Genomic DNA, 72,089 nt, shown 5'->3' with positions numbered 1-72,089 from the left:
CAACCAGAATTAGATAATCAAAATTAATTACTATTATACCATGTTTACATGGTTGGTGGAATCATCTAATACATATGTATCAAAAGTCTAGTACAAAGTAGGCACATAATAGATAGCTGTTGATTTAATGTTCTTTAACAAGTTGATACTGCCTGTTTCTAAAATCTAAGACAATTTAATGAAACAGTCAACAGTCAAGGATTCCAGACACAGTTAAATGTAAGTTATTAGTAACCACAAAACAGTGTTTACAGATCTAAAACAGTAGTTTGACCAGCAGCTGACGTTATCCAGAGAATAACAAATTTCAATGTACTTGTATGAGAAAACTAGTTTGTACATATGTCAACTATACTTATTCTTTGTAAAGAAACAAACAAAAACCCACACATTTTTAATATTTTTGAGGACAGGATCCACGTATGCTCTATTGATAATAGATTAAGGCATCAAGTTTCTGACTATAGTATACTAGTTCTTATGCCTTCCCTTCATGTTCATTTCCTTTTTTAGAATAAACTACTATACTCTGAATTTTGGGGGGAGGGTTGTTATTGTTGTTGCTTTCAAACCAATTTCTTACACTAGCTAATGTGGTGAGTAAATAAATGGGCATGGTCAAATGTGAAATGCATTTGTCAAGTGAATGAAACTGAAGTGCAATAATATAATAAATCCTCAGGCTAGTCATGTTTATTGTTGCCAAATGTCTCCCTGCTAAGAACTAATAAGCATGAAAAGGGATAATGAAAGTTTCCATGAAAAGTTTTTGGGAAATCTATCCACAAGTCTTCACTATCTGAGAATGTGGAAATAAGTATTTGTTTTATACAAGTTCCATATGAGGGCTGTAAAGATGGAATTACTAGAATAGAGTAAAATGGAAAGCAACTACAGTGTGATAGTTACTAATGTTATTTGGCACATGGAAGAAAATTGACAGGGAGGGTCCACAGCAAGGCTGACTAGAACAGTGCCTGCTATAAAATAGCAGTAAATAAATACATGGTGAATGAATGTGTAAATAAAAGGATCATTTTAAGATTTATGTATTTATTTGAGAAAGAGAGAGAGAGAGCTCAGGGGAGGAAGAGTAGTGTGGAAGGGCAGAGGGAGAGAGAATCCAAGCAGACTCCTCACTAAGCACCAAGCCCGAGGTGGGCCACAATCACAGGATCCTGAGATCACGACTTGAGTGGAAATCAAGAGTGGGATCCTCAGCCGTCTGAGCCATCAGGTGCCCCTAAATGGAAGATTTTAAATTAAAGCTTTCAAAGGCCCCATGTGATCTCAAAAATCCAATGTGGTTTTTAAATGTTTAAATTACAAAGGAAGGATCCCTGGGTGGCGCAGCGGTTTGGCGCCTGCCTTGGCCCAAGGCGCGATCCTGGAGACCTGGGATCGAATCCCACGTCGGGCTCCCGGTGCATGGAGCCTGCTTCTCCCTCTGCCTGTGTCTCTGCCTCTCTCTCTCTCTCTCCCTCTCTGTGTGACTATCATAAATTAAAAATAAAAAAAAAATTAAATCCCAAAGGATAACTGCTTACTGATAAACGTTTCAAGATTTACTTAAAATACATATTTTTGCTAAATGTTTACTTTGACTAAGTTAGTTAACATGGGAAAGTGAGGGTAAGATTATCAGAAATTAAAATAGAGTGCTTTATTAGAAACTAGGTTATTTCAAAGGAATTTACCTGTCTATTAAGGGTAGGAAATACTCTCAATTATTAGAATCATTGTTCTTTATTTGCAAGCAATATGGACACGTGGTTGTAAATGTCATAAAACTGAATAGAGTCCTGAAGAGAACAATGAAAAAAAAATGATTAAAGGAATTGGGAATAGACCTTACCTGAACTGACAAGAGTAAAGGGACATATAACTTGATTTTTAGAAACAATTGTGTGCAGGAGAAAATGGGGAGCTGGGTAGCTTGTAAACTGTTAACTCCTCAGCGAGTTACAATTTTTATTTCCTAGTCGATTTGGAAATTTAAACACTCGCTAACTATTAGTTTAGTGGGAAGCCAACAAATTGGGCATAGTTACATAGAATAAAATGAAGAGTTTTCGTTAATTTAAGGGCCACATGACCAAAAGCAAACCTAGTTCTTAAAAAAAAAATTTCACAAAACCTTTTTATATTTTACAATCAAAATAAGTCACTCAAAAAATTCCTCTAGAGGGACGCCTGGGTGGCTCAGCAGTTGAGCCTTTGGCTCAGGATATGATCCTGGGGTCCAGGATCAGGTCCTGCATCGGGCTCCTCACTGGGAGCCTGCTTCTCCCTCTGCCCGTATCTCTGCCTCTCTCTCTCCGGGTCTCTCATGAATAAGTAAGTAAAATCTTTTTTTAAAAACCCTCTAGGGAAAAAATAAATAAAAATAATATTGAATAATGTTAAAATGAGAACTACAGAATTTATAGAAATGACAATATTTTTAGCATCTAGCTAAAAATATTCTAGCCATCTTTGTGCCAAGACACACAAGGTATCTTCAAGAAGAAATTAACACAATAGTGTGTTACAAATAGTAAAACCTGGCAAACAGTGCAAACAATAAGGGGGCCTTAAAAATTCTAGATTAAATATTAAGGGTAGCTATTTATAAAGGGTCAAGAAATAGGCAAAATACAAACACAAAAATATATACAATATCTATCAAAATAAGATTCCTCACTCTATTTGATATACATTAGTTTCTATGCTCATTAGGAATTGTTTTTCAAATAAATATATGTAGCCAAGGCAAATTATATGTGTCTGACTTAGAAATAATATACATCATGATTTTTACCAATAATAACAAATATTGTGGATATATTGTATCAAATGTACCAAACCTAACTGATTTTCTTAGTAATATGTCTCTTAAATACTGGGTATGAAGAATCATTGTAAATGTCATTGTCCAACTGAAATGTTAAGAAACAGAAATTTCGTTAATATTTTTATAAGTTATAGAAAACAATTTTAGTCACTGAAAAAGCTTGAAAGCAACTTGAGATAACTAAAAAAATGTTAGTCACTGAAAAAGCTTGAAAGCAAAATCACCATGATTTATTGAGGCAATCTGAATACAATAGAGACAACCTGTTATTTGTTTAGTTTTCATTCTCAATGTTAGACTTTGAACTATCTAAGTGAAGTTCACTCTAAATATCATTATAATCCAAGGTAGGACATAGCAATGACCTTAAAAAAGCAACTGTTATTTGAACACTGTAATAACTCCCTCAACCTCAAACATACCCAGTGTAACTCATTCACAGCACTTAAATTGATATAAACGCTTTGCTGCTAAAAATTTGTTCTGGTCACTTTCATTAAAATGTTGAATTTTTTTTTCTCCATGCTTTACTTGTGCTGTATCTGCTGTTAAGCAATACAATATGGGAAGGGCTTTGAAAGGATTTCTATATCCAGACACATCGTGTTGGGTGTATCGATGAAAATCCAATGACGTATTACTATACATCATGAAATTTCTATTTTGACCGGTTTAACGAAGTTTTTTTTATACATACCAGGAGAGTCATTCAAAGCATTTTACATATTAAATTACTTATCAAAACACAGCATATATAGACCTTGACATTTGTTAAAGAACCAAGGATTTAACCAAAAAAATTTTTTAAAGGACCAGAACAAATCTTTAGCAGAACACAGATTATGTGGCAAAGAAGTGACTTATTGGAAGATAGAGCATATTTATCTAGACATACTTTCAGCATATATGTAAGAAACTGATTGGATAATTTGTATGATCACCTGCAAATATGCACAGACTGTTGTTAAAGAAACATAAAATCTATAAGAATAATGTTGCAGGAAAGAGACAAACACTATTAAAGTTCCTTTAGTCATAATTTTTTTTATTCCAGGAGCCCATCAGTAGGTCTAGCTCTAATGTCAATTTTTTGAGGCAAGATTCTCTCGCTATTGTATGTTCATGGGGGTAAGTAATTTTAGAATGATTATACATTGACTGTATTAAATTGCTTATTTTCTTTTTTCCATTTCTAAAGTAGTTACAGGACAAAGTAATAGCTTTACAATAAATATCAATATGTGGTTTCTTGATAGATGTGTTGTTTTACACCTCAATTTACGTTCCATGTATCTTGTGGTTCAAGAATTTAAGTGTCAACAAAAAGACTCTCACTAAATGCAATGAGAGAATAAGCTATATTGATTACTGCCTGAATTATTTATTTACAAGTAGCAAAACAATAAAATGCAAGCTTTTAATTACATCAAAGATATGTTTTTAAAAAACTATATGTATATGCAAGTATCTATGTGATTTTAAAGACCAACTTCCTATAGCATTTTCATTCAACTGAAAATTTACCTCAAAATTACTATGAAGGTGTTTTAAAATAGCAGACTATATATTTTTCAAGTTATTTCCTGAAGGGAGTACAGTAAACAATTGAAAAATTTACAAACTGCCCTTTAAATATAGGATTACATTGTAAGTACAAAAAGACTGGAAGATTCATCAACAGCTTCAAAATAATAAAGACAACAGAACAATATTGGGGAAAAATTGTACATACAGTAAATTTTTAGTCAATAGAAAAATCCTTCAGAATGCAGATACTCTGTTAAGAATGGGGGATTTGGTCTAAAGAGAAGCCATGTTTTAATGCAATTCAATTGATTTCGTTTTGAAATAATTATTTTAGAAGTGTACAAAATTATAAATATTTCAATACTTTGTGCAGAAAGCGTCTCCCTCACATATAATTTGTTATCTTTGATAAAAAGTTTATATTAATAGTAAAGCTATTAAATAATACATCTTTATACTATTAAGATACTCTCATAGAAAATATTAACCAATAATGAACTATTATTGGATTATATTTTAAAATACTTACTGGTACATATTATCTTGAATAATGCTTACAAGGAACTTGATTTAGCTTACTCTGTTGGAAGGACACATCTGTGTCAGGCATATGTGGAAATCGGCTTACTCTTTTATTGATCGGTGTTTTTGTCTTATATAAATATATCTGAATTCTAAATGTGTTGAAGCAGCTCTTCGGTTCTTGGACCTCTCTGCTGCCCCACCCCTTCACCCCAGCTTTCTCCTCAAATTATGTGTTCTCCTAAGTACACACTTGCTATCCAGGAAATAGTTTATTCATTGAAGAATTTTTACTGCTGGGGCAAGGTGAGATTTTGCTGTTACTGTTGCTGTTTTCCAAAATAGACCAAAGAGAATTTCCATTCTGTTATCTGGAAAATATTTTTTTTCCACATGTAACTAGCAAGTAGGAAGATGATAAGCTTTTAGGACACGTTCTTACACCTTTTAGGCCACTATTTTATCATTAGGAAATTCTTAATTAAAAAAAAAAAAGGAAATTCTTGCTTTTCTGCATTCATAATATTCCTGTTGCTTGAAAGAGTTCGTGAAGCTTCACAAGTGCTACTGACGGATTTCCAGGGAATAGCTTCTCGCAGGCCAAATCTGGCTGGCACTTGGAAGCCAACTTTACCTGGTATGGCTGTTGGTCCCTCTGCCTTTGACTGCCTTTGAGTGAAGCCATCTGTGAAGGTCTCTAAACTCGTGAGCTATGTTCTATCTCCAACTCCATTACAGACTTGTACCTGTAGCCAGAGGTACTCTCTCTGTTTAAGGAGGGTACACCCCTCCTTAAATCCATGGCTTTTCCTTTCCTGCCTTTCAGTAATATTCTTTTTGTAGATTAAAAAGTAAAATATGCTACCTTTCAGGAGGTTCATTAACTACTTTGAAATTATTTTCTTAATCACAGTTTTAGTATAAAAATCCAGAAGGCAATACTGTTTTTAAAAAGCTTTTAGGGACGCATGAGTGGCTCAGCGGTTAAGTGTCTGCCTTTGGCTGGGGGCATGATCCCTGGAGTAGGGATGGAGTCCTGCATGGGGCTTCCTGCATGGAGCCTGCTTCTCCCTCTGCCTATGTCTCTGCCTCTCTCTCTCTCTGTGTCTCTCATGAATAAATAAATAAAATCTTTTTAAAAATAAAATAAATAGGGATCCCTGGGTGGCGCAGTGGTTTGGCGCTTGCCTTTGGCCCAGGGCGCGATCCTGGAGACCCGGGATCGAATCCCACATCAGGCTCCCGGTGCATGGAGCCTGCTTCTCCCTCTGCCTATGTCTCTGCCTCTCTCTCTCTCTGTGTCTCTCATGAATAAATAAATAAAAACTTTTTAAAAAAAAAAATAAAATAAAATAAATAAAAAAGCTTTTTAAATATAAAATGGGCTTTTACAATCAATATCTACCATCATGCTGGACCAAATTTGAAATTAAGGCAAATTTCCACAAATGGTCTAGTGTTCCCTGACCTTTCTGTTTAGACACATTTAAAAAAATATTTTAAGTTTCAGTTGGAAAAGCATAATGTTTGTTTGTTTGTTTGTTTGTTTGTTTAATTAGGCATTTCTCCTCCTAAACATTTAAAGCACAATAGCATCACAATGGAGAGTCACGTGGTTTGAACCTTTGCCTCCAGCCTAAGGGAGCTCTGGAATTCCTCACTCTGCTGCTTTTCAGACTGCTTCCCCCACAGATAGGACCCTGTGCTTGCTTAATCTTCAGGAGATTTAAAGCAGATGATTATAATTCTTAAATAGTATTTTTGATATGGCATTCTGGGGTCTTGCTGAGTAAAACATTCCTAATCCACTGTCCTATTCTTTAAGCTACTATTTATTTTTAGCTTCTAACAATTTTTGATACTTTTTTCTGGATAAATTCTAAATTGTTGACTATAATAATTTCTCCCATTTTATAGCATCTCTTTACAAAGCATTCTCATAGTTCTTACCACCATTGCAGTATAATCAGAAAGGTAATCTTCACAATAATCCTGTAATGCACAGATTGTTTCCCTCATTTATAAAACGAAGGTTTAGAAAGGTCATAACCTGTTTAGAGTCACAAAGCTGCCAGACTAGAACCCACGGATATTTTTTGATTCTAGACCTAATACGTTTTCTGTTTTAACAAGAATTTTTTTTTTTTGAAGAAGTCCTTAACAGAACTATCTCTAAAACTAATTATAACATATTCTTTTATGAAAACACAATTATAAACGTTTAAGCTTTGAAAATAAAAACAAATTTAGATACCTAAAAACTAGGAAGATGTATCATCTCAGTCTTGAACTACCTGTAGATAGTCTTGACTTGTAGATAGAAGAAAACATACCTATTTATTTTTTTCAATCATTTCCTTTTTTTTGAACAAAATGTATGTTATACCAAACTTTATTTTGCAAACAAAAAAAAGATACTAAATATGCTTTTTTTTAAATTCAAAGATCATACAATTCTCAAATAAGTGTTGTTGACAAATATATTTCTTACTTTAAAATATAATTTTACTCGGGTAGAGTTAAGTGAAAGTGTCCATTTAATATCACTGTCTAGGTTTTTCAATTAAGGGAATACTTGCTCCAGTGATAACAAATACAAGACCTTCTAAGAAAGAACGTATATCATTCCGTGACTATCCTGTACAACTCAGTGGTGGATGGGGAAGTGGCAAAAAGAAGGCGAAAACCTCAAACTAATTCTTCAAGCTTCAGCATTCAAAACATATGGCACACGGTTTTCTCCAGAGATCTATGGGTATCTGGTCATGTTACCAATTGAATAAAAGGTTTTAGAGTACTGTATTTAATTTGTATTATTATACATATTCCACAATTTTGTTTGCTGATGGAGTTATCTGATTTCCCATCTGTAAAACACAGTTTTGCTATTGTTCCTATGTTTATGAGGAACGGCCTCCAGAATTAATTCTTAAAATATTGTAATGGAATTTGCCTATCCAATTTCTTCTTTTGTTTAAAGATTTTATGACATATGTATTAAAGATGGTTTTCATACCATAATAAGTTGTAATACCATACACATATTGTAAGAGAATATAGCTGCAATTTATTGACCCTGCTCATAGTATTAATGAATAATTAATACATTGATAAATTTTATTTGACTATTATCATTGGGCATTTGAAAGATAAATTCATCCAGAAGATATTTAGAGTAGACAATGAAAATGGCCTTTTCTTTTACTTTAAGTCATCTTAAATAGAGTTATTTTAAGAAAATATACTTTGTGCTTAAACTAAAATGAAATATCAGTTTAAATATTTATATTATCATATACTCTTATTTTAATTTCAGTTAAGTTGCCTCAAAATTATTTTTAAAAACTTTTCACATCTCCATCTTAAAATTTTGTAATATTAATCTATTTTCTAAAGCCACAGACCAGTTTTATTAAGTTCTTACTTTTTGTGGTTAATATTCTATGATGTCTTAGTAAATACAATGTTCAAAATACTGTATTCACCTTTCATGCTCCTTAGGATCTTTTACCTTCCTGAGTTTGGAGCTTTTTTCACCACGCTAAGTTCTCCAGTGACTTCCCAGGGTGTTGTTGTGTAATAGGATTTAGTGAACTTTAGTTTTTTTCCCTTTGCTTTTCCTACTCTTTATTGAAGGATTTCATCTAAAAATGGCTAAGCAGATTTAAAGATGCACTTATTTTGTTTGTACCCCCTACCTACTTCTGGAGCTCTATTGCATTTCAAACCTATAAATCTCTCTTAACATGATTGAGATAGAAATGTTAATGAAGCTTGAGCTGTCAATCAAAGAAAACAGATATTCATATGCTGTGGCCTAGAAATTGAGCTTTGGAACGTAAGCTCCATGTGTAGTTGCTTTATGAACATGCTGTTATGTCATCTTTCTAATAAGAGCACCCACAGACCAGCATAATGTAATGATGGAAAATATTTTATCACAACTTACTGTGAACCCTGCAAGAGAAAACCACATCAGAGCTGAAATTGATGGGGTTTTATGGTTCATATGCTCAAATCAATGAAATGAAAAAGTTAGTATGAGAAGTGAGATGTTTATGATTAAACTGCTTTCGTGCCTAAAAATAATTTAGTCTATAGTTTCCTTATTCTGTGATTTGTGTAAATTGTTTCAAAATATTAATTCTGAGGAAGATGATGGGTGCTGATGCTTCTTAAATTTGTAGGTGATGACTGATGAAGATGTCAATAAAATACTTTCCAAATTATGTTGTTAAATTGGAAGTTCTTTGTAGTGTTGTTTATTGTGTCTGGGCTTCAAATGTTCATTTACAAAATCCAAGTTCAAGCATCATTTCTACCACTAGCTTATTTGCCTTTATGAAAATAGAAAAGGTAAATTTTAAAATCGAATCCTTTTTTTAAATAATGTAATTTTTTTTAATTTAAAAAGTTGAATAGAACCTGAAAGAAATCAAACCAAGAGATACTCTTTTCTCCTGCTGCCTTGCGGGGGAGCCATTAAGGCCAATATTTGTCTTTAAGATTTGGGAAGGCAAAAATGTGAGCCTATGTTGTCACTTAGTTGACTGAATTTTGGATTGATAGCAAGGGACCCAGGCAATGTTACTATTCAAATGCACAACTCCAAGTGACATTTTGTCTTTCCTGAACCCTCCCCAACTCAATTCTCACCTTCCTAACTGTCCCCTTCCCCAGTGCTATCATAATTACCAGGCATTTCCAGTGAGAATGGCAAAGTGAATCCCTGATCACAGAAAAGGCTGGTGGATGTGTTTGGCAGTGTTTGGAGATTCCAGAATGTCTTGATATGAGAGTTAACTCTATGGTTTATGGAGGTGTCATTTTCCCAAGGTCCAGTCTGCCAACAACATCTTTGTGCACATAGTGCATTATAAGAGAGCTTTTTAGGTATTTTGAGAAGCATTCCAAAACCTCATTACTTATTGTGCTCATAAATTAATTAAAGTTACAGCCACCACGTTAAAAAACAAAAAAGTCAGAATAGTAGAACAAAAGCCAAAGCACTGTTCAAGGCAATGCTCTGCCTTAAAGGCAAAAGGGAGAATACACCAAAATTCCTGGAAATTAGTTTTGGGTTTTTTTTTTTTTTTTTTTTTTTTGAGAAAACAAGGGATAATGCATTTTAACCAGAAAGAATAAGTTGGAAGGCACAGACAGGGATTAAAAGGTTTTTAAGTTAAAGTTGCAAATGAACAATAAATAGCAGTGTTTTAAGAGATCTCTGTAATTCTAAACCTCCTAGCATCAGCATAAGTAGCTTTGGATGTTCCACATTTTGATTATGCTGTTATTGAATTGGCCTTTGTCATGATTTTCTCTTGGTTGCTCATAATTTACTCATATTCTCACATTTTTCTCAAAATCTAGGTAACATTGAGCCAAAGTTCAGACTAATACAATTAAACATGTGCTATGTATTTTGACAATACTTTACTGGTAGTATGCTATAACCAAAGTGACTATAATACGTTTCTTAGAAAAGAGAAACATTTTTTGTCTATTCTTTTGAAAAGGAAAATAAGCTGGTAAGGTCTCCCCTTACTATTTCCTTTATTATCGTATTTTGTACCAAATGCCGTTTCTATCATCTTTAAGGCCCAGAAAATAATTCAGCATCTGAATTTATGGTTTTCATGACTCTACTGGGAGAAAGTGAGTTATCAAGTGAATAGACTCTAATTTAGTGGAAGAAGATCCCTAATCATTCTATGGAATAATGGTTGTCAGGGCGAATTTCTAACTCATCACTAATAAGAGATGTTATTCTGTCTTTTTCCATACAGATGCAATCCATTATCTACCATGATATCTTTGCTTACCCAGATGCAGCTGTTTTTGTCATTGATGGTTAAGAGATTCAGAGAAAGCCTCTTTCTAGAAGCTAAAGAGCTATATATAATCTAGACCTAAGGTATCTAGAACATTAGCCCCTAGACACATGTAGCTACCTGGTACTTTCAATACAGTTAGTTTGAATTGAGAGATGATGTAAATATAAAATACACAGCAGATTTCAAACATTTAGTATGAAAAGAGAATGCAAAATTGCCCGATAATTTTATATTGATTATGTTGAACTAATAGTATTTTGCCCTAAATAAAAAGTATCATCGAAATATATATATATTTTTTTAAGATGTGAGTACTGGAAATATTTGAAATTACATCGATATTGAATGTTCTATTTCTGCTGGATGGCACTGATCTGAAGGCTATTAGGTAGAGTGTTATAGATGCAGAGAATAATTGGTGAGATGGTAGATAAAAGATAGTGACCCCAGAAAACAGGGCACAAAAATGTTAATTTGTAAGAAAACAGATAATTGATTCTGCTAACCCTAGAGAGTATTATGAAATAAAAAGGAAAATTAAGTGAGGCTGACAAAACATGAGAGACACCGAACTCTGGGAAATGAACAAGAGGTAGTGGAAGGGGAGGTGGGTGGGGGGTTGGGGTGACTGGGTGATGGGCACTGAGGGGGGCACTTGGCAGGATGAGCACTGGGTGTTATATGCTATATGTTGGCAAATTGAACTCCAATAAAAAAATTAAAAAAAATAAAAATAAAAAGGAAAATTAAATTGTGGTTCTAGACTCTAAAATGGTGTAATTGAATTTAATTTCATTAAAATTAACATATATATATATTTCATTTTGTTTGTATTTGTTTTTAATAAAAGCCCATCTTATAACGTCAAGTAAAGGTCTTTTATGTTACTGGTGGCAAGAAACAAAATTAGCACTCACCTTGTAGTCTATGTTATCTCAGACTTGACGTATGGATAGCTGTTAATTTTCAAATGGCATGATTTGAATGGACATAAATAAGGCCTTTCCATGGGAACAATGTTATATTTGGCATCTTACTGTATTATAAACCCAATTTTAATCTAATACACAAAACATGAAAACCGCTAACAGTTGCATAACCGAATATGATTTATTTGAAAACAGCACATAGCATGTTTACAGCTTCTAAAAAGCATATAATCAACATGGGCTTTATGTGGTCCTGTCTGACCACCATTTTTCCTTCCCATCCAAATAGTATGCGGTTCACCTACTGTTCCTAGGAGCCAGAATTTTACCCAAGTCAAAAACTGAAGTGAAACATTTCATGTGACTTGTCATTTATGACATACCCCTGCCAGCACTTTAGAGCCAGAGCCCCCGCCCCCCACCACCACCTGCCTAGTAGGTCTGGAATGGCAACCTGGAGAGGGGATCATGAGAACTCCAGAGCTCAGGGAAGCAGAAGGCAGGGGGCAGCATGCTCTCGTGGAGCAGCAGGAGAGAATGCGCCAACTGGAAAAGTCTGCTTAGCCGCCTTTAGCTGTGCTGTTTCGAGAGTAAGGGCCTCTCTGGTACTTGTCTGTCATCTTTGCCTTCAGGCAGTAGCTGGCCAAGGTGCCAGGGAAGATCCCTTCTAGGGAGCCTTTGAGAAAAGTGAACTAATCCAATTAATAATTACAACAGGTAAAGGGTTCCTTTTTATTTCAAGGTTGATTTTTACCATGACTGAGTGTAATCTTCGTAGCATTCCTTACATTTTAGGTATTGGTATAACCACATCTCCAATGCAAAAGCAAAGGGGAGAAACCACTTCAAGCCTATGCTTTCTTTCTGGAAGCCTGAATGCATCTACCAGTGGTAACCAGGTGAGTAAATGTAAAACTTTTTTTTTTTTTAATGTCATTGGCATTTCCTAAAAATAATTTTCTCTTGCAAAAGCTGTAATAGAAGCTTCACACTTGTTTCAGAATCCTCATAGACTCGTTCTAGATCAGCATTTGTACAGTACAAATATAATGAGCCACATATATAATTTTAAATTTTCTGGTAGCCATGTTACAAATGTAAAAAGAAATTGATAAAATTAGTGCATTTTATTTAACCCAATATCCGCCACCTATTTCTTTTATCAAATGGAACTGCAAGGACACACTATCTTACAGGGACAAAAACTTCAGCTGCCCTAACCCCTAAAATTACGTGTTTGGGGAACAATAAAATGGTATAAATATAAGATGATTTCTGACTGATATGTCTCATAGACATGGTAAGGATGGATCTGTTTCTCATCTCTCTGAATCATTCAGATTTTGTCTAGCCGTGGACTTTCTACTAACTTTGATATGAATCCAACATTTAGAATAACTCAGTAAAATACATAGAAGAAAGTAAGAAATCAGCACAGCAATTTTGTTCTGCTCAGTACATGCTTTGGAATGAGGCACCTGGACAAAAGTAAAGAGAATATATATACACATATATATGTATATGTATATATATATATGTATATATATGCATATATATGTAAAAAAGTAAAGAGTATATATATATATATATATATATATAGAGAGAGAGAGAGAGAGAGTTTTGTAATCTGTCCTATGTTCTAATCCTCACTCTTATGTGTCATCTTAGACAATTGCAAACTCTGTGAGCCTGCTTGCTTACCATTAAATTAGGATTATAACTCCTATGGTGCTATGAGGTCAAGAGACCAAGTATATGAAGAGCCCCTGGCTCAGTACGTTATGTATCATAAGCACTCAATAAATGACTTGGCAAAGAAAATCTTTCCAAACTCATCTTCCAAAATTAAGCCAAAAATTGGATCGATTCTGCATACCTTATTTAGCAAGTATTTCTATGAAATGATGGAAAATATTTTAAAAGATCTTTAAAACTGACTTCTCTAAATTTGACTCAGAATGACGGTAGAATTGAATGCTTCACATATACATACATATTGTAAAAAAAACACATACATATTGAGCATCCTCCATTGAAAGTATACAGAATATTTTGGAAATGTAAAATGCATACATTTCTAATAGCATGTAGCTTGCTTTTCACATGGACAAGTAAAGCACATATTTCTATAGGTTAAAATGCCAGCACCAGAACTCGGTAGGCAGTGCTCTAAACTCCCAAATGGACCCATAAAATGTTTCTACTACCAGGTCCCAAAGTGGATGCCAGGTAATTAGCTAGCCTGGTGCAGAGTCTCCACTTCTCTCATATTTCTTCACTTCTCATCCCCTCCCCTTCAAAGGGAAATATTGGCTCATTGTCTCTCTAGGGAGACAAAGAAAAGCATATTAGAGAGAGAGAGAGAGAGAGAGAGAGAGAGAGGCAGAGGGAGAAGCAGGCTCCTCACGGGGAGCCCAACATGGGACTCGATCCTGGGTCTCCAGGATCACACCCCCTGCTACAGGCAGCGCTAAACCGCTGCGCCATCGGGGCTGCCCCGATTTTATTCCTTTCTTAATCTTTATTCATTTTTTGATCAACAAGAAACTTTTTTTTAATCTTCATAAATATAGTCTAACTTTAAAAGATGAATGTTAGCCTAAATCCAATAAACACTAACAGGAACTTCTATTTTAGCATCCCAAAAGGGTTAGAAAATGTTTGGAGCATGGGAAGTATTAGTTTCAAATGAGAATAGACATGGAAAGGGTGTTTTCACATTCTATTTAATTGATCTCGAAAGATGAATTGATATTAAGGAAAGCATTTTAGGCAAATAAAATACCTGGACACAGCTAGCAGTGACATGTCCAGGGAACGGAGAGAACAATCCAGAGACTGGATTATTGGACAGAACGGACACAGCCTAAGAACGCCTGGGTGGCTCAGTGGTTGAGCGTCTGCCTTGGCTCCAGTCATGATCCCGGGGTCCTGGGATCGAGTCCAGCATCAGGCTTCCCACGGGGAGCCTGTTTCTCTCTCTGCCTATGTCTCTGCCTCTCTCTCTCTCTATCTATCTCTCATGAATAAATAAATAAAATCATAAACAAAACAAAACAAACAAACAAACAAACAAAACAGAAGGAGCCTGGTGAGAGAGATAGAGAATTACTGGGAAATGTAATTGGGAAGTAGGATTGGATAAAGTACTCTGAGATCTGTCCTGCCTACAGCCTTTAGGCAGAAAACTGCTAGGTGATGGTTTTCAAAAATAAGAAGGCAATGCTATTATTACCAATAATTGCTGGCATAATCTCAAAATAAAAATGGACATGATCAGTGGGAAATTGAATTTGATTCAAATATGAAATAACAGTAAAATTACTCGCATCAAAGTCTGTTGAGAGTTGGTTTTACATATGCTGATATTCTCAAATTCTAAGTGAAGCTGCTTCCAAGTACAGACATGGGCTGAACTCTGTGTAAATGCTTCCCCTGCAAGGCCATGGATACAGACGGTGATACCCTAAACAAGCCGCTCTACTCCAGCGGAAGTGTTATGAAGCCTTCAGGAACATGATGCTGAGTCTTCTAAGTCTCATAATGGCTAGAAAAAGCTAGAATTTCTATAATTGGAATCTATTAGAATCAAAGGATTGTTAAGGCCTCTGTCTCAGTTGGCTTGGGTTGCTACAACAGGATACCATGGTGTGGGTGGCTTAAACAACGAGCATTTATTTCTCACAACGAGCATTTATTTCTCACAGTTCTGCAGTCTTCAATTCTGAGATCAGGGTGCTAACATGGTCAAGGGGCCTCTTCCTGGTTTACAGGTGGCCATCTTCTTGCCATATTCTCTCATGGCAGAGGGTGAGACCTCCCATCTCTTTATCCCTTTATAAGGGCGTGAATCTCCTCATGAAGCCTCCACTCTCATGACCAAAAATATAACCCCAATCACCTCCCAAAGGCCCCACCTCTAAATACTATCACATTGGGGATTAAGGTTTCAACATATGGATTTCGAGAAGATACAAACGTTCAGTCCATAGTAGCCTTCTAGAAGCCATGTAGTTTATTTAATTGATAAGAATTGTATTTCTAAAAAATAATATGATCTTTTTTCAATAGATGGCTTTCAATGGGAGTATTTTAACAAGAGAAGCTGAGACTTACATAAGTAACTGTATTTGTTTTAGGTTATACAGAATGATGGTTAGTAACAGGTCCCCAGCCTCCCAAGTCATAAAAATCTTGGAAAACCTGTTAGAGGTAATAATACCTATGTTTACAACCTGACTGAATTATAGTTTGCAGCAAACACACTTACCTCAAACTAGTACACACATGTCGGGACATAGAATTCTCATGGAGATTTGTTTCTCAGGTGTGATCTTTCTTAAATTGTAATTATATATTTCATTTTCTTATTTTAAATAGTTGAATTTTTTTAAAGTCACTTTTCATTCCATAGCACCACTTGTTTATTTTTTACTATGTCCATCATCTTAAGTGCTTTCCCATTCTGAATTTTAAAAATCATAACAGTAAACACATAGTGCTCATAATATGGCCAGGCACTGTCCCTGAGTCTTCTACATGCATTCAGTCCTTTTATTTACTCTCATTTCTTGAGGTAGGCACTAGTCCTAGCCCCATTTTATAGAAGATGATACTGAATCATAAATGGTTACGTACCTTCTCAGCACCACACAAGGGGCAGGTGGTCCAGGTGGACCCAAACCATTTGAGTCCCAACCTACTCCGTATTTGCCTACACGAAAAAGATATGCACACATACGCTATTGCAGAGACTGTGTTACCAGCTACCCAAAGGTGCCACCGATAGGTAATTGAAAAAGTTATCTAAATAATAAAAATATAGGCAGGCCAGAAGGATACAATGATAGTTTGACAGACAACATTTGCTTTTAATTTCAGCTCCTAATTAAGGCAAAATATGGAAAAAGTTATTTTTTTCCTTAGAGAAAATTAATCCTAATTTGGATATTAATAGTACAGTAATTTTTTGACGAAGGAAACTTCAGAGAGGTAATGCTATGGTAACTGTGAAGGACGCAGTCTGAAAGCTTTGATTTGCGAGAGATTTGTACAACACAGGCTTACCTCTGTCAAATCCCTTGCCCAGAGCATGCAGCTTTGAGAATCAGCTCACTTTAGTCACAGAGAACTTTCAATGTTAAAACTTTTTTTTTTTTTTAATACTAAAAAAACTGGTTTCTATCTGAAGCCAATCCATCTAGTTCCACCGCAGGGGCCACACTGAATAAACGTGATAGGTCTTTTGCATATCTTCTCTTAGCTAAAAATCATTAACTCCTTTAACCATTCTTTGCATGACAGCCTTTCCAAATCCTCTTTGACTCATCAACTGTATACTAGAAAAGCTCAAAATGATCAATTTCTCTTGGTTAGTAAAAATAGTTTCCAGAGCACTTCTCAGTTCTCTAGATTTCTGCATAACAGAGCATATAGTGAAGATTAATCTTTCTGGATGTATGATGCTTCAATTCTGCTAATGTAAGTGAAGTGTGTTTTAACTACCTTAGCAACTAAATCATGCTGTAGACTCAAAATATGCTCAGATCTTTATTGTATGGACCCTTATTAGCTTTGCTTCCCCTCTTCTGTATTTATTTTTAAATCTTCATTTGAAACTTCATATTTGTCTCCATTGGTTTAATTCCATCATTCCACTTTCTCCAAAAACATTTGCCTGCCAATTTTTCTTGTATTTGAAGTCTTTATCCCCCCTAAGAATAGCTACTCTATAAAACTTCTAAGTGTGATATCTGTATTTGAGATTTTGGAGAAAATATTGAACAGAATTAAGGTCCACCCTTAATAACACTTGAAGGAAATTTTTAAATAGTTTATAAGATTATAGTGTTTACTGCTGGAACTAAAAAAAAGCTGCATGAGATACTTTAGAGAAGCCCCTCCATCCTATACCATTTGCCTCAATTCTAACTCAGCAGTTAGAGATACCCAAAGAAGCTTTATTTTTTTCCCAAAGAAGCTTTAAATGAAACATTGCTCATAGATCTATTTTACTTCATGAAAAATAAAGACTGCACTGATAGTTTCTTTTAATTCTGTCAAGATTTGTATTTTTAAACTCTAAGTTAGTACTCAAAGTTGTATTAACTTTAGAATGCAGAATTAAAGGACATTCTTAAAATAAGAATCAATTACTTAGATTTTGCTTAATTCAAGTATTAAACAATCCTTAATGCAGCATATATGTGCTGCTGAAGGGAGCACCGATTCTTAATGTGGCAAAAGGATGATTGCAAACCCCTTTGTCCAAAAGTAGCACATGTGAATCAAACATAGCACAGAAGAAATAATTTCATTAATGTAACCAGAAATTAACTTTATTGGAAATATTTGGACCCCTTAAAAGTAACTGCATTAAAGAGATTTCTTCTCAAATAAATTCTATTTTAAACGTGTGTGTGTGTGTGTGTGTGTGTATTTTGGTTTTGGTGTTGCACAAGTGGTTGAGATCTTGCAAAGAATCCAATTTCAATGAACTGGTTGAAGCCATCTCTTTTTCTTTTCTTTTCTTTTCTTTTTTTTCTTTTTGATAACCTGAAAAAAAATGTTCCCTTAAGTATCTGAAAGGATAGCACTGGATTTTAACTGCTTGTTATCCTTGAACTTTATGAATAAATTATGCAGTCGTGAGGTTCTGTGATCTAGGACGGCAAACTGCGAGGGCAGGAAAGTGTTTAATTGCACAAAGGTCCCTGTGATGTAGGGAAAGCGAGAAATGACGTAATCCGCGGAGGTCCCGGGATTCCTGTCTGGGGACCCGCTGCCCTGGACGTGGGTCTTAAAACTCCAGCCACCGCGGGGCAATGCCTCGCGTCAAACGAGGTCTTGGCGCCTAGGCCGTTGCCCGCGGTTGGGTCTTCCCGCAGCGCGGCTCCCGCGCGGGGAGAGGCGGGGAGAGGCGGGCGGCGGGCGGCGGGCGGCGGGCGGGGAGCGGGGAGCGGGCGAGGAGCGGGCGAGGAGCGGGGAGCGGGCGGGGAGCGGGCGGCGGAGAGCGGGCAGCGGGCGGGGAGCGGGCGGCGGGCGGCGGGCGGGCGGCGGGGGCGGCGGGCAGCGGGCGGCGGGCGGGCGGCGGGCGGGCGGCGGGCAGCGGAGAGCGGGCGGCGGGCGGCGGGCGGGCGGCGGGCGGGCGGCGGGCGGCGGGCGGGGAGCGGGCAGCGGGCGGGGAGCGGGCGGGGAGCGGGCGAGGAGCGGGCGGCGGGCAGCGGGCAGCGGGCGGGGAGCGAGCCGCGGGCGTCCGGAGCGCGCCGGGCCTGCCGTGGCCGGGACCGCGCAGCCCGCGGGCGGTGAGCGCCGAGCGCGGCTCGGGAACAGAGGGGCCCTGTCCTCACCGGGGGACGGGGGCGGGATCCATTTGCCAATATCAATATTTGGATGGAAAGCTTAAAATACGTTGTTTTCCCAAGAGTTAGACTTTAAAGGAGGGAAAGCACCACGGGTGAAATATTAGCAGCAACTCGGTTAACCACCGGCCTCTCGCCATCGTCGTGGAGGCTCGAGGTTCACGGGAGAAGCGACGCTGCGCCCTCTCGGCTCCGAGACTCCCCGGCCCGCTCCCCCGCGGCCACAGCGTCGTCCCGGGCCTGGGTGACCGCGCGGCCCCCAGGTCGCATCAGGCGGGGTCCCCCCCCCCCGCCCCGAAGTCACATCAGGCGGGGTCCCCCCCTCTGCTACCCTAGGTCACATCAGGCGGGGTGCCCCCCCCCGCCCCAGGTCACATCAGGCGGGGTCCCCCCCTCTGCTACCCTAGGTCACATCAGGCGGGGTCCCCCCCCCGCCCCAGGTCACATCAGGCGGGGTCCCCCCCCCGCCCCAGGTCACATCAGGCGGGGTCCCCCCCCCGCCCCAGGTCACATCAGGCGGGGTCCCCCCCTCTGCTACCCTAGGTCACATCAGGCGGGGTCCCACCCCTGCCCCAGGTCACATCAGGCGGGGTCCCCCCTCCCCTCCAGGTCACATCAGGCGGGGTCCCCCCCCCCGCCCCAGGTCACATCAGGCGGGGTCCCACCCCCGCCCCAGGTCACATCAGGCGGGGTCCCCCCCTCTGCTACCCTAGGTCACATCAGGCGGGGTCCCACCCCCGCCCCGAGGTCACGTCAGGCGGGGTCCCCCCCCCCGCCCCGAGGTCACATCAGGCGGGGTCCCCCCCCCGCCCCGAGGTCACATCAGGCGGGGTCTCTCCCCCCCCCCGCCCACGGAGGCGCCCCGACTCCCCTCCCGGACTCCGCTCCCGGGGTGGGGGGCGACCCGCGAGCCCCCCTCCCCCCCACCCCGGGGCACCCGGTCCCGGAAATCTGCTTGCGGGCCCTTCGCCAGGGAAACGGCCCTCGGCCCTCGGCAGGACTCGGCAGGACTCGGCAGGACGGCGGCGGGAACCGCGGGGCTGCGGGGCTGCGGGGCTGCGGGGAGCCGAGGGCGCACCTGGGGTCCCCCGTGGCTCCGGGAGAGCGGGGCGCCGCGGCCGGCTGTCGGGGACGCGTTCGTGTTTCCTCCGCTCCGTCCAACTTCGGAAGCGCGAGGCTTACGGGGGCGGCTCGCGGCGGTGCCTTCCCAGCGCGCCGCTCGGGTCCCCGCAAACCCTGGGGCCTCGCCCGGGGCCGCGGGGCGGGGGGGGGCGCCGTGGAGGCCCAGGCGGGGCCAGGCCCCGGGGTCGCTGCTTTCTCTTTGGATCTTGGCCCTGACTCCGTCCGTGAATCGTAGCCTGGTGGGTTGGCTTCAGGACCGCGGACTCCCACACTTCGGTCTTCTAATTCGGGCGCCGAGGAGGACACCCGTCCTGCTATTTTGCCTCTGTCTATACTGAGACATTCTCTGAGTTTTTACCTGAAACGTGAACACAATGCGCGGGTGGGTGGGTGTGCACAACCTGCTGCAAGAGGAGCAGCCCTGCCTTTCCGACTCAGCCACAGGGGGCACTTGACCGCCAGCCCTGGGTGTTAGCCTACAGGTTGGCAAATCGAACTCCAATTTTAAAAATATACAAAAAAAAAAAAAAAAAGACTTAGCTACATAATCAGCTGGGGGGGGGGGAGGATCTAAAAATACCCATGGATAGAACTTTAAACAATTATCTCATAATAGTGGAAGACATGCTCCAGGTAAACGGTTAATTGCGAGTAAAATCTGAGTTTATGAATGAACTCCAGCTTCATGTCATCATAAACTTTTTAAAGGTGTACGCGTCATAGATCTTTATTCTTATTTTTTAAAAAAAGACTTTATTTACTTATTCATGAGAGATAGAGAGAGGCAGAGACACAGGCAGAGGGAGAGCAGGCTCCCTGCAGGGAGCCCCAGCGGGGACTGATCCCGGGACTCCAGGATCCCGCCCTGGGCCAAGGCAGGCACTGAACCACTGAGCCACCCAGGGATCCCCATAGATCTTACTTTAATGATTCTGTATTTCACCTAAAACTCCTGAAGCAACGAAGACAGCCATCGCGAATAACAGAGGTGACTAGGTTATCGCGGTTGAATTAATGAGTTTTTGTATTTGTAAAATGCACTTCTGTAGTAGATGTAAACGACTTCATAGTAAATGTAAACCATGACGTATGTTAGATAAGGCCACATATTTCCACGGGAGGGAAAAAAATGCTCTTAGATTTTTAGATTTAATTTGGAGCCTTTAGGAGAACAGAAGTCAAATCCACTTCTCTAGTTAAGAGGGCAACTATGTGAAAAACTCTGAAACAAGTTGAAATTCAAAGGCAAGCATAGCTCTTTGAGGAATCATGCGAGTTTCTGAACGACCATGATATTTAGTATTACTAGTGAAATTGCAGGTAAATTTAATCTATCCTGGATGAGAGCTTGTAACAGGACACTTGACAGACTGACAGGATGGATTAAAATTCGAGTAACTGTTTTTTAAAATTGAAATACAGAAGCCTCAAAAACCTGACAGTCATACATGAGCCTGTAGGTGTGTTTTCTTGAGTCTATGATGATGCATTGGCACATGTATGTAAAAGAAACACTTAAAGAGTTCTTCGTGTGTGTGTATGTATTTTTATTTGGGGGGAAACCTCTTGAGCTGCTTTGATGCAAAATGTATTTCTGGATCTGTTATGTCTGTGGAGCTGTGGGAAGGCTGCAGGGGAAGCCAGCAAAGAGAAACAGCAGCAGAGCACACACGAGCACGAGGCCACCTGGCTTCTTGCCATCGTACATGACATCCAATTATTCGAGTACTTTTTCATGAGTTTTCCCTCCTCCACCCAGCCTTTCCTCCCCTCTCCGGACCCCTGCTTTTCTGCATTTGGCATAGGTCATATGATTCCGCCCGCGTTTTTTCCTCGCTGTACTTAGTAATGTGTCTCAAACTCTCACCACAGAAAAGAAAGTGCTGAGACTCAAGTCCTTGCAATACTATCTTGACATTCCCGCTCTTATTCTAGAAGTGTGACTTCTCCTTCAAGAAGCTGGGAAGGAAAGGAACTAGAGTGGTCCAACACATGGCTTCAATGGCTGCTTTGATGTATGAACTCAAAATATATTTCATTTCCCAGAATATATTCTCATGGGGGAGGGGAACATTAAATGCAGCTTTTTCGACCATGAGAATTTTATATATATAACATATATTAATAATTAATATTTATATCAATTATTTTATATATTATATATGTATATATAATTATATATTAATTATATTAACAAGTATTTATATCAGTTATTTTACATATATTATATAATATATAATATGTATATATGTGTATAATATGTATATTATATATACATGTGTATATATATATATATATATAAAGTAAAGTATGTCAGGCTGAGAGCCAACCTCTTAGCTTATCTGAATTTACACGTGTGTGTCCCTGTCTGGAGGAGTCAAATAGTCACCTCCGTGGGCTTCTCAACCAGTTTTAGTTTATCCAATTACTTTAATTCTAGGCTCTAAAGGGAGTTAAGTAAAGAACATTTTAAAAACAACCCATCCCAAATTACTGTTTGCCAACTGTCGTCAGTTGGCACCTGACAACAACAGCAACAACCACAGACTGATTGCAGGAATGTTAGATGTAACTTCAAATCCGAGCATCATCATCGGAGTCACTTCACCATACAGGCACCCCCCTCCCCACCGTTTGCAAGTGAGGTGCCAGAGGAAGGAGGAGAGAACCAAGTTCACCAAGAGGCTGAGACTTGAATCCACTGGGTGCTCACCACCCTTTTGCTTTCGGGACTAGGGCACTAGGGCGCATTCCTTACTGACGCCCCTCCCCACCCTCCCCACCCACCCCACCCACCAGGCACTTCATCCCCATCAAAGCCAAGTGAGGACACTTGTGTGTCTTCACAGCACCCAGAGACCTGAAGGTGCTGGGATCCTAAGATGTCCCAAATTTTGCGAGGCTTTAAAAGAAACTTGCCCCCCACCCCCCGCTCCCTGCCCCTCTCCTACCACCTCTCAGCGCCCTTCCAGCACCTCTCGCAAGCCCTGATGCCCCCTGAGAAGGTTCAGGTTTGAAGGAAGCAGAGGAGAAAAGGAGGCCCCGCAGCTTTATTCCGGGTGGATTTCTTGACCGACGGGAAAGATGGGGAGCAGGATCTCGAGTTTATTATTATTATTTTTAATTTATGATAGTCACACACAGGCACAGAGAGAGAGAGAGAGAGAGGCAGAGACACAGGCAAAGGGAGAAGCTGGCTCCATGCACCGGGAGCCCGACGTGGGATTCGATCCCGGGTCTCCAGGATCGCGCCCTGGGCCAAAGGCAGGCGCCAAACCGCTGCGCCACCCAGGGATCCGGGATCTCGAGTTTAGAACCCAGGCTCAGAGTCTAGAAAGAGATCAACAGCATCCTCCAAAGACAAAATAGGAAGATGGAGCAGAGAAGGGAGGGAGCGGTAGCCTGGGGGGCACGACGGACTGAACCTGCTGAGATAAAATCTCAGACCCTGACTTAACAAACTGGGTCTTACTTGCCAGCGGATGGTTCCTCAGAACCTTGACCCCTGGGGCCCTGGCCGGGCTGACTGGTTGGAACTGGAGAGGGTTGGGACGAGGAAGGAAGATTTAGGGGAGGTTTTAAAAGCTTACGGAGGAGGGTAGAGCTATGCCAGGTTTGGGTAGAAAGTATTTATCCAAGTGCTACAGTCAATTTCCAAGAAAGTTATCCTCAAAACATCAAGGAAGAAAAAGCCCAGGTAGGTCTCACCGAAGGCGAGATAGCCTCCAATCCGATTTGGTCTCTCTTCTTGCGACTTCCAGAAATCATGTAATTGGTATTATTTTCACGAGGCTTATTTTAAGCGTGTTATCAAAGCTCCCATGGTGGGAGCTGTGTCATTACCCTAAACTCCATCTCAGCCTCTCCACATCTATTTAATACAGCTTTTGGCAACCAGACACCCAACCTCTTGCCAAAAACTGCGGATTAAGCATTCGTTATGGGAGTTTGCCATTAGCTGTTCCCTCTGTTAGGGGCACAAGCGGTTACGTGTCCCCAAACACACAGCCTTCCCGTGAAATAGATCTGCATTTGCAGGAGGCTCCGGGGATGTGAAGGGTGGCTGGTGACACCTTGCACCCACCCATCCCTCCAACCACCACCACCACCAAAACTGGGTTTGGGTGTGGGTCAGGGCCGGTTTACTAGGCGGCTGGGCTCCCGGGCTCCCCCGTAGTTTTTCCTCCCTGAGCTGGCCCTTCCGCGGTGGACAAGTACTCCGGAGCTGGCTTCATATGTCTTTCATTTAAGCTACATCGCATGTTTTTCAGGAAATTTAGGGTCCTTAAGACGCATATTTATAAACAGGCTGACAGCGCGGTACCTCGTAACTGAGCTCAGAGCTAGGGGTTGTTCGCGTATCTCCGAGGCCGCGAGGCGTCATTCTTGCTGCTGCGAAATGTTTAAAAACCTATTCAATGGCCATCTCTCTCCCCCTCTCCTTCTTTACTACAGAAAGTCACTCTTGCAGACTATCTCTGAAGGTAAGGGGGGGGGGGGGTAGGAGAGAGCACAAGACCGTCAGGCCGCGTAGAGATGGGGATGGGGATGGGCGGCTAAGTGGCCCCCGGCTTTGCGGCAGGGGCGGCGCGGGCACCCGCCCGGAGGTGCCCTGCAAGGCTTGGGGGCTCCTCGGCCTTGATGGGGGTCCGCACGCCCGGGGTGCCCCCCCGCACCCCCTCCAGCCGACGGTGCCAGGGCGGGCCCCGCGTCTCCGTGGAGTCTGGCTCCGTCCTCGGGGCGCAGTCCCCCGGGGGTACCTTGTGCCCTGACCGCGCCCCCCAGGACGGCTCAGGTCGCGCTCCCGCCGCCCCGCCGGGCTGGGAGGTGCGGGGCGCGCGCTGCGGGAGCGCAGTGGGTGCAGGAACGGGGTCAGCTCCCCGGGAGCCGAGCGCGCTCGAGGCCCCAGCCCGTTGCGGAGGCGTCCCGGGGCGCCAGGGCTCCTCCGCCCGGCCCCGGGGTTCGCGGCCCGCCCAGCAGCCCAGAGGTGCGCTGCGGGGCGGTTCCTCCGAGGCTGCGGGCGGGGGTGGTCCCCGGGGCATTTGGGGGCGGCCGAGGGGGCTTCAGGCTGGGGGGGGTCCCCGGGGGCGCCCGCCGGAGCCGGGCCCGGCCTTCCCGCTCTCGGAGCCGCGGCTGCCCCGCGTGCCCGAGGCGCGCTGCGAAGGCCGTCGGGGACCCTGGCACAGAGTCCGCCCGGGGCGGGGCTGCCGGCCGTGGTCCCCAGACCGTGCGAGCTTCGCAGCAAGCCCGCCAGGTCCGGAGCCCGCTGCGAACGGCTGCTCCGGGCGCCCGGGGCTCCGAGCGCAAGCGCCCTTAGACGCGGCGGAGGCCCGGGTCCACCCGAGGCCGCGGCGCTGCCCTGCCCGCAGGGAGCCCCCCGCGCCCCCGCCGCCTCGTGCGCCCCCGCCGCCGCCGCCCTCGCAAAGGATTTGTTGCCAAACCGCGCTGGAGGCCTCCCCCTCTCATAAGCCCCTTTGTGTAGCGGCCTCCGTGTGGCCTGCGCCCCGGGCCCGGGGAGGAGGCCCCGCTCCTAGCGGGTTTTCCTAGAAGCCTCTGGAAGGAGCGAGACGACCGTGGCCCGAGGGGAGCGGGAGGAGGAGGAGGAGGAGGAGGAGGAGGAGGAGACGGACTGGCAGGGGCCTGACGCCGGCAGGGCCTCTGGCTCCCACCCTTCGCACGCGCGGCCTTCCAGAAAGCTCGGCCGGGCCAGGCGGCGGGGGCGCGGGGGCGCGGGGGCGCGGGGGGCGCGGGGGGCGCGGGGGCGCGGGGCCAGAGGCGGGAGCCCCCCCCCGCTCCCCAGTCCCGGGCTGCGCTGGAGCTGGCTTCTGGGGATCCGGCTTAACGTGGACCTTCCACATAAACGATTTACGGATGAAATAAAAGCTCTTTGGAGTAATAACTTCCTTTCAAGTTCTTAAGACGCCTCTAAATCTCTCCGGCTGTGAGTGGCCGGCGGGGCGGGGCGGGGGCGCGGGGGCGGACCGGGCGCCGGGCGGAGGCTTCAGCGCTCCGCGATCTCACCCGCTCCTCCGAGGCGCCCGTGGGCTGTCGCGGCGACGAGGCTTCTGGGGGCCGCGGCCTCGGCGCTCCCGGCACCGGCCTGGAACGGCACTCGGGGCTGCCTAAGCCAGGCCCGGGCGCGCCCTGCCCGGGGAGGCGGGGGTGGGGGGGCGGGGGGGTGGGGGGGGTGGGGGCGGAGGGGGCCCCGGGGTGGAGTTACTCGCCTGCCTATTTTCATATTCATTAGAGCTGGGAGGTTGCCCGGAGCGCCCAGCTGAGTTTCAAGATATAAAAGCGACCTCGGATGCCCGCGCCGCAGCCGGGACGCAGCGGAGGGCTCGGAGCCGGGCAGCCCCCCGCCGCGGCGCCCGCTCCCGCCGCGCCCGCCCGCGCGCCCCCCCGCCCCCCGGCGCCCTCGGGCCTGCCGCCCCGCGACCGCCCCGCCGGGACTATGGAGTTTCTGAGCGAGAAGTTCGCGCTCAAGAGCCCGCCGGGTAAAAGCGGGGACTTCTACATGGGCGCCGGCGGCGCGCTGGAGCACGTTATGGAGACGCTGGACAATGAGCCCTTTTACGGCAAAGCGGCGGCGGGCAAATGCGCGCAGGCCTTCGGGCCGCTGCCCCGCGCCGAGCATCACGTGCGCCTGGAGCGAGCCTCGCCCTGCCAGGAGGGCGGCGGTGAGTCGGCGGCCGGGCCGCGCGCCCTCCCTCCCCTCCCCTCCCCTCGCCTCCCCTCCCCTCGCCTCCCCCTCGCCTCCCCTCTGCAAGCCCCGGGGTGCGGGGACGCGCCGGGCCTGGGCGGGGGCCGCGGGAGGGGCTCGGCGCCCTGGTCCCGGGGCTGCGCGGGCCGAGCCTGGGGGCGCGCACCCCTCGCCCCGGCCCCGCCGCGGTCGCCGCAGCCCGCTAGCCCGCGTCCCCGCTGTCGCGGCTCCGAAAGTCGGAGCTCCTCCCGGTGGAGACAAACAAACAGAAACCCCAAAAAACAAAACAAAACCCAAAAAACCTCTTTGTAAAAAAAAAAAAAAAGCTGTCCAGGACGTAGCGGGAGTCTTTCTTTGGGAAGCTGCAAGGTTCTAAGAGCAGCTCGTGTGCAGCTGGGATTGCTGGTTGCTTGGGTTTGCAGCGCAACACCCAATTTTTTTTTTCCCCTAAATGCCAAATCCTTCTCAAGAGCTTCGGGTAAAGAATCTCCCGTGGAAGCACTCAACTCCCGAATCCTCTTTTATCTTTTTTTTTTTTTCTGTGTTTCTGACCGCACGGGAAAAGCACCCCCCTCCCACCCCAGAACCCCCTCTCCGAAGGCTTCTGGGTGAAACCTTCAACTTTGAGCGGCCAAGTATCTCAAAGTCAGAGTGTTATCAAAACAAGCCATCTATCTCTTCTATCTTGTAACCCAAGACAAACCTATTTTTTTTCTTCCAGATCGCGACAGCTAGAGCAAGTTTACAGTTCCAAGAGGACTTTTCCTTATCATTGTATATATTGCACAGTTAAGCTGTAAGGAGCGGGTTGCTTTAAAATAACAAACGAATTAAGTGTGAAATATTTACAACAAGCCTCCCGCCCCCTGTTTTAGTGCAGAGGGTCAAAATCTGGCAAGGTACTGGCTCCTAGGAGCGCATTTTCCAAGTACTTTGTACACAGTGACTAAAAAAAAAAAAAAAAAAAAAAAAAAAAGAACGCCATCTCGTGTATTTGACTTATTCAACGTTGCAAATTACTTTTGACTCGCAAGGTTGAACCAAGAACATAGACGGGAACGAGAGAAAAATCAGCTAAATCGTTTCGGTCGTTTATTTCGAAAGACACACGCGATGAATTTTTTATTTTTAATATGCTAGCTCTTTTGGCTTTTCTGGTGGTATTTCAGACTTCAGGGTCCTTATTTCTGGCATTCTTAAATGTATATACGTGAAGTTATTTGAATGGGCGGGATTTTAAAACAAAAAGCGATTCTCTGCTGTCTTGTGTGAACTGCTCTCCGTAGGACTATATCCTATTTTAAATTGTCGGGAATCCAAAACAGGAAGAGAAATAGGTGATCTTTTTTTTTAATTATTATTATTATACCTTAACAACTTGGGAAGGAACATCACACTTTTCGGATGAGTTTTAATAGGAAAGTAATAAGTAAGATGAACGGAGGCAGCAGTTGGCTAAATTTAGGAAAGCTCCTGTCTTTCTCCTGAGATGCCCTTAGCCTCACCACTGCTTTCCCTCCCCCATCCCTAATTACCGAAGTTCCCCCATTTAACTCTGCCCAAGACAAAACCCTATTGTTAATCAGTCCTGGCTCTTCTTTTATATCTGGTTTCACATCAGCTCTTTTGCTTACAAGATATAAAGCATCTAAGTTATTATAGGTCTTAAAGCTCAAAACATTTGCATACTCATTAGAGCAGTTGCTAAAATAGGTTATGAGAATTTAAGAACAGATCAAAAGGAAAGAAAGTATGGCAGTTCCTTGGAAATTACTGTTCTGGCTCGCTTCGCTTTACATTTTTAAAAACTCTTTCCAATTTCATGATGTGCATCCACTGCATTTGTGTGTGTGTGTGTGTGTGTGTGTGTGGCACCATAGGATACGTTTTTGTTTTATATCATACTGCAAGCATGCAATCAAATCTGGAGGAAATCACTGAAAGTAAAACAACCCTAAACAGAATGGAAGATGACATCTTTTGCGATCTTTTCATAGATGTTTTAATTTCTCTGCTTTAGGGAAGAATAAGGCTTTCTGTCTTAGAACATGTTCCATGAGCTAAAGATAAATACGACCTATTTCGAAAGAGCTGCAAATGAGTTTTTACGCTAATGAAGTTTACTTAAATCCTTCTGTTCTAGAAGAAGTACTTCCAGAAACCGATATGACAGTCATTTTTTAATTTAGTAGGTCACTTTTTTGAACAACAACAAAAAAAAGGTTAAAAAGCAGCCATGAATTAACACTCAAAATATTCAAAATACTATAGAAACAAAAACGTATCTTAAATCTGTAGTCCATACGTTTCGTGTGGAGCAGGAAAATAACTTTGGGGAAGAGTTTGGATTTGGGTTTACAGATATTATTTAAAATTGAAATCACCTTTCCCGGGGCCACCTAATTAGCCCGATTTTGCCTGCTGTGAGTACATACGTACCCATCTCTTACGTTAAATGTGGTTCGCTTTTCAAAAATTGTGCTCACTTATTTTTTTCTTAAATCTAGAGCATCTTTTAATCCGATCACCTAATTTGCTGATAAGTTCCATTTATAAGCTCTGCATCAGCCCCGTAAGGTAGAACCCGTAAGACGTGGCACGTTTATAGGAGTTCCACGTACACATTTTTAAATGGTTTCAAACCTGCCCAAAGTGGATTAATAATGGTACACAACGCGATGATTGAATGAATAGTGGCACAGGGAGTCGTTAACAGCCCGCTTTCCTGATGCTCGGGCCCTGCAGTAGTTGGGCTTAGGTGCCTCGCCGGCTCGGTTCACAGTCCTGAGAAGTGTTGTTTCCCCCTCTGGGTACAGTGAACTATGGCATCACGAAAGTGGAAGGCCAGCCGCTCCACACGGAGCTGAACAGGGCCCTGGACAACTGCAACAGCCTCCGCATGTCGCCCGGGAAAGGGATGCCAGAAAAGGGAGACCTGGATGAACTTGGGGATAAATGTGACAGCAACGTGTCCAGCAGTAAGAAGCGGAGACACCGAACCACCTTCACCAGCCTTCAGCTGGAGGAACTGGAGAAGGTTTTTCAGAAAACCCACTACCCGGATGTCTATGTCAGAGAACAGCTTGCTCTGAGGACAGAGCTCACGGAGGCCAGGGTCCAGGTAGGAGCCAAGGGGGGCCTTGGGTGGAGGGGGGTTGGGGGAGGTGGGGGGGGATACTGTTGGGATCATTCAATGGTTTCGTTTTGCCACAAAAGACAAAAGAAGGAACTGATTCTATATGCATGGAGGTCTACTAAAAGTTCTTCTTCCTTGCAAAGGATTTAATCCTTCACACCGAAGAAACATAAAAGAACACTTGACTTATTAGGTAGGCATATAAATTGGCAATCGTTTTTTAAAGAAACAGGATAAGCATAAGTATCTCTAATTTTAGAAAAGTGATTTTCAAAGGACAGGTAGCAGAATCCTAGCTATCTCCTTACTAACACATGTATTTTATTTTATTTTTATTTTATCAGCTATTAAGGTTCTTTTTAGGTTATATAGCAAGTATTGGTAAGCCATTTGTGTAATGGCCCATAGATCTATAATTTTATTGAGGTTGGGGTTATAATAAAACAAACAAAAATGAACCAATTTCACACATGTCCCAATTGTGGTGTATGCCATGACTGATTTTCACTATGCATGAGGAAAGATTAGGTACCTCACCTACAACCTTTCTAGCTCTAATAGTTGCCTTGCCATTCCATTTTAATTTTTAAATGTAGATAGCTTTTGTCTTTTTTTTTTTTTTTTGTAGAGGCAATAGGGATAATGATCTTGAAGTAATTTTCAGATATATATACTAAATTATATTTATGAGTTTCATTCAGGCTATCAAATTGGATGATACAATATACTATTAAAATTATTTGAAAAAAAGAGTTATATGAGGTTAAAAGTCTACCTCTGAGGCATATTTTATTTTTACTAGAGTTGGTATTCTCAAACTACATTTATCAGTTCTCTAGTAACAACAGTTTCAGGGAATGGCCCGTTTCTTTGTGTGTTTTCACTGTGCTAAATATCAGAATATTGAATTTTGCAGTTCCCATGCAGTATCATAGGGAAGTTAATAAGACAGTGAAAAATTTTGTTCTGAAGTAGTAGTACTACTTCTGAAGATTAAACTATTGTAAGGCCTTTACATGATTAAAGGCGACATTTGGTGATGCAGGAATACCAAGCAGCAGGATTTTTCCTTAGCTTGTGGAGGCAAATAGTTACTTTATCTTAGTTCAGGAAGTAAATATACAGAACGTTGATGCTAATGAAGAATTTTAGAAGGTGTTAACACCAGTCCCCGCGAGTGTGTGTGTGTGTGTGTGTGTGTGTTTGCCTTGTGTTCATATATTTTAATTAGTTATACTTGTAGCCATAGAAAAATATGTTTACATACGGGATGATCAGCTGTGCACAATGGATATTTTCCCCTTAACATTTCATCAACCGCTGAATACTTTTTGTCTAAAAACATGCCCAGAGAACCAGCCCGAACCTAATGGACTCAGGTTTTCTCTTTCCTGCTTTCACATCAGAGTGGTAATTCACACCTAACGATCTTTTTTTCTTAATGAAAAAAAATTAAAACAACAACTCACTATTAAATTCCCTTACTATGCTCCTAGTGCCTGAGAAGACGGGAAGAAAATAGGTTTTGTGTTGTTGTCAATGTTGGTTTGAGCCCTGGGCATCCTGTGTAATACACCTTTACCAACAGAGTTCTAAGAAATCGTACTGAACAAGTAGCTCTCGTCGCCTTATTTTAATTGCTGGAAACTCTTTAAAGCGCAACCTTACATTTGCAGTCCATGCTTGCGCACTGAACTGAGGCTCAATATGGATCCATAAGTGTGATGGTAAAGGTATAGAAGATTACAACTGAATATGAAAAAAAAGAAAAATTTCGAGTAAATTTTAGCAGTTTTAACAGTCTGCACTTTTGTATGTAATTTCTAGCTTCTTTTGTAAGTATTTTGTGCCCTGAACATAGTTTTGTAAATACTCGAAGAGCTTCCTGAAAGCTACTTGTGAAATGTCTACTCAAAAATAACAAATGATTTATAGTGAATGTAATGTATTGTCTCTCCCTTTAATTCATTAAAATATTAAAGTGAAGATTCTGGAGAGCTAATTCAGGTGTGAATTAGTAATTATTTATCTCTCTGAGGAAGATGGTTGTTATGCAAATATTATTAATATAGAATTAGAGAAATCTGGATGACAGTTTAGTGAACCTGTAGAGATTGTAGTAGCCCATAGGCTTTCTTGACACTTGGTTATACCTCCTCATTTCTTTTATTATTTATATTACCTGTATGTTGCTTGAATTGGAGAAATGATTTGGAGGTTTCTGAGCATTTTCTATAAGGGAGGATAAATATTATAAGTGGTGTAATTTGTGTAATAAGGACATTTGTATATTTTAAAACCAGAGTTTAATTTCAGATGGTTCCATTTTACCTATAGTCTTTATCATGCTCAATATGATATGTGATCTTAATATTTTCAGTTTCTAAATAATCATGATATTTCTGCCAGTGCCATATGTTTTGGATGTAATCATTGCGTTTAAATTTTTCTAAGATTATCTAAGTATGGGTACAACCCAGCAGAGTCTTCACTCTGTGACATGTTTTAAAGATAATTGTTTTGACAGACCCAGATATTAATTTGGTTATAGTTTGGCTGGGTTAATGTTATGTGCATAACCCCAAACTAAAAAGTTATGAATGTCTTCCAGATTTGCAGCATTCTCTGAGAGGAGGGCTATCTATGATAATTTGGAGACATAAGGAGTCTTCAAAGTCATGTAATCTAATTCCTTTTTATTTTCCAAAATGAAAGAAAAGAAAAACCCAGATACTGAGACACATTAAATAATTTTTGAAGTATTCCGTCCCTTTCTATTAATTTATAGTACCTCATGGACATGCCACTTACCAGGGTAAAATAGAAAGTAAAACTCGTGGATACTTTTCTGACCTAAATTTCTTTCTTAGTGATGTGATTGGCCTGGTTGGCCCTTTCTGATCTGTGTCTTTTAACATGACCATTGCATTTTCAAATATTCCTCAGCTAAAATTCTACTTTTTAAAAAAATTAGGTTTGGTTTCAAAATCGAAGGGCCAAGTGGAGAAAAAGAGAACGCTATGGCCAAATACAACAAGCTAAAAGCCATTTTGCTGCCACCTATGACATATCGGTTTTGCCGAGGACTGACAGCTATCCACAGGTATGGTTAACTTCACAGAATACTGATGGCGAAAAATAGATGTGGTTTGTATATTCTTAAAAGGGCTATTATTATTGGCTTTATTATACCCAACACAATAATCGAGAATGGAAACTTGAACCTCCAGAAGACTTTTTGCATGTTTGTTAGATGTTTATTTTACCGAAATGTTTATTTTGTTTTTATTTTCTTTTGGAGCCATTCGTTCAAAAATATTTCCGGGTCCCTTCCTCATTATACACGGCAACAGCTGAAGTAGCATCATGCACAGTCTGAGTCTTTTAACTAGTCTACATTTTAACTATTCAGGCTTGTTTCGTTAACTTTTAAAAATAAAAAAAAAGCTTTGCTTGGCGTGCTGTCCCTGTGGCTAATGTCTTACGAACCTCCATCCCCTAACCTACTGTCCAGTGTGGTTTATGAAACCTTCAGTTCCACTTAAAAATATCTCTTTTCCTATGTTGTCTTTTCAGCTTTGAAATTACTCGTTGTTTCAAGGAAACATTTAGCCCTTTGTTACTTAAAACATACATAGGATTAGTACTGGACATCATTTAAAAAAATTGATCACATTAAAAAAAAACGCATCCACGCCTTTATAATGGGAGCTCTCATCTCATTTTAAAGAGCACTTATTTTTCTTAATTTTTTCCTTTTAATTTAGAGGCTTTTTTTTTCTTTTTCAGACTTTGTAATGCATGTAGATAAAATGCATATTATCTTTTTAATTGGGCATTAGTTTTCCCTATTACTGAGTTCCAATATTTGGATCTGCCTTTGATACAGGATACAGAACACTTGTATTATAAGGAACATGATATTTGTTATTTTACTCCTTACTGTTTAAGGATATGCATTGTTACAGACCATTTTGAAAATAAATAACACATATGCTGGGGGACTACCTTGATAGTCCAGGAACCAAATCGTCACAACGCCAGACTTAAGGGTACTCATTTTCTTCAACTGTAGGTTCATACCCTGTGAGCATGAATTTAGTCCTTTAATTTTGTGCATCCTTGTATTCTGATGCTTTTGATGATTCTTAAAAACCTATTTTGAGACCTCCACCCTTCCAGATAAGATCACCTTAGTTCAGTCCTTTTAAACGTTAGGAAACGAGACCCATGGGAGTTATGGAAGGAATTGGTTCCTCCTATAGGACAGCCCACGAGGGGCTTATATGCTGCTACAGCTAAGCCTCCCTACTGCAGTTCACTAGAAGACGATGGTACCTTTTGAATAAATAAATGTCCATACCTGCCATCAGAACAACCTTGTTTTTCTTACTTTTAAAAATTTATAGTAAAATAGTTCCTTTATTTTTAAAATTTTTTCTCCAGTTTAAAAGCATGTATGTACTCTGTTACTTACCATTGTAGGGCCAATGAGCTTTTATTCACCGGATAGTTTTGAGTGTCCTAGTTGAGTTCTGAACAAAGTGCCATGAGGAAGTTTCCCTGGTAGGCTACAAGCTCCATGGAAGCAGGCCCTGCAGTGGATTTCTTACCTGTTGACCCAGCCATGGCCCTTATATCAGTCAGTGTTCTGAGCAGGTTACACATGGTACCTCATTTCATCCTTACGACAACCTTATGCACTAGGTGTCGTTAATTAATTGTCCTCGTTTTCCGTGTGAGGAAACTGAGGCACAGAGAGGGCAGAGATTTTCTCACTTTCACTAGTGGCAAAGCCGAGATTTCATCACAGGCAGTCTGGCTCCCAAGTGCAAGGTCTTAGCCCTTACAGCACACTGGCTCTCCCAACGACTGTGTTGAAAGGATTGAATGATTGATAAATGAATACCAAAGGAGCGGAAGGCTTAAGGTTGCACCGTACAAGTCTGCAGCTCAGTTCAGGGGAGCAGAAACTAAGAGCAAGTGGAACAATGATGAAAACAGTAGAGACAGACAGATGACGTATGCTGGCATGTACTTTATGTAATTTTGAACTACCTCACTGTGATGAATGTACAGATAGTAAAGTTACAAATTAATGAATTCTTTTCAAATGGACTTTTTACAGTCTTCCTAGTCGAGTGTGCTCCACCACCCTTGACTACCATCTCCTTCTCTTGCTGCATTTACTTCAGTCTTCATTCCTTTCCTCGGAGACCCCATTTCCAGTTGTGTGTGTGTCTGTGTTTCCCCACTTCTCTGTGCCTTGCTGGTGGTTGCTTTATCTCGAACTTCCCTTTCTTCTTCGGTGCAACATAAAACATTTAGAATAGTGCCTGGCACAAACTAAGCTCTTTATAAGGCTTCATGTAACTTAATATACTCTTAGTCATGCTTTGTTCCTAGGATTGTCTTGCCATTGTGTTACTGTGCCTCATAGCTTTAGACACTGTCATTCAGCATGCTGAGGTAACCTAGTAAGGTCGCGCAAGCAGGAAGGGAGATGGTCCAATCAAATTACACATTTGATAGTCTTTTTTCACTCCAACAGAGGATTAATTTTAAAAATTTCCCCTCAGGAATCATGGGAATGTTGCACTAATTCTCCCTGTGGCTTCTCCAAAGCTATGTCCATTGGTGATGTCAACTCTTAATTTAAGTATGGCAACACGGACATCACATGTTGAAGTTTGTGTTTTTGAAGTTATTTTGATGGTGTAATTCATCAACAATCCTAAAAATCAATACTGTAAAATCCATACTAATTTTCTGTATTGGTAATTCATTAACTATTTGGTTGCCAAAAATACTGAAATCAAGTGTCTCCCACTCCCCACTGTAGGGATAAAGGCAGTAAAATTCCATTTTAACTTAAAAATGTGTGGTGGACTTTTTTATTTTGAAGAAATAGTTGTGCCAAGATCATGTCTCTCAAGCTTCAGCCTAAAGGAAACTTTTTTTTAAGCATGTGTCTTGAAAATAGAAATTATAATCAGAAAAATGGGGACCAAAATAGAATCTGACAACTCAGTGCAGCAAGACACTGAGCTTGGTTACTGTTACTAATTACAGAAAAAAAAAAAATTAATTACCAAAAAGTTGGAAACTAGAAAACTAGAAACAGGACAGAAATAAAGAATGAAAAGTTTGGCAGGAAAGCAAAAGCATATACAGAAATACATGAAAAACAGAAATGGTTGAGAAAACGATCTCCTCAGGTCTTCTCAAATGTGAATAATGATCTTACCAATTATAAAGGTATCTCTGTATAACATATAATAAGTTTATTTATGAGTAGTAATTAATGTTTTCTAAAGTGTTCTAACTACTTTGCTTCCATTGCTCTCATTACAAAATAGTAACAACAGCCCTACTGGTAAAATTAATACTTACCAGTTGAAGGCTTATTTTAAGCCAGGCTTCTTTCTTACAGCCATTAACTCACGGAATTGAAGAGCAGGGGTTCAGAGCTCTTTACGCAGCGCCACTGAGCCATGAAATATTTCAATGTTGACCCTAAAACACCAAGTCACTTTGGAAAGCAAAAATGCTTTCATTTTTCAAATGTATAAAATAGTGATATAAAGCATTTTAAAAGCATAGACACTTTTTCGATTGCTTTCAGGTATTCTTTTTTAAGCTTGCTCACATGTGACATCTGATATCATGTTGGATAGCAAACAGGGAGAGGCGTGATGTCAGTAGTAATATACTTTAAGGAAGTATATATTTTTTAAAGATTTTATTTATTTGTTTGTTTGTTTGTTTATTTATTTATTTATCAGAAACACCAAGAGAGAGGCAGACACAGGCAGAGGGAGAAGCAGGCTCCGTGCAGGGAGTCTGATGTGGGGATTCGATCCCAGGACCCCGGGGTCATGCCCTGAGCCAAACACAGATGCTCAACCGCCGAGCCACCCGGGTGTCCCTAGGGCAGTATATTTTGATGTACTGAAAAATAGTATCTGTTTATAAAAAGCCCTTTATTTTGGCTCACCATATCCATTGTCATTTGGCAACACTATGATTTAGCTAAATGAAACTACTTGACTGCCTAATGTTCTCCATGACATGACACTTTAAACAACAGTCACGTATCACATCTATTCCTTGCGCGACGCTGACTCCATTTTCAGTTCCCTTTCCTCACCTAAACTGTATTTCCTCCAGGAAACCTTCCTTCAGTTCTCCTTCAGTCAGCACAATTCTCATTGACATGGTGGTGGACTGTATACAATGTCAGCTCCCCCCTTTACAACATAAAGTATTTATGGTTCAAAAAGAGGAGTCAGTTCTTACTTCGTATTACAACCGTATTAAACAAAGTATGTATACACCAAATAGGTGTGAAAAAAGGAGTCTTGCTTCAACGTTCTGGAATACGTTATGAACCCCCAGATTACTCAGACTTCAGTTAAATAGCTGATTCCTGGATCTCTGCTATTAACCATCTCTGGGGTCCTCAGCGTTAACTTTGCCTCTCCGAATCTCAATTTCTTCCTCTGTTGAAAGGAATAGATTAGGAAGGTTTTGCACAGTGTTTTCGGCTTAATTTTTTTTTCTTCCAAAGCTATTTGCATTTAATTCAACAAATACAGGTTAAGTACTGTTTGAGGCCCGGGGGTTTTATAAATGATTCAGGCAAAATTTCTTACTTTTTGGGCAGATGACAAACTAGGTAATATTTGTACCAAATTCTGCAGACACTTCTTGATAGAATCTACACCCAGCAGACCAAAAGAAAACCTACATAATTTTGTCTTCGAATTGCAAAAGCAAGCATCTATCAACAGTAGATTTTAATTTATTTCTAATTTATGGACATCAAAGCATTTCTTTAAATAATTGTTTTGTTGAATAAAATAGTTTTCCAGGTATAAACATTTTCTGGAGGATTATAGCCAGCCTTCGTTCTTACTAGAAAGTCTAGTTTCATGCCCTTAGGTTTGGCTCAGATCCCATGTGCATTAACGTTATCATTTATTTGCTGGGTGACGTGGGTAAATCTTCTGACTTCCTGGGATCTTCAGATTCTTTATTTGTAAAATGGAGGTATTATTGGTGCTGGAGTTGGTGGTGTGATCATCATCCTAGTACCTTTTCTGTTATTGAGAGGATTAAATTGATTTCCAAACATCTGTGGAGCTAAGTCATGGGGCTGGAGGAGGGCTAGGTGTTAATATTTGACTATGGGCTTCATAGCCAGGGGGTTCTGGGTTCAAATGAGTCTGAATCTGCTGCTTAATAGATTTTAGACCTTTGGCAAGTAAATGAACCTCTTGGCATATTTCTCCTCAGTTACAAAATGAGCATAAAAGTTCACATGATGTTTGTGAAGATTAGACACAATAGTTTCTGCAGAGTACTTAGGACGTTGCCTAGTACATAACGAGTGCTCAATAAATAGTAACAGTTCTATAATAGCCAGTCACTCATTATTGATTCTATAGTAGCGAGCTAGCTAAGTGGTGTGAATGTTTTGTTTTTGTAGCATTTAAACTAATCCAATTTTTTAGTAAATTCACTATTTAAGGATCTAGGGAAAGATCAAATTTAGTTAAATGTGCTTTCCTCTTTAAATTAGGAAAATCAAATATGGTAATTTGAGGGATGTTTGAGTATACTCTTAACCCACCAAAATTATTTTCTCATGAAGAAAATATTTTCATCAAAAAAATTTTAAAGGTTTGAAGCTTTAAAGGTTTTGAAGCTTTTTTTTCCCACCAAAATTTTCCATGGGCTTTTACTTAGTGTATAGTGAGAATCATAACTAAATCTATGTTTACATTATATACAAGGGGACCCCTGCAGTGTCTTGCTTTCTGTTGCTTAATTGATGACTTAACAAATAAATGCCACTTGGAGTTGGATTCAAGTTATAAATAATTTTTAGTCATTGGAATAATTTAAGACCCAGGTGATAGCTGTACAACACTTCCAGTTTAACAAATTCTCCTTCAAACATTGTAATTATGCAGTGTTTTAAAGGAAATGTTAAAGTTTCTATAAAATAGTGATTGGGAAAAATACTGTTCATTCTGCCCTTCTTGTAGCATCAGTCTCTGTACTCATCTTGAAGCTTACCTTCACTTAAACTAAATAAATAATATGGAACTTGTCTCCCTCAACCACTGTGGTTTAGCAATTTAAAGGCATCTGAAAAAAAATAAATAAAGGCATCTAAAATAGTAAATAAATAACAAAATCTTTTTAAAAACGTTATTAATATAGCTATAATTGAGACATTATATAATAAATATTCTCATATCTATGAAACAGCCAGTGAAATGGTCACATAGTGATACAGTGAAACCTCTCTTGTGAAGAATGGAGGGACAAAAATATTAACATCATTAGATCAAGTCATATTGATAGAAAATTGCTTATTTAATTAAATGTCTAAGAATGAAAAAAAATTAAAATGTATACGGGTTGTATAACAATTTGTATGAAGAATATTTCACATAGGTGTATAAGTACATATTAAAAATAAGTGATATGTAGCATGAGGCAGGTATTGTCAGCATCAGTCAAGTTAAGATGCAGCTAGACACAAAGAGGGAAAAATTTTAATTTTGTTGAAAATACAGACACTTTACAGAGATTTAAAAAATACCCTGTAAAAGAAGCAAAATGCATTAATATTTTAGATTATGAATGAATTTGGGCATGTTTTTTGAAAAACATGGTATTTAAGTTTTAATATGACTTAATGACTTTACACAGTAATACTAATTTGGCAGATTTTCTTTTTTTTTACTTTTAATAGGTGATTGCTGTTAAAGCATTGAATTTAACTGAATTGGTCATGAGTATTTTATATTTTTAAAAGGAAAGGATAAATAAGAAATTGAGTAGATTACCAAACTAAATAATAAGAAAAAATGTAAATCTAAATCATTGAAGAGTGCTATTGTTGCTTATATGAATAAAAACTATCTACTAGACGGGATGAGCACTGGGTGTTATGCTGTATGTTGGCAAATCGAACTCCAATAAAAAAGTAAAAATAAATTAAAAATATATTTTAAAAAACTACCTTACAGAGGATGGAGAACCAGAGGGGAAATTAAACTTGAGAAGTCCGTGAGAACAGACTCGTAGGTTAAAACCAGCACACACTGTTATTGTTAGTGTGAACCTACGATATATTTTAACCCAGAGTTTTATGCTTTCCATATTTATTAAGCCTCATGAAATCTCTAAATTTAAAAATATTCTGTGCAGATGGAAGTATTTGCATACTTGATTTGTATTTTAAGTTACTCATTCACAAGGAAAACGTCATTTATATTTTAATCTTTGTTTCTTGTAATTGTGGATTTTTTTTTTGAGGGTTTGTGTCATTAAAAATGAATCAAGCACTGTCAACAATGGCTATCATGCCTGTATTAAAATACATGAAAAATAATGTGACAATTAATTGGAAAATGTTCCATGTTGATCATTGTTGCTGAATAAGTAAAATAGGAAATCTTAAGTGCTGTTATTTTATTCCCTACTTAAGTGAGTTGACTTGAAAAGTGTCCTTTTAAGACATATAGAGTGAGATCTCCTCTAAATCTTTTTAATGATCATAATTACCATATAGCTTAAGAACACATCTAATCCTAAAGGAAGAGGAAAAAATGTCCTTAATGTTTCTTACATCTTTGACTTGGAGCACATATTTCAAATACTATTTAAATAATGCAAAATTTAAACACATTTATATGATGTCATTCTGAAAATTTCCAGACATTAACATTTCTTCTGAGGGTTGTGTTTTTAATTTCTGCACTAAAAAGATATATACACTTATTTTTCTGTAAAGCGGTTTTTTCTCAGGTTTTTAGTCTCATATGATTATTATATCTTATTTTTTTAGTGGAAAATCCATTCTTCCTTGTTCCAAATCTCTGTACACATTTGTAAGATGGAATGTTATTTTAAAAAACTCAAAGTAGCAATCAATATTTAACATATGACCCTTTCCTGATAAGTAATATCTAATCGTTTCAGCTTAATGATACACTATGTTGACAAAGTATACCTTTGAAATTTTTGAAATGTAAATTGATTCCCCAAAAAAATCTTTTTTATGTGTAAGTTACAGCTATAAAGTAGGCACTGATGAAAATATACCCTCATTTCTGTTTTAGGTAGTACCTAAATATGCTCAGGTTAATAATCTTTTCACTAGGTAATTAATTTAAGTTGGGATTTTTTTTTCCCCAGATGGACAGTATCAGTATTTGAGACTTACTCACTTATTCTCTGGTAGCAAGTGAGACTTACTCACTATTCATTATTTAGAAAAGCATTTATATTCTTTCTCCCTGCCAGCAACTTATTGTTGTAGTTACTAGAAAAGTTAATGGGACCCTAAAATTAGTCAACATCTAAAAAATATATACAAGTTACTAAGTGTATGATTCTTACTGACATTTTATCACCATAAATTTTAAAGGGAGGGATATGCTAGTAAAATATATAATAGCCTCTTAAAAAACTAAACTGCTTTTGTGGAAACTCATGTTTGCATTTTTTTAAGAGACCATATAAAAAATCTGGAAAATTATGTAAGTAATAATGTGGTAATAAAACTATGTAGTAAGTATTGAATAATATACAAAGTGGTCAATAGTTGTAAACATTCTCTCAAAGAGGAAAAACAAAAATCAGCTTTTGGATTTTAAAGCAAAGAAGCTATTGCTAAAACATTACAAATACCTCTTGGTAAATCCCTAATCTGTGTCTTTTTAAAGCAACTTTTAACTCCCACAGGGAAGTGTGTAGGCATATGGTGTGAGGGTAGTATGTGTGTGTTGGCTGTTCACGTGTTTGTGGTGTGTATACATATGGACTTTGGTGGCAGGTAAAAGCAATCTATGTATAGTGGAGGAGGAAGGCCATATAAACTTGCTTTCATAGAAAAATACTTAGTTTTAGAGTTGCTTCAAAATTAAGGAATGATTGTTACTCATTGATTTCATGGTATTCAGTGTTTCTATTAAATCCAGATTAAAGTTCATAGAATACTGTCTTCTAAATAGCACTAACATTAGGATATAGAATATATAATGCTGTCATGAAAGTATTTGTTTTTTATACATCATGATACTTTACAACTAATTCAAAGACTAACAAACTTGTATTTCTTTTCAAAGGTTTTTTAAAAGTACGAGAAGTTGCTTACTATAATAAAATCTGCAAATATATTAGAAATATACACTAGGTAGGGTTAGTATTCTAAAAATTTCTTTGCAGTTTTGGTTTTACAAAGAATATATCTGTATCAAGTTTCTAAGGTGGAGGTAAATGAGATTTATAATTTCATTATTTACCATATAATTTCAACGCATGGTGAATATATACCCACAGTGAAGAACTCTGTGTGTGTGTGTGTGTGTGTGTGTGTGTGTGCGCGCGCGCGTGTGTGTAAAATACGCATATATATTGACCCTTTCCTTCCTATATATTACTTTTAATTCCTTGGGGGAAAAATGAGTGTTAAATAAATTTAATTTCTTTTTGGAAGGAATCAGACAAAAAACAACTTTCCTCCTAAATTCATAGTCATGGAATAATTAAGTGCTAACTTTTCATTTGATTAGGAAAACATTAAGGGGCAAACATTCAAAGTGGAGTGTGGTAAGTCAGCTGAACCTGCATTCGTGCTAACGGGATGCAGTTGGCTAAGTTCCCTGGACAATGCTTTGAACGTACCCCTAGAATTTTTTTTAAAACATTGCAAAGCACATTAAAACATGGAATGTTTTTAGATTTTCTACTCCTTTTTATACAATAAAGAAGAAAAAATGTAAAGGCAGTCCTTTTTTTTTTTTTTTTGGCACACAGGAAAGGAGGATGTGGGTATTACTTAATAAGAGTGTTCCTGGTTGTGAAGCTCTTTAATATACAGTTAGAGGCCCACACACACAAAAAAAAAACCCCTAAAATTTATTTGGTGCTGGGCTTCTACCATCGTAGGTGTCTCTGAAATAGTAAAAAAAAAAAAAAAAAAGTAGTGATCCTATTTGGGGGAAAAAAAAAAGTACTCTTTCATTCCAAAATCTAACAGCAAATACAATATTTCTTCTAATGAGTCAGCAAGATTTTTATGTGGCTTCTCTGCTAACAAATCTGTAGTTTTAGACAATATGGCTTGTAGATTCGAGCACAGAGTTTGAAAATAACCACTGAATTGGTGGAGGGATGGAGGGCCCATAGACTGAGCCCACCTTGACAGCAGTAGATTTATTAAACCACAAGCTGCTGTTTGATCAAATACTGCCTTGAGAAATGCTGAAGAAAAGAGACATGTGCAATAATTGCCTAAGATACTTGAAGATTTTCACATGTAAGAAGAATGCCAGCTTCTGTATCATTTTAAAGACCAGAAATAGAAGTGGTAGAGGAAGATAACAGCTCACGTTTTTATAGAACTGTCCAAAAAGGAATGAAAAATTTTTGAAGAGCTGAGCTTCTTATCACAAGAACTAAATGTAATTGAACGTGTGTGTACAAGGGGTTTTTGCATTTGGAGGGAAGTGGAGCTTCAATAATGCTTCCTAATCCCAGATGATTTTCAGAATTCCTGTATTATTATCATTGCCATTATTTTAATACAGATCCCATAAGCCACACCCCACGCTTAATGAGTCAGAATCTCCAACAAGATGTATCTGTGATGAAGAATAAGTATGTAATAGGAAAATAAAACTACCTCGGGAAATACAGTGTCTGGGATGGAATTTTCATAATTGTCAAGATTATACATAGTAGTGATTATAGAGCTCAAATCATGAAACAAAATTTAGATATATTACCATAAATTGTCCATAAAATTTTGATTACACCTGCAAGATGGATCAGTTTGAATTTCAGACTGTTCAGAGATTTTTCGATCATTTAATGAAATTGTATTAAATGCTTATCATGTATTGTGTTAGGCTGAAGGATGAGGAAAAGCTTATGAGCAAGCATCAGGGATTTCGTTTTCAGAGAACAGAGCCTACAAACCCACACAAAGTTAGGATGATTTCAGTTTATAACAACTAGTTTTTGTATCATTGTAGCATTTCTTAAGATTGCCTGCGTTCAGATTTGACCTCTAACATTGAAGTTACACATCTTGGAGAAGGTTTTAAGCTCCCTGCTCTATAGTTTTACCATTTACAAAATGTGGATACTGAAAGCAAAGAAGCATCTTTTAGTGTGTTGAAATGATTAGAAGTCTGCACAGTGCATTTAATAACATGTATATGGTGAATAACTGATAACCATTAGCTATCATGAGCATTGTTTTGATTGTTGTCATCAGATGTTTAATCATCCCAAGGGAACGCTTCAGAGGAAACAAAACCTCAATTCACTGGGGATATTGTCTTTTATGATTTGCATCTAAACTTTCAATATCAAAACCAACTAAAACCCTAAAGTGAAATGAAGACATGTCAGGAATATTTTAAATGAAAAAAAGATATGAGGTGGAGAAGATAGAGATCAGGAAATAGGACATATCAGTAGAAACGTGTGACAGTGTCACTACCCTTGGGATGCCCATGGTATTTTCTCAAATCCAACTAAAATATTGCTGCAGTAACTTGCTTTACCCGTCTCTTCTTTTTGGAAAACATTTCTTTCTATATGCTAGAAATTATTTCACCAAAAGTAGCACATTCATCTTGTTTGATCATGTCCAGATAAGACGTTTTGGCCAAAATAAAAATATTTTTTCATGAAAAAAATTTGTTCATGCCATAGAAACTGAAGAATTTATTTTCAACTTATAGGTAGATTAATGTGAATTATTTTAAAGAGAAAAATCTTTCTTAATTTGTATTCATAGATCACTTTCCTTGTCTTGACCTTCTTTTCTTTTTTTTTTTTCTTTTTGCCTACTTAGTAAATATATTTCTATGCATTTGGAATATGAGTAGATGATTTTAATAATAAATTTCAGCAATGCTATGTATAAATTGAGGAATCCTTTAACAAACTTAAACTGTAAATAATCTTTCTCTACCGCTATTTTGCCTTTCATTTATTTTTTCAAAAATAAGCAAGCAAGTTCACTTTCATTTCCTGAAAGCCCTTTTGTCAGACATGTGACTGTGGTTTTTGCAGTGTAGCACAATGTTTGATTAAATGTCAGAGGAAAATCACCCAGATCAAGTTAGAAGAGCTAGGTTGACAGAGTAATGACATTAACAGTCCCTCTTGTTGGTTTGAGATACATAACTCAGCAATCAGTGGCACCAGTCATCATATTTTGGCTCAAGTGGGATGCATTTAGTTAGAACCAGCCAAAATTAGAACAACATAGCCCATGATGGCTTAAAGATTAATAGAATGTGCAAATCATTTTATATATATATATATATATATATATATATATATATATCTGTAGAAATGTCTCACAGATTTAATATATTTAAAGCAGTTTATAAAGATATCTATATAAATGACTATTTTCTAAAATAACACTGAAGTGAGCATCGTGCCAATCTCTGAAGCCCCAACTAACAGATGAAATTAGTTGTTTCAGTTTTTCCTTATGTTTGAAACTGGTTAAGCGGTCTCTTCTTGAGTGACAGAGTAATATCTCTACCAGTATAATGTAGAAGATTCATTAACATTTTATGCTATTAATTGAAAATAATTTGTCTTAAAAGGCAGGATTTAAGTATGGGTGTTGTGAGACTACACCAGAGGCTATATGTGGTAGACTGGAATTCTTACGAAAAAGTAAATATAAGCAAACATTGTGTATGTGTTAAAAACAATCAATGATTCTAATTATTACGATTTTTAAAAAGGGAGCCAGAGGGGATAAACATAGGTATTCCTGCTCTGTTCTAGTTCAGATCTGTTGTATTAATATTGCAAAAGCATACAGTTTTTAAATTTTGTCTTCTAAGGCTCGAACTGTCCTTCATATTATACCATCCAACAGTTTTCCCAGGTTCCTGCTGTTTGTGTGATTTTTCTCGATGTTTCTCAGTAATGCATGTGAGCACTGTTTTCTTTCCATGTTTAAATAGCTGGTTTAAGATCCCTCCTATTTAAAACTCCTATTGTACAAATTCTACTTAGTGTCTCCTTTATGTGCTAGAAACTTTAGAGAAATTTCTGTTTGTTGTTTCCTATAGAGATTTAATACTAAGAAATGTGAATTTCCTGGGCACAAGTGACAACCTAGTTTTCAATCTTATGTAAGATGTTATATAGTACTTTAATTATACCCATAAGATATTTTTGCTAATACTAGCAGGCTTTTCTCAGCTGTACTTCCATTATTTGATAAGGTCATGTTTTAGAATTTTAAAATGTTTTACATGTCATAATTCTGTTGCAACCTCACTGTATCATACATAAGGCACAGAAAAATGTTTAAAATATGTATATATTGCTCATATTCACAGACCTCTGTATTTAAGACTATAAGAAATAAAAAGCAATCAAAGGGCAAACATTTCTAATAATGAGTTTGATTACAAATATCGACAAAGGTAATAGCCTCATATCAGGAATAGTTTCCAACCAAAATCGCCACATTGAGTCCAACTATAAAACTTTAAAAAATGCGTTTGTGTCATTTTGTTTAGAAGGATGAAAACTATATATAAACCTAAAACGGTATTTTGAACTGTTTTTCTAAACACATGAATTTGTCATGAATCATGACCAGATTTTCTAGATTTCACTTTAACAATCACGACTATAAAAAGAATACTCAGGAGATTGACATGTTTTGAGTATTTTATGTGGTCAAGTACGTGGGTTTTGGTGAACTATTGCAGTATAACAGATTGGAAGGATCCTTCAAATAATTATTTTTTAGTAATCACTTTATGTACTCGGAATGTAATTACAGACCACCCAATGGGAGCAAACAATGAATAGTTGACAAAATTTAGTAAACACTGTTTAACAAACGTAAGGGAACAAAAGTGAAATGCGTAAATGTAATATTTGTTGTCTTATATATTCCAGATTCAGAACAATTTGTGGGCAGGAAATGCGAGTGGTGGTTCTGTGGTTACTTCATGCATGTTACCACGTGACACTTCCTCCTGTATGACACCTTATTCTCACTCGCCTCGGACAGATTCCAGTTACACAGGGTTTTCAAACCACCAGAACCAGTTCAGCCACGTGCCCCTCAACAATTTTTTCACTGACTCTCTTCTTACTGGGGCTACCAATGGACACGCATTTGAAACAAAGCCAGAATTTGAAAGGAGGTCTTCCAGTATCGCAGTTCTTCGAATGAAAGCCAAGGAGCACACTGCCAATATTTCATGGGCCATGTAACATACAGTACTCTTTTATTTTTCTTTCAATGGCAAAGTAAAACATTCTATTTCTCATATTTAAAGGATACCACAATAAGCTGCTGTGTGTGGAATTGCTAAAGGTCAAGATATACAGTGAGACCAGCTTTAAATGAATAGTTGTTATTATTTAACATTAAAATCTAAGAATGAACCTCTGAAAAGACTAAATAGATTTACCATCCATCCGTCTCCACAAACTCTGTTTTAGTAGTAAATTTTTTTCTATTGTACGAGTCGATGAAATACGATCATGCAACTTCTTAAAAGAATAAATGTATTAAACAAATTCCTCTGTTATAGATTGATTTATGTCAGTTCTGTATAACAAGAAATCCCTTGTAAAATAATACCTGATAAAGGAGGAAATGCGCTGGGGAAAATGTCAAGATACCAAAGCTGTCAGGTAAATATCGAAGCAGGGTGTTTTGGGGAGTTGACTATTATTTTTCCCTCTCTGGCTCCAGGACACAATGGACATATCCCCTGTTGCTGAGAATCTGTCTTCAGGCCTCTAAGATTTTTTACATTTAGATGTTTTAGTGAATTTCCACTCCCCTGAAATAGAACTCTTCTAAAATGACCAGCATTTGCATGATATATTTGGGCATAGTTTCCTGAAACCATGTGGCTAAAGGTGATAACTGAAATATTCTGGTGTGATTTAAAATACAGTCATGAGAACAGTTTTTTATAAATGCTATCTTTTCAGTGAAACAGCACCAACTCAGTGGAAAAAAATCAACACTGACTCACCTCATTGACTTCGTATCACTAGGAAAAAAGTAAGCTGCAAAACCTGCTGCTGCTTTTAAATTAAAATGGTGTTGATTGAACTGTACACACAAACATCTAATAAATACACTAAAGAAACTTTTTTGACATGTAACATTATTATGCTTTGTTATATTATGAAACATTTTCAGCTAAAAGAGCAGCAGATCTGAATTTATATTTATTTCATGGGCTTATGCAAGTGCACATGTGTGCGTGTTTGTTTTTTGATATATAAGCTGTAAGCATTTTTTTGCTACTGTGGTTTTGCATAGGGAATTAAAATGTCAGAAGGCTCTCTAAAATTTCTGGTGGAAAAGAAAAGAAAAATACATTGCATCTGGAAAATTGCTAACCCCTTTGATTTACTTCTCCTCCCTTTCCCCTGTCACATTCCAAGCTTTTTCAGATGAGTGAAATGTCAACCTCCTTAAAAGACTCTTAATTCATAAAGGCAAAGTAAATTAATTGAAATGAAGATGGCTCCCATGGCTTGGATCAGAGCAAGGCCTGCTCTTTGTACTCCCTTAGAATCTTCCTTGTGGTTCCTACAGCCTTTTAGGGATATGCTTGGAATCCCTAAAGCCTAACGGACAGGAATAAATGAATTTTTAAAATTAAATTTCAGAAAAAACACGTAAATTCAGTGTCTCTTCCTAGTAGGGAAAATATTTATGGCAGTTAGACATCTTCTGTAATAAAACTTTAAAATCAAGCAGATGATGGAGATGAGTGATGTCCTAAACAAACATTCCTTGACTTCATAATAACTCTATCCTTTATTACTTTTGTGTTCTCTCTTTTTAGTTTTCTTCCCAGGACAAACTTGTTCAACTTTGGCCCTGAGAATTTTGCTTACATGCAGGAGCTCTTGTTAAAGGATTGTTTAGGCAGCTGTTAAATATCCTTCATGTTTCAAAACAGAATGAGTTCTTTTAATATATTCGTATATCTGCTCAATAGATATAGTTGTGAACTAAAACTTAGAATGAAAATGTACGATTTTCTTTTTAAAAATTCCCAAATTAGTAGTGTTCATGTTCATTTTCTTCTGCTTTCATAATTGGAATTTTAATGTCCCTTGGCTAATACATTATAGTTTTAAAATGAGAGATAAAACTCATTTTTGAATCATGTTTGAATTTCACTTCATCTTTCAGTTTTCTTTCCTACTGTTTTTTTTAATCATTATATTCTAATAATTGGAGCTTCTGTAGATCCTTTTTTTTTTTCCATTTTAACAACATTTTTTGATTGCTCTACATCTGCAGGGCTTTGTATAAATTCAATTCAATCAGCACATTTTAAAAACATTCTCCAGGGTGTGAAGTACTTTTGGGGATGATAAAATAGATAATAGATCCATGGTTTTGTCCTCTGTGAGTTCACAATCTTCCTGGACAAATGCATCCATAAAGTTTGCATCCTCAGGCATGCCTTGCATTTTATGAAGGCAGTAAGAATTTAATGCAATTTTTTGTGTTATTCTGACCTTTCTCTTTCACTGGCTGGATTTTACTACATATTTAAATTACTAAGATATAACAAAATGAACTTTTCATGCAATAGGATAAGATAAAGCTAAAACAAAGAGTGTGTAGAATGCACTTCCTGAATTTTCTCTTGCTATTTCTGAACTTAGGTTAAACTAAGTTTCATATGCTAGAATTCAGATCACTCACAAAAACATTGAACTTAGGAGCGCCTGTGTAGCTCAGTTGGTTAAGCATCTGACTCTTGATTTTAGCTCAGTTGGTGATCTCAAGGCTGTAGGATCAAGCCCCGGGTTGGGTTCTGCACTCAGTGTGGAGTCTGCTTGTCCATTTCCCTCTACTTCTCCCCCTACTCTCTCTTTTTCTCTCAGAGAGATAAACAAACGAATAAAATCTTTAAAATAAAAATAAAATGTTTTGAACTTACACACTTAAGAGAGGAAAAACTAGGGAGGGTTTTGATTTACTTCTGTTTGGGCTCAAATTATTAACAGTATTGCTCCCTGAGAGTTTTGGCCCACGAAATAGTTGATCCACTTGGACATTTGTTTCCATGCCATTCTCATCGCCTATTTGCCCCTTCTACACATTTTTCTTGCACAGATGGTTTAAGGGACGATTCTTGTGCTCTTTCTCCTGAGCGATTTGGTTAAGATTTGGTCTTCATGACAGGAGGTAAATTTATTGGAGAATTAGGTAAGTTTTGTAGTTTCTTTCATAAACATAAGATGAAATTTCAGAAAATGGTTTGTGGATTTTTGAAGAGACATAATTTCCTTGAGAATGTTATATAGTGATTATTTCCTTTTTATATAACCCTCTCATGAAATCAGAAAAAGAAAGCTACTATAACCTTTGCCTTCAGTCTTGACAACGTATCTCAAAAGAATAACAGTTACTTAACCTATATAACTTTGAGGAAACTCATGAAATTGAGTATATAAATTACTAGAGCATATTAACTTCGTTGTTTCAGTAGACTGTTGATTTTTTTTTTTTTTACCTCTGAGGAAGGGAGGAAGGGGCATACCTATGCATTTAACACTCTTCTTACAAAGATGATATGTTATTGTTCCTTGTAGTATCTTTGCTTTCTTGTCTCAAATACTGGCTGCTTATTTGACCTTCATGGTTCAATTCATATATCACCTCCCTACATTTTATTTAATGCTCTTTTCAATATAGTGCTGTCGTTTTAGTCTCTCAGCAGCTAAACAATTGGCTAAAAAAGAAGTGGGAAGATGGACTACAGTGTTTGCTTAAGCTCCTTGAAAGATTTAAATACTTTTCCAAACTTAATGACCTTTGTTTTTCAATATTTAAATCAAAGAGAATTATAAATGATGAGTAATTATTAGATATAATTTTTAATTAATTTAGCCATTTTTTATTTGCTGCCATTTATTTTAGGAGAAATCTAGGAATGGTCTTATTTTTAGAATCCTATTTGGGCTAACTCCTTTTTTCTCTGAAATGTAAAGATGTGTGTTTATTATTTAAAACATAATTGCTAACTTTCAACCATTTCTGCTTTAAGACATTAGGCATCTAAAATTTCAGCAGACATTATTTCCTTCTAGTTATTCGTATTTTGCATTGAAGAAACTATGGCTTTTTGTAAGGGACTCTACTTAAGAAAATCCTATATTAAATAGTACTTTTGTTCGTAGTGTCTAAGTCTCATTACATATATATTAGACAAGCCAGGAAGCAATGTCACTAATGATGCAAATGAAAACGAAATCACAAGTGAAATGCCTAGCAGTAGAGTCCTCATTTATGGCAGGGATCCTCAAAAACAGATTAAATGTGTTTTTGGTTTTCCAGCATATAGAAAATGCTCAAACAGGATTTTTTATTTGTTTTGATAACTCTCCTCTGCAAATGAGCATATTGTCATTATTCCTCCTAGAAATATATTGCAAAAATCGTGAGCAAGTTTTCAAGACGAAGGCTAGCTAATTCTTCAGTTTTACTGCATAAAACAGGAGAATTGAAACATTCTGTAAGTTCCAGCAGCAGTTAAATGACTTCACTTGAGTACTTCATCATGACATTATTTTATAGCATGTCTGACTTTAGAGACATTACTTACTGAAGTTTTTCATGCATCTTTACATAATATACACTTGTAATATTTTCTCTGGTTTACCTTAACGTACATATTAAAGACTTAAGAGAATAATTCATAATAATCACCAGCATTGTCAAAACTTGACAAGTTTTTACTAGAAGGCTAAAGGAGCCCCCTACAGGCTATTTATGCTGTCCAACTGGTGGACATAAAAAGATTCAGATGCTTAAAATCTCCCCAAATCACTAGAGCAGATTCATAACTTAGGTGGGAGTGGAGATAGAGGAGGATGTATCTCTGGACAGGAGTCAGAGACGGTCCACATATTGAGATGGGGAAATAGACCCTCAAGTTTCACTAACCCCTAGAAAGAAACGTGGCACTTTCCTTTATTTTTGAATATGGACAACAAATCTCAGTAGTATTAGCAGTACCTGTGATTTTGTCACCCAATAAAGGAACAGATGTTTGCATATTACATTAGAGTTAATATAGATACCTTGAAATAATTACACTTCAAGTTTATCTCTTAATTAGGACAGTTTCATTAAGGAATTTTTAGCTCTGTTGCTGGGTCTTCTTAATCTATCAGTAAAGATGCACAGATATTACAAATTTGTTTTGCAAATATTTGGACACCTTTATTTCAATACAACTGGTTTTCTTCTTAAGCCTATATGTTTTATTTACTAAAATGCATTCTCTAAGAAGGGGTTCCCGAGACCATTAAACTGCCAAAGGGGTCCAAGGAGCAGAAAGGATTAAGAAACCCCTTTTAGGTGCCACTGTCACTTCCCGTATCGAGTAATTTTTCACCCTAGAGGCTGGTCATATGTTACAGAAGGAGTAAAATCAGGTACATAATAATTTACCAGATTATCTCTTACAAGCAGAGGGTAGGATTGAAAGAGAATGGGTTTTTTTTAAGCAGGAAGCCCTACAGTATTCATTGTCGAATGAATGAATGAGGCATTTTAATGAGGATCACTGAGAAGCTAGAATGCACTAGGTAGGAATGAGGCCTTTTTTTTTTTAAGATTTATTTTTTTATAAGAGAAAGAGCGAGGAGAGCATGTGAGCAAGAAAGACGGCAGAGAGAGAGAGAGAGAGAGAGAGAGAGAGAGAGAGTCTCAAGCAGACTCCCCACTGAGTGCAGAGCCCAAGGCAGGGCTTGATCCCAGGTCCCTGAGATCTGAGATCATGACATGAGCCAAAATCAAGAGTCTAACTGACTGAGCCACCCAAACAGGTTGAAACTAGGCTTTTGAAGAGATAGAGAAGTGTTTGGTAATGTCATGGAAAGAGTATGGCCTTAGGATTTCTAGTTCTACCACTTTTTAGCTTTAAAGCTGTAGGCCAGTCATTCAATTCCTCTGGGCCTTAGTTTTCTCATTGTTTTTTTTTTTTTTATTGTTGTTGTTTTTAAAGATTTTATTTATTTATTCATGAAAGACACACACATAGAGAGGCAGAGACACAGGCAGAGGGAGAAGCAGGCTCCATGCGGGAAGCCTGAGGTGGGACTCGATCCTGGGTCTCCAGGATGACACCCTGGGCAGAAGGCAGGCACCAAACTGCTGAGCCACCCAGGGATCCCCAGTTTTCTCATAGTTAAGTGAAAAACTTACATAAGGCTTTAAGCTAACAAGGCACTTTCACATTCATTTTCTCTTGTGACTTTCACAGTTTTGTGACAATGGGCCTTATTATCATCTGCATTTCACAGATGAGGTATAAAGTCAGAGAATATAAGAAATTTCTAAATCCAAAGACTCTCCTCCTGCCTTCTTATCCCATAGACTTTCCTATGAGCTATGAAGAAAAAATAATTGAAATCTGCATTTAAAAATAGTTTATTGTAGTCTATGAGGTGCTTAAATTACATACCTTTTTTAGACGCCAATTTTTCCTCCTATTGAGTCAATGTTAAGGTTTTTCTTCCTTCATTTTTTTAATCTTTAAATTCACTTTTATTCAATTAACAAACAAAATTATGAGAACCCCCTTTGTGCCAAGACCTTAGAGAAACTAACATGCTGGCTGAGGAGGTGAAAAGCTATGATAAAGACCTATAACATGACGTGGAAGTGGCTTCTGCAAAATACTATTGGAAAACAGGTAAGTGAGCAGTTAGTTCAACCCTTTTTAAGTCATAGAAAGCTGCAGAGAAGAGGTGTCTTGAGTCAGATACTGAAAGATGAGTAGGGGGTGCTTGGCTGGCTCAGTGAGTAGACCATGCAACTCTTGATGTTGGGGTTGTGTGTCTGAGTCCCATGTTGGGTGGAGAGATTATTTAAAAATAAAATCCTTAAAAAAAAAGAAAGATGAGTAGGAACTTACACGAATGTATCATTTTACCTTTTTTCCTCTGAAAGAGAACTCAAATCAATTTTGAAAAGCTATGTTGATGCTAATTAAAATATTTGCAATTTTTTGGTTTATATACCACAATTTTTTCTGTACTTTTAAATATTTATCCTTATTTTATTATTATCAGTTTGTTAATTAAACCAAAGTGCTCAGATTCAGCAGAGAAATAATTTGTTTTATTCAATAATGTTTAAGAAATTTTTAAAAAATAATGTTTTACAAGTTTCTGCTCTCAAATAATTCAGTGAATGTGTGTCAAATTCATAATATTCCTAAGTGGAGGTTGTGAATAAATGCAAGCCATGGCCTTTGTGTTCAGGGGATATTCAGTTTAGTTGGATGGATGACACTTGCTGAAACTTGCCTCTCATGAAAATATAGCATACATATTTTACTAAGCTTTCTCTGTAAATATATAACAGAAAACATGGAAAAAATGCAAGTGCAGCTTCAAAATACACATCTGCAAAAAGCTGATAGAAAAGTTCAGTTAGAAGAGGGTTTCACCCTGGTATACCCCTTGATCTCTGACCAAGAAAAAGACAGAAGATTCTGAGGTCATTGCAGGAAAAATACTCCCCACTTCATGAAAGAGAAAAGGAAAAAAGAAGCTGCAGCTGGGGGTTGCTTTTGTGTCTTTAATTTAACTCTTTGTCTGCCTCAGTATGGTCAAAGTTTGTCTCACTTCATACAAAACTCTTGCCTAAATTCTATAAACAGAGGTTTAAGGGAAGAATTGCTCTCTTATCTTGATCCCTCTTTTCCCAGCTGTGAAATTGATCGATGTTTTTAAAACCCTAAGACAGCTCGCCCCTTAGATACGTTTTCTGTTTCAAATGGCGGGGGGGCGGGGGGGGGGGCTGGAAAAGATAATTTGGAGAAATACCTTAGAAGAAAATTGTGAAGACCTAGGAAGAGAGCTATGTAGCTAGATGTTAGTCAGAGGGTAAACCCTTAAATTAGTGAATGTATTACGAGTGAAAAGAATAATGATTTAAAAAAAAAAAAAAAGAATGAAAATAAATGGCAAGAGAGGAGTTGCCAGGCTCTTAGGTGACTCAGATGAGCTTTTTGTAAAACGATGCACAAGTTCCTTAGGTTTAAGGTCGTGAAATCTTTTGATTGGCTTTGGCTGAGATCACTACCAATTTAGCAGAAGAGAATCAAGATTCTGATCCCAGACGTGTCACTGATGATTAGTGCCACCTCACCTCGCAGTTCTCAGAGTTCAATTCAATTCAGCAAATATTTATTGAGTGCTTATGGCTGCCAACTTTGGTAAGTCAGAGAAAAATAATGAGATGTTAGTAAAATGTGACACGTCTCGAGTCAGACAGCACTACTTCGAGAAAGCCATTATCATCGTTGGCCTTTTAAACAGAAGTCTGATTTAATTGCATTAATAACACCAACCGTGTACATCCCCTTGCGGTACAATAATTTCTACACTGGATTCTGATTTTGATCTGCATGCTGGATACAAGTCACAGTCCCCAAGGCTTGACTTTCACATACAACAACCCCATCCCCCACCTAGCATCAGCCATGCACATCCCTAATAGCTCGGCTGAAGGACAGCATTAGCCGTTATATAAACTAATTGGGTTAATTCTGCTCTGGAATTTAGGCAAATAATGTAACTGAGATAAACAGAGGGTCACTTATGCGTCTACTTGTACACATTTATCTACACTTCTTATTTATACTACTAAATGCTTAAAACAACACTAGGCTATAAATTTGCCTTTGCTTTCTGATTCTCTTGGCAGGGTTTCCTACATGCTTAACTTTTAAAGAGTGGAGTTGGGTCTCCTCTCAAATAAATAAGAGAGCAGTGGAAGGAAAAAACTGCAGCTACAAAGTAGTTCTAACCCATTAAACGCAGATGGCTCACAGGGTTTAATCATCAGGAGCGAACACACATCACGCTGAAATATAGAGCTGTTTTCTATCACTTGGTACCATTTGAATGTCTGTCTCAGGAAAGTGAATTCCATATATCTTCCTGGCCATCGGTTGCCCTTTGAATCCTCCTCTCTCTGATGTAGCTAGATTTCTCTTCAGAACTTACTGAGATGAATGAGCTCTTGCCACACGTAGAAGTGAAAGAAAACATTTCTTTCTCTGCCAGAACAGATGAGATTCGTCATTGGGAGAATGGATTTGACCTTGTAAAGTAGACCAAAGCAATTAACAAACAAACCCCTTTGAGGCAGATTGCCTTTATTCTAGTCCTCCGACAGAAATGTGGGTTTTTTTTTTTGTTTTTGTTTTTGTTTTTGTTTTTCTTAACGTGCTCACAGCTATGCTGCAAAGACAGTGGAATCTCATCACCTGAAAAGAATCCAAACTGCCGGATCAGAAATCATCTCTAACTTAAGCCTTTCCATGCAAAGAGAATTTCATGGACACTTAAAAAAAAAATCATATGGATTTAACCCCAGCTGTCATGTCAATGATCAATTATTAAGTCATATTGATCAGAAATTATTAAAGAGATTCGTAAGATCAACTTGATGGCAATGTGTAAACCAAAACTAGAGAAAAGCATGAGAATCTAGATAAGATGGTGGAAAACTCCACTGGGGGACAATTTATAATATCTAAGGAGAAGATGGATCGTGCTTTGCCTCTTTCTCTTCAAGTCACTAATCTATTGGGTTCCTAATTCATGATCTCTTTTCCCTAGTTTCTGTCCCCCTCCCCCGCTCCTTATCTCTTCCTTATTCTTCTTTTATCTGTTTTCCTCTTTCCCAGAGCCCATTCCTCTCTAAAACCCATTCTTCAAGTCTCAAGTCCTGGGTGATATTCAGGGAAAGAGCTGCTACCAATAGCTGGGATGACAAGAATAGTGAAAAAGCAGCTTCCTTGCTGTCCTCAGAGGGCACGCTCAGCCAATGCTATTAAAGTGATTGACACAATCTTGAGTAAACCCAGCTGATAAACCACATAAAGGCTGCTCATCTACCGTGGACCTGCAGTACTTTGGTCTTGCTATTTCATTTGTCTTTCTGTCTGAGTTTGTAAACCATTCAGCAATGTAGACACCTGGATACAGATTAAAAGCTGTTTCACCCCGCAAATGCTATAGTCCGTTCAAGGCGTTTTTAGGAAGGCGTTCCTTCTAAAACTTTTGTGCATGCCTTTTGCTTATTTTATGCTTTATTTGGCAAAATCTACTTTGGAAAAACAAAATATAGGTAAGGGGGGAGGATATCAGACTAGCAAAAGATCAGAGATGTCAGTGCATTTTTAAAGATTCAGAAGCTTCACAAAATTTATTATGGAGGGAAATATTAAGTTCATATTATTATTATTATTATTACTACTACTATTACTATTTACCAGTAGATGGCACTGCACAGGTGTAAAAGATGTCTACACCGATGTGATTTGGGGAGAGAGAGGATCTTCAGTCATGCTCACTGGTGTGAAACGCCCTCCACTAGAGTTCTCTTCCATAGCGAGAGTATTGTACCCAGGAGTCCTAGCAGGTGTATGTGGGGGAAGAACGTAAATTCATTAACACTAATTTTATTTATCAAACACTTAGACAGTGTTTACTATGTGACACATGAGCAGGTCCTCTTATTTCCTTTTTCAGATAAGAAAACTGAAGCAGAGAGAGGGATGACGATTCCCTCATGTCACACAGCTAGCAGGTGGTAGGCTGGAGACTGGCCCAGATTTTTGACCTAGTTGTGCCCCCTCTGCTTTGCCCTCTCCCAATTTATCAACCTGAATTACTCATCCATCTAAGTAAGTCAACATTTCAACATTTTTAAAAGAAAAGACTTGAAAACCCAAGGTGTAGAAACTGATAAATTCCAATCAGAAACCTACAGAACCTTAGGGGCTTGGTAAAGTCGAGGACAGCAAAGCGGACCTCGGAGGGAGGGGCCGTGTTGGTCTGTTAGGGGCAGCAAAGAAGAGGAAGGAGAGGATGCCAGGCAGAAGATTCCCCAACTCACAGCCTTGCTTAGCAGCAGGACGCTGCATATTGTTAAAACAAACATTTTCTTAACATCGTCCAGCTCTATTTTATTTCTGGCTGATGTGGAAAATACTAGAGTACTTTAAAAACTTGAACAAGCAGAATTTGACTTGCTCAGTGTCTTGCTGCATCAATGCAGTAACTCTTGCCTCCTCCTTACTCTGGGTGTCTCCATCCCTGGTGGCAGCTCACCCACAATTGTGTCCCCAATTGGCACTCAGTTGTGTCATCGTGGACAGCTGGGAGCCCGGCCTGCCGTCCTCCTGCAATCCCCCCTCCACCATTCGAACCTTCTGACTTAGGTTCCTCAATGTGCTGCCTATTATCCAACCTCATCAAGTCCTCTGTCCCTTGATCGTAGCACGTTTTCCCTGACACTCTGGTCCATATCTACTTCCTGTCCTCTCCCTCTTACACCTCACAGGCCATCCTTTCAACTACACTTTGGCCAATACCTTCAAAGGCCTGCTGTCTTCCTTTCATCACACCTGCCTCCACCTGGGTAATGAACTCGCTAAAGAGGAATGCGTGCAGATTAGCTCCATTAAAAGAATGTATATTATCTCCACTAAAAATGTGTGTCTTCGGTCCCAAAGGGAGGTTTGCTTGGCCGAGTAGTCAGTCCTGCTTCCTGTTTTCCACCGTACACACTCCCAAGCTTGTCTACACTTCAAATCTTTCACCTTAATGCTCGCCCATCTCACTGTACCTTCTTCACAAGAAAAAAGGGGCGTGGGGGGAAGGCCTCTTTAAGGGAACTGTCGATTTCTTGCCAAACTATATCTTTAGCAATAAGTGTTTTTTTTTTTCTTTTCTTCTGATTTATTTTCAGGGAAGAGATTCTCTTTCTAATTCTGATTCTCTTTTTTTTTTTTCCATTTTTAAAAATTCATTTATTCATTTTATTTTTATTTTATTTTTTTTAAATTAATTTTTATTGGTGTTCATTTACCAACATACAGAAAAACACCCAGTGCTCATCCCGTCAAGTGTCCACCTCAGTGCCCGTCACCCATTCCCCTCCAACACCCGCCCTCCTCCCCTTCCACCACCCCTCGTTCGTTTCCCCGAGTTAGGAGTCTTTATGTTCTGTCTCCCTTCCTGATATTTCCCAACTCTGTCTTGTATCCCTTCTGATCCTGTCGTGGTTTTCCTGCCATCTTCTGTATGTTTAAATTTCTCCTTTCAGCCATCTCATTTGTTAAAAAAATAATAATAATTAAACTTGGCCAAAAAATCTTCATGCCTCTTTACGGCTTCCAGATTTGCCCCGAGATGTTGCATGAAGGTATATCTGCCCCCAATATCTCCACTTTGTCATTTGCCCCTCACTGAATATTCAAACCTCCACAAAAGGGGCTTGAGTTCTATCAGTTCATGAAAATCACTTTTTTTTTCAAGATTACCAACCCAAATCCAATGGTGGCTTCTCAGTTCTTCTGATCCATTCTGTTTTCCGTTGAATTGTGTCCTCCTTTAAGGCCTAACGCTGGGTGCCCGTGGATGTGGCCTAATTTGGAAACAGGGTCTTTGTGGACCTAACCAAGCTTAGACAAGGTTATACTGGGTTTAGGATGGATCTTAATCCAATGGCTGCTGTTCTTAAGAGAGAAATTTGCAGGTAGGCAGACAGGGGGAGGATATCACGCAATGATGAAGGCAAACTGTGGAGCGGGGTGTCCACAAGGCAAGAAACACCAATGACTGCCAACCACCCCCAAAACTAGGAGAGAGGCATGGGGCAGGTGCTCCCTCAGGCCCCCAGGCCTGCAATGCCCATTGACACCAGTACACCAACACGCCAAGACTCCATACATTCCAGCTGTTTTTATTTTTTATTTTATTTTATTTTTTATATTCCAGCTGTTTTAAGCCACCCAGCGTGTGGTGCTTTGTTAACAGCAGCCTGAGGAAATGAGTACAAATCCGCAGGTTCATCTGGCACTTGTGACTCTACTACTCCTTCCTGCTCAGGGAGCCTTCCCTGTTGGCTTCTGCGGCACCACATGCACCCAGTCATCCTATTCCTTCTCCCTCCTTGCCCCAGCCTACTCTCCCACCATGCAGAAGTGTGATTCGGGGTGCTCTCCTCTGTCCTCTTCCTTCCTCACCATCACTATTCTTTGCAGATCCCTTGATCACCTTCTAGACCTCCCTCCTGAGGAGCAGAGCTATGTATCTGATCATCTACCACCACACTCCACAAGGACACAGGGACGCTCAAACTGAGAGTGAAATCCCAACCCACTTCTGCTTTTATATGTATAAGTAGATAGATAGGTATGTTATATATAATAAATATTTAATATTATATTTAATATATACAATTGCATATATAATTAATGTATTTCTAAAAGATTTTATTTATTTATCTGAGAGAGAGTGGGGAAGGGGCAGAGAGAGGGGGAGAGAAGCAGACTCCCCACGGAACAGGGAGCCCGACATGGGGTTCAATCCCAGGACCCCAAGATCATGACCTGAGTCAAAGTCAGATGCTTAACTGACTGAGCCACTCAGATGCCTCAATAGAATTTCTTTTTAAAAGCACTTTTAGGTTCACAGAAAAGTTGAGAGGAAAGTTCAGGGTTCCTACGCACCCCTTCCTATTATTAACATCATCTTGCATGAGTGTGATAGATGGTTTAAAATTGATGTCAGTTTAGATATATTATTATTAACTAAAATCCACAGTTTATGTTAAGTTTTACTCTTTGCGTTGTACATACTAGGAGTTTCCACAAGTGTATCTACCGTTACAGTAGTATACAGAATAGTTCAGCCGCCTTAAAATCCCTTAAAATCCCTCCCTCCATCCTAACCACTGGCAATCACTGATCTTTTCAGTGTCTCCATAGTTAGGCCTTTTCCAGAATGTCATATAGATAATTATACAGTATGTACCTTCTTAGTTTGGTTTCTTTCATTTAACTATGTGCATCTGTTTCCTCCAGGGTCTTTTTCTTATGTGTGGTTTGATGGCTCATTTCTTTGTTTTAATAAATAATATTGAATGGATGTCACACTCTGAATTCATTCACCTGGTAAAGGACATCTTAATTGCTTCTAAGTCTTGGCAATTATGAAAAAGTTGTTGTAAGCATTCATGTAAAGATTTTTATGTGGATATAAATATTCAAGTCATTTGGGTAAATACCATGGAGCATGATTGCTGGATTGTATAGTAAGAGTATGTTTAGTTTTGTAAGAAATTGCCAAACTGGGGGATCCCTGGGTGGCTCAGCAGTTTAGCGCCTGCCTTCGGCCCAGGGTGTGATCCTGGAGTCCCGGGATCAAGTCCCACATCAGGCTCCTTGCAGGGAAGCCTGCTTCTCCCTCTCCCTGTGTCTCTGTCTCTATTTCTCTCTGTATGTGTCTTTCACGAATAAATAAATAAAATCTTAAAAAAAAAAAAGAAATTGCCAAACCATCTTCCAAAATGAGTATGTTACTTTACATTCCCACCAGCAATGAGCAGAGGTTCCATTCCCATTGCTCTGCAGAGGTTCCCATTGCTCCACATTCTCACAGCATGGAATGTTGTCAGTATTCTGAGTTTTGGCCATTCTCATAGGTACATGGGGGTAACTCATTGCTTTAATTTGCGACTCACTAATTTGATGTTGAGAATATTTTCTTTTTTTTAAGATTTTATTTATTTATTCATGAAACACACACACACACACACAGAGAGAGAGAGAGAGAGAGAGAGAGAGGCAAAGACACAGGCAGATGGAGAAGCAGGCTCCATGCAGGGAGCCCGACATGGGACTCGATCCCAGGTCTCCAGGATCAAGCCCTGGGCTGAAGGCGGTGCTAAACTTGCTGAGCCACCCGGGCTGCCCAATTTTCATATGCTTATTTGCCATCTGTATATCTTCTTTGGCGAGATGTCTGTTCAGATCTTTTCCTCATTTTTGAAATTGGATTTTTTTTTAGTTGTTGAGTTTTAATAATTTTTTGTATATTTTAGATACAAATCCTTTATCATACATGTGTTTCATAAAGATTTTTTCTCCTTATTATATGGCCCTGACAGTGTCTTTCACAGAGAGAAATGTTTAAGTTTAATGAAGTCTAACTTATTTTTCTCTCGTGAATCATGCTTTTGGTATATCTAAAATGTTATTACCAAACCCAAGGCCACCTAAATTTTCTCCTATATTATCTCCAAGGAGTTTTAGAGTTTTGTTGTTTACCTTTAGGTCTTTGGTCCATTTTGAGTTAATTTTTATAAAAAGTATAAATATCTATGTCTAGATTCACTTTTTTTTGCATGTTGATGTCCACTTCTCCCAACATCATTTGTTGAAAAGACTATTCTTGAATACCCTTTGCTCCTTTGTCAAAGGTCAGATGACTACATTTGTGTGTGTCTATTTCCAGACTATTTCTGATTTTCATCTATTATTCTAACATCCCCGCTGGAGGCCTGAGTTTCATTCTTTATTCTCCTTTCTCTCATAATCCTGTGCTAAGCACTTCACTTGTATTACTTAATGTAATACTACAGTAATCCTGTTCTATATTTAGGATTATATTAATAGTGAGAACCTGAGTTCAGAGACAACTCTACTTGTATAAATAGACTGAAACATCTTTATTTTTCACCCCTGTGATGTGTTACCACACAAAGCTCATAAGGAGCAGTGCAACTGGACTTCAAGATAGGAACCTTCAACCATTACACTAATTTCTAAATATATTTTGAAATCATAATATCTCTTCATCCTTATAGTCATCATATTAATTCAAGCACCAACACTTTTCAGAAAGTTTACTAACAATACTTTCTTAATGGGTTTCTTGCATCCAGTCTGGCTCTATTCCGAACTGTTCTTCTTAAGTACAAATCTGATAACACTAGACATAAAACCATCTCATGGCTCCTCATTGCCGCTAAAGAAAGCAGACATTCCAAAATATGTTTACAACTCCCCAATCCAGCCAAATCTCAGATTCTGCCCTAATGACCTGTTTGTACTTCTCCAGGGCACTGCCTATGCTTAAATCTGCATCTTCCCACACATGGGTCCATTTGCCACTGTTGGTCTTTTCTGTTTCTTTATCTGACTCTTTTCCCTCAGACTGTAACTTAAACATCATGTCTGCATGAGGAGAGTCGCCAGATTTAGCAAATAAAAATACAGGACATCTAGTTAAAATACTGCATGATTGTACTTATATTAAGGAATTATTCATTGTTTATAAAAAAAATTCTAATGTAGCTGTGTGTCCTCCATTTTTTCTGGCAATCCTATGTCCTGGGGTAGCCTTGTCTGTAAACTCATCACCTAAGATTGGGCTAATTACCCCTCTGATCCTCTCCCACAGCCTCCTATGTGTACCCCATCAGAGTATTCACTTCCTGTCCATTATTCATGGAATACATCTGTCTCTGCCAACCATCCTTAAGGACAGAAATTGTATCTTTTCCAGCAGCCTGGTTCCAGCACCTAGACATCCAATGAATGCTTGGTGCTCAACAAATGTTTATTAAGTATTTTTAAATGAATGGATTCAACACATTTAATTCTCTTTGTCATTGTAGTTGCTATTGGCTGTTTGTACTACTAAGATATATTTCACACCTAATGTTGATATATCTAGTAGAAATTGCTTTTTGTATTTAACTTTGAAGTTCTTGGTTTAGAATTTTGTGAAATTACATAATAATAATAATAATAATTCCTGCCCGGCCTCAGGCCCTTTAACCAGAAAGACAAAAGTATGCACGATGCAATGGTAGGCCATTAAGTCTGTAACTCATCTAGACAGCAGCAAGATGGTGGGCTCCTCTCCTTTCCAGAAGCTGGAAGTGATAGGTGAGGTGCCAAATATATGCTCATTTACCTCAGGTAAGGGGAAAAATCATTATTTTCAATGTTAGTCATCTATATTGATATTTGTTCTCTACAGGTTTCAAGGAACACTAATTCCCCATGCTGATAGTAGGTGTTCTTCAAATGCAGACATATGTTTAAGTTTGCTTTTCAGCTGGGTAGAACAACTTTGAATAGGTCTCTATCCTCTAGGAATTCTCAGAACTTTTAACATGTAAATAGTGAATCTTCGGGAGGTGATATATAATATGGGGGATATTGCTAGTCTAACTAATCATAGAGTCTTTTTGTTAGTTATCACCTAATTTGGAAATACTAATGTAGACTTTGATACTCTCCTCTGGGTAAATGAATATATTGACCAGATTTTGTTGTTAAAAAACAGGCTTTTTGGAATGCCTGACTCAGAGATGTGATTATATAACTTATCTAATAGAACCAGCTTTATTAGGTCACATTCATCTGTTTTGAACTAGAGCTCCGAAAAGTTTCCAAAATAAATGTCTCGAGGATTTAGTGTATATAAAATAAAATTTGTATTTGACACAGAAATCGGTAAGCCCATAAGGAGCTATGGAAAATCCTAGAGCAGTTATATGTAATTCAGATCACTGAATATTTAGTATTATTGGATTTTAAAACAAGAACTTCAAAGGTAAGATACAATTCTCACTAATGAAAAGCACATGTGATACGGCTGGAGCCCTTCACCCCCCATAGGCAATAGTCAAGGCAAAGCCTGGTGTGTGATCAGAGTACTCAGCCACCTGTGAGCTGTAGTTTGAGGGCCCTACCTCCCCACATCATACTTACCTCCATTATTTGAATGAGGTTGAGTATTACCAGAGGCTTAATATATATTGTTCTGATTCTGAAAGGTGGAACATCACCTAACAACCTAGAAGTAAGTATGAGTTTGTTCCTATCATTGTTATATACCGTAGCACTAATATTTGATAATAATAATTTCCATTTGTTTAACCACAAATGCAAGTACTATGCCAGTTGCTTTATGTGATGATAGTGACAGGAGCTAGTATTTTTGAGCATTTAGTGTGCTATACACTGCTGTCTGTTCACATTACTTCTTTTAATTGTCTCAATAACTCTTAGAGGGCGATCTCACTATGTATATCCATTTTACAGATGATGCAAGTTCAAGTGACTTACTCAGAAATACAGTAAATAGCTCTGAGATTGGCTTTAAAATGATCTCTATCTGGGACACCTGGGGGCTCAGTGGGTTACACAGCTGACTCTTGTTTTCAGCTCAGGTCATGATCTCAGGGTCATGGAATCAAGCCCCAGTGTGGGGCTCCATGCGGGGTGTGGGGTCTGCTTGGGATTCTCTCTCTCCCCCTCTTTCTGCCCCCTCCCATCACACTCCACCTCCCCCCCAAAAAAAGAAATGATCTCTATCTGGCCTGTGAGCCTGCATTCTTAAGCAGCACTATGCTATCATAATGTCCTAGTTTGGATAGATCTCCGAACATGTTGTAGGTATGCTTAACCTCTTTTCTTGTGAAAGAAACTGAGGCTGAGAAAAGATATCTACTTTGCCCAGGACACTGAGGGACTAAATACTGGGAAAATAAATGTAAAAACTGTGTGAAACTACCAAAGTAAGGAGAAGCACCAAAAGTAGGTTGAGAGCAATGAAAACATAGAGTTTTTGACTGGGTGAAGAGGTCAGCAGAAGTAGAACCAAAACAGAGTAGGCTGACTCCCAAAGGGCAAAATGTTCTTCTTAGCAATTCTGTTTTCGATTTTAAGAAAAATCTCCAGCAATTCAAACTTGATAATATTTTCTATCTAATTCACAAACTATATCAATAATAAAATAGGTTTGGTGTAATACGATTTTTTTTTTCTGCTAAAAACATTAGGAAAGAAACCACTTGAGGTCAGGGTAACACCAAGAATTTCCTAACACTAAAAGGAACCACACTGCAAACTTTTTCTAAGTGCTTAACAACGTCCTGAAATGGCTCCATTTATGTGAGGCTTGAAAAACCAAAGGAGCCTCTTGTGAACATTTCAACCACAGAGAGGAGTATGCTTTAAGAAAATATATTCACAGTGATATAGCAAGTGCCAGCTATAAGTTGGTGCATCTCCTTCCATAAAAACAAGTGTCAAGAAAAGATTTTCTTCCTGTTGAAAACCCAAATAGTTCAATCTTCAGCCAGTAAGCTTCTGAAAGCCATAATGAAATTGTATATGTTTAATGTTCTTTAGATCCCATAATTGGTTTTTAATGTCTTCCATTATTTTTTCATATGTGTACATTGATTGTCATTAAAGATCTCACAATTTTTTAATGCAATGTCCTATTAAATGACTGGGTAATATAGATGGATATTAAAAAATGGACATTTAGTGATCTCAGACACTCTCCTCAGAGGCTTTGGAAAGCAGAAACTAAAAATATGTCTTGGTTGTTGCTTGATTTCAAACAACCTCCCTTTCAAGCAGATTTCCCTTGGAGAAAATTTTGGTTCCAACTCCCACAGCCCAGATGCAGGTGAGATTATTAATAACAGTTGATATATCACTAAGGTCAATATAGTAAATTATTATTCCACTAAGCACTTCATCACCAACTTTCAAAATCACTCCCATAAGGCAGCTCTAATTATTATACCCGGTTTATAGATGAGGAAACTGAGGTTGAGAGAGATTAAGTATTTATCCAAAATAACACAGCTAGTCGATGGTAGAGCCAGGATTCAAACTCTGGCAACCTGACTCCACAAAACAACACATGTTACCATTATGGTCTATATGGTCTCCCAAGGAGAGAGTATTGTTGGGAAACCGGTTCTGACATGACTCTGACCTTAATTTCTGTGTCTTGGATTCCTCCGCTTAAAATGAGGGCATAATCTAGCCGACCCTTAAGATCCATTGAAAATCTAAGGTTCTATGATTCTCTCTAATTGTTTTAGCAAAACCTTAGAGAAATGACTACTTGTGCAATGTCCAAAATGGATTATATTATAAGTGGAAAAAATATAGAGAATGAATGGTGATTTATGATAGAGGAAGTTAAAATCATACATATTAATAATGTATGAAGTACAGTGAACTCATTTAATGTTCCCTGTACATATGAAAAAATTGCTTTTACAGATGCCTTTGGCAATTGCATACCTAGACTGTGGAACTTAAACCTGGAAAACATTTGCTTTTTTTGGTTTTGTTTTATGTATTTGAATTCAGACAGCTAATACGGAGTGCCCTTTTTCTCAGTTATATTCATAACTAATGGTAAATTAGAAATATTTTGCCAGAGAGACTTTAACCCCCAATTTCTAAAATGTGCTTGTCTGACTTTCTTGGGTGTGACCAAAGGCCTTTAGTCTTTGTTTGGATTTTCAAGTGAACTTTTCCTCTTTGTAATTTCATCTTTCATTTTTATTAACCAGTCAAGCATGTTTTACTTTACACTGTGATAAGGGGATCAGAAACAGCTTCCCCACATCTAAGACGATCTTAATCAATTGCAAGGAATACATGAGTGGCATGGTGTGGAAGCTTCCTGCCTTGAGGAGGAAGAGATCTCCTCAGGATTATGACTTTTGATTTCATTGATAGAGGGAGAAAATTAGGTAACCTTGAAAACAAGGTACTTTTGATTGTGAACCATTTTGAGAGGACATAAGGTAAATTGTCACCCCCCCTTGACCTTTAACTAACCTTTCGTTTTTAACATATGTTTTGAAGTGCCAGCCATGTTGATTTCCATGGCTGTTTGGGTACAAGTTTCAGAGAAACTGCCTCCATGTCTTTAATCACTTTTTTGAACTTTGAATACAAGCATTTAAGATACTCTTAGGACTCATAGGAGACTGGCTAAGTGGCGCTGACTATAAAAACTTCCCGCAAGATGTGTTAAGTAGTCCCTCATTCAGCAACCTAACTATGAGGTCTTATTACCCAGGATACAAAATAAGTAGTGTAAGCGCACTATGCACTGCATGGTGACGTGGTGATTGAAGCAGGGAATCTCCTGGATATCTTGAATTCCCCTTTGTGGCACAGCCGTAGGCCTATTTGTTTCTGGGGCATTCTCCAGGTCATTTCAGTGTGAATCAAACTATTGTGTGCTGATAATTCTGTCTTTCAGTGCCATAAAGAATAAGAGATGAAAAAAACAAATGTATAGTTAATGTGATAGGAAACCGACATGGCAAAAATGAAAGCAAAGTATCAAGGTTCATTTATTTGCACTTTCTCTCTCTGAAAGTGCAAATATGCAATTAATCATAAGTGCACATAACATGGCCCTTGAAAGAAGAGACCAGTAAGTGTTAAACACATCGAAGTCTCTTGCTTTCTCTTTTGGTTTCTGTTAAATAATTTTAAGTCTTTTTTTTTTCTATTGTCTTTGCCACCAATGCTCCCACCTCTAAAAAACCTTCCACTATTGTGTGGCTTTTTTTGAAGAAGAAGGAAGGTCACAGGAATGGAATGAAAATCAAGTCTCACTAAGGTCCAGGGCAAGGGTTGGCAGCCTTCCAGAAATGCTTTTCCAAAATACTGGTCTCAAGTTTTCATTGTCGAGGGGGAAAGGAGAGAGGGGATTTTGGAACATTGAGGACCTCTGGGGATTATCGCTTGCTCAGACACCTCATTATGGAGCTTTAGCAGCAGGAGAGCCCTGGAGGCCCGGGAGATGGTGAAGAAGGATTTCATGAAAGCAAGAGTGTAGAAAGAAAGAAAGAAAGGAAGAGAAAAGAATGTTCTTCATTTGTGATGTTAATGGTATTAGCTTCCAATCTATGTGCCACCAAAAATTACCTACTGTGTATTGGCATCTAGATATCAATTTCTAACAAAATAATCAGTTGAATTAAATATGGCCATAGGATTTACAAACAGCATGTAAAAAATGTGTATTCCTTTGCTCTTCTTTGAGCTTCCAATGGGCAGCAATACATTACATAATGAATGGTCCATGAGAAGTGCTCAATAAAAATTGTGGAATTAATTTTAGTCAAATGCCATGCATGGGTAATATAGTTCTTCATCAACTCTGTACATATACTTTCTGTCAAGCAGCATGTGAAGTCTTGTGGAGGATATACACGAGAACATTCTTAGACATAGACTCTGGCCTCAAGGGGCTTACCGTTTAACTCTGAACATAAGTTTAAAAGAAAGTTTCATGTAATGTCAATTGCATTAAATTGATCTTGAGTGAATGAGAAAATCATGGCACTTTAAAAACATTTAAAACAGATTCTCAGTTGGCAGGGATAGATAAACTTTAGCTTTTTATTTATTTTTATTTTTATTTAAGTATTTATTTGTTCATGAGAGACACACAGAGAGAGGCGGAGACATAGGCAGAAGGAGAAGCAGGCTCCCGCAGGGAGACTGATGTGGGACTGGATCCCTGGACCCCAAGATCACGACCTGAGCCAAAGGCAGATGCTCAACCACTGGGCCACCCAGGGGTCCCAAACTTCAGCTTTTAAGAAAGCTCATGTATCTACAAAAAAAACTGGTTTCATTATCATGTAAATACATGTGTGTCAGTACCTTGCAGAATTCCCTCAAATAAAGACCACAATCCCTACTTGAACAACACCGATTTAAAAGTAGATCTCAGTGTGATTTGTATAAATGTGTCCGTGTGTGGTTGCATGCGTGCAGGTTAAGAACATGGGAGAGAAGGAGAATAAAAGAGAGCTCTTTCTCATTAATCCTTTCATGAGTTAATGACTAACATTAGTTTGAAGAAAAGGCTGTTCCTCAATAGTCCAAGTAAAGCAAGATAAAAAGGGAAACTTCCTCCACCTTGGAATAAACAATCTATTCCCCACGTCCGCGTGGATCACCGTACTTCTGTGTCTAGTCTTATCCATCCAGGCCCATAGCTCATCTCTGTACCACAATAGAGTGTAAAACTCACATCTATTGTGATCACTCAGTGATCAAGTCACTGCCTGAAACTCATCAGTGTCTTCAGGTGCCTCTGATTAGAGTCCCAATCCTGTAACGTGTCTGGCAAGGCCTTCTGGGACCTGGTATCCACTAACATCTCTAGCCTTTCTCACTTGATGTTCTAGATAATGTCTGTTTTGTTCACAGCACCTGGAACATAGCAGAAATACAATATTTAAAGAATTCATTCAACCAACAAATATGTGTTCATTGCTACAAAACAGTGTTCTAGGTGCTTGGCCTACAGCAATGAACAAAATGGATAAAGTCCTCTGTCCTCATAGACAGAAATTCTATTTTAAAGGAATAAATAAAAACAAAGGAGGTTAGAAATGATGAATGCTAAGTCAAAAAAGCGAAGAGGGAAAGGGCAATAGAAAGTCACTGGAGTAGAAGAGAGTTAAACTGAGATGATAAAAAAAAGCCTCATGGAGGGGCGCTTGACTAGCGTGGTTAGTGGAGCATGGGACGCTTGATCTCAGGGTTGTAAGTTCGAGCTCCACGTTGGGTGTAGAGATTATCTAAAAATCAAGACCTTAAAAAAAAAAAAAAAGATTCCAAGGAATCTTCTCCATGGAGCCACAGAAGAGGTGAAGGGGATATTGGGAGGCAGGTGCTGCCACACTAGAGGTAACTGTCAGGCCCTGGTTGTCCCCGTTGTGTGAAGAACATTGTGGAGATGTGCGATCATATGGGTAATGGGGCCAGATCACCCAGGTACTTACCAGCTATTGTAAGAACTTTGGCCTTTTATTTAATTTTTATTTGGAAATAATGTTAGATTGGTAGAAGAATTGCAAAGATAGTACATGGAACTCTCTCATATCCTTGACCTACCTTCCTCTACACTTTCCATCGGTCATAACCAGGTACATTTACCAAACGGGCCTACTAACACTGGTGCGATATTGTTAACTAAGCTCGTCAGATGTCCTCAGATTCCCCACCGATGCCCATTTTTTCTGCTTTGGTTTCCCATCCAGGATACTGCATTGCACCTCGTCCCATCTCGTTAGTCTTCTCTTACCTGTGGCATTTTCTCAGTCTTCCTGTATTTTTTACATTCTTGAAATTTTTGAGAAGTCCTAGACGCAAGTGCTTTGTGGAATAGCCCTCAATTTGAGTTTGTCTTTTCTTTTCTTTTCTTTTCTTTTCTTTTCTTTTCTTTTCTTTGCTTTGCTTTGCTTTGCTTTGCTTTGCTTTGCTTTGCTTTGCTTTCTTTCTTATGATGAGAGTGGGGTTGTGGATTTCCAGAAAGAACACCTGAAGAGGTGAAAGCCATTCTCATTATATCATATTAGGGGGTACATCATATCAACATGGTTCACCACTAGCCATGTTAGCCTTGATCACTCGCCTAAGATGCTACATAGTTTCTGCTCTGTAAAGTTACTATTTTTTCCTATTCCATACTTTATTTGGAAGGGGAATTCAGCTTTTCTCCCTGGAGGGAAGAGTATAGGATAATTTGTGGAATACATCAAAACTGCCACAGAATTAGTAGGTCCTTGGGGGAGATACTTTGAAGCTATGCAAATATCCTGTTTTTCACTAAAGCTTTACTTATTAATTATAGAATTCACTAGTGCATCTTGCCTGCAGTAATTATCACTGTGGTGTTCTAATGGTAATTTTCTATTTCCCTCATTTCTTCTGTATTTATTATTTGAAATTCTTCCACAAGGCAGTTGAACTACATATATAATACATATATATGTGATATATATGTCATATATCTCTAACTGTATATAAACTATATGTATCTTTTCACAATAATTCCATTTCTATTTTTTCCTCAAAGATTTTATTTATTCATTTGAGATAGGGAGTGAGAAAGAGCATGAGCCAGGGGCAGAAGGAGAGGGAGAAGCAGGCTCCCCACCAGCAGGGACCCCAATTCAGCATGACCCCAGGACCTGGGATCATGACCTGGGCTGAAGATAGACGCTTAACCAACTAAGCCAACCAGGTGTTCCTCTATTTCTGCTCCTTAAGGGAAATGGGTTTTGTACATTTTAAAGAGAACTAAATTGCAAAAGAGTAGTTACTATTCCACATCTCTGCTCTTCAGTTGGGAGTTCTGTGTGCCCATTTGAATCTGACCAGGTCCAAGCAAGAAGAGACTTGTACTGTTTGTGGTTAGTGTGTCTCCGAAATACCGTCCAAAATGGCATAAGTACTGTTCTTTGAGGAGGGCTCCATAAATTGTAAAGCTTGATATTTTACTTGACTATGTAGTAGAGTAGCTTATAAAGTAAAAAATAGCCCTGAGAGATAACACATACTATAATTTAGTGACTATTA

General features: G+C 39.1%; 2 protein-coding genes across 2 annotated transcripts; both read left to right on the top strand.

The window, feature by feature from the left end:
* Positions 1-16,274: 16,274 nt before the first annotated feature.
* On the top strand, positions 16,275-26,257 carry LOC121481011 (collagen alpha-2(I) chain-like). Its single transcript, XM_041737984.1, has 8 exons — positions 16,275-16,437; positions 18,373-18,664; positions 19,088-19,282; positions 19,983-20,370; positions 23,611-23,729; positions 24,440-24,615; positions 24,714-25,496; positions 26,043-26,257. The coding sequence occupies exons 1-8, from the start codon at positions 16,275-16,277 to the stop codon at positions 26,255-26,257; spliced, it is 2,331 nt and encodes a 776-aa protein (XP_041593918.1).
* Positions 26,258-26,326: 69 nt separating this feature from the next.
* On the top strand, positions 26,327-47,526 carry ALX1 (ALX homeobox 1). Its single transcript, XM_041738920.1, has 4 exons — positions 26,327-26,808; positions 29,648-29,952; positions 32,942-33,070; positions 46,948-47,526. The coding sequence occupies exons 1-4, from the start codon at positions 26,436-26,438 to the stop codon at positions 47,266-47,268; spliced, it is 1,128 nt and encodes a 375-aa protein (XP_041594854.1). The 5' UTR covers positions 26,327-26,435; the 3' UTR covers positions 47,269-47,526.
* Positions 47,527-72,089: the final 24,563 nt, after the last annotated feature.

The sequence above is a fragment of the Vulpes lagopus genome, chromosome 23, assembly GCF_018345385.1.
Source record: "Vulpes lagopus strain Blue_001 chromosome 23, ASM1834538v1, whole genome shotgun sequence".
Lineage (NCBI taxonomy): Eukaryota > Metazoa > Chordata > Mammalia > Carnivora > Canidae > Vulpes > Vulpes lagopus.
Note: the sequence above shows the minus strand (reverse complement) of the source record. Positions and strands in the feature narration are given on the sequence as shown.

Coding starts and splice junctions, on each gene's coding strand:
- ALX1 (XM_041738920.1), top strand. CDS start 26,436: ATGCCCGCGCCGCAGCCGGGACGCAGCGGAGGGCTCGGAGCCGGGCAG. Junction 26,809..29,647: donor GCCCTGCCAGGAGGGCGGCG/GTGAGTCGGCGG, acceptor CTCTGGGTACAG/TGAACTATGGCATCACGAAA. Junction 33,071..46,947: donor GGACTGACAGCTATCCACAG/GTATGGTTAACT, acceptor TATATATTCCAG/ATTCAGAACAATTTGTGGGC.
- LOC121481011 (XM_041737984.1), top strand. CDS start 16,275: ATGGTTACGTACCTTCTCAGCACCACACAAGGGGCAGGTGGTCCAGGT. Junction 24,616..24,713: donor CTTGCAGACTATCTCTGAAG/GTAAGGGGGGGG, acceptor GCTTTGCGGCAG/GGGCGGCGCGGGCACCCGCC. Junction 25,497..26,042: donor GCCGCGGCGCTGCCCTGCCC/GCAGGGAGCCCC, acceptor CTTCCTTTCAAG/TTCTTAAGACGCCTCTAAAT.